Here is a 71,233-nt window from a genome sequence, read left to right on the forward strand (position 1 = left end):
AATCATTTGCCGATGAATTTTCTTTGAGTGAATACCAAAATGGATTTTTGATAACATTTAAACAGCATATTGACTTTCGAATTGTAATGCTGTCTTTACAAGATCACAAACTATTTCACATTGTTTACGGAATGACGGAAATGCAGATTTTTGTACCAGCAGCGATGAAATATATCTTGCCTTGACCTATGGGCGAGGGTTAGTAAACAGTTAATCAGGTACAGTAGATTCTACTAATATAAATGCAATGTCCTGAGATCCTGAAAGCTAGCGCTGTATAAAAGTGTAATAATCAGGTCGGGAAAACCACAAATTTGCGTATAATACGCCAACTGGCCTATTATACGCTAATTGGGGTATGGATTTGTTACGAGTGTTAGTACGGCGGCGATTATTACATCAAGTTTCTAAGTAGCCAATGCTTCAATTAAACATCTTTCAGCAAAATATTATTTATTTTGTCATAAATTAATGCGACTTTGATAAAAAAAAATGAAAAAGGTGAGTTTAAATTGATTTGAGCTATTTTTAGTAACAAATCCATACATGAATCACAGGTGCCTGACTCGTTTTATAAAATAATAACATATAGAGTACATATAAGTCTCATTTATATGTACTGTATATGTTATTATTTTATAAAACGAGTCAGGCACCTGTGCCTGAATTTGGTGTATAATAAGCCAATTGGCGTATTACACGCAAATTTGTGGTTTCCCCCGACCTGATAATGTACTACTGTAGGCATTGTTACATAATTAACGAGTGGCTCAATGATTAGTATTAAAAAACAAAAGGTTTAAATTTATCTGATAACAGTGTAGCGGCTCTAGACCGGGTTGATAGTCGGCGACCAGATAGCTCAATTGGTTGAGCGTCCGTCTAGAGTTCTGAAGGTCCCGGGTTTGAACCCGGTCTAGCCGTGCATTTTTCCTCTCCTGTTACAACAGGGCTAACTAATTAAATTTTACATTTAAAGAGAAATCTTGTGATATCAATATGGTATTAAATATATGTTAGATAACATAATACCATGGTGTGTATTTATGCAAAATTTATAAGATGATGGTATATATTTTTATTATACATTTTTTTTAAAATAAACTTGACTTGGGATGAGGATTTGCCACTTGATTACTGACAAGAACAAGAAATTTTATTCCATTTGCCTAGATTTTTACATGTTACTCATTGTTAGAGGATGATCTAAATAGGCAAATTGAAACACAATACCATGCCATTAGAGACTTGGACAAGTATTTTTTCCTGGCATTTGAAGTTGTAAAAGAACGTCGGATCGTGCATGATTGCTTAATATTCATGATTTCCAAGAGGCCGTTATTATAGTCTAAAAATTTTCAAGATATCACAATGCCGTTGGTGGGCACCAATATGCAATACCACATGAATATTAGTTTTAAAATTCCATAGGCTCGTTTTCAATAATAAATTACATGTAACTGTGAGGCAGTGATATATATCAACCAACATAGTGATTCATACATAAGTATTTTTCAGTCCATCACGTGTACCTATCAAATGGCAAGCTTCAGCATAGATTTTCATTGTTCATTATATATATAACTTTGGAATTACATTTTCGGGAAAAATGTTTACGATAGAGAATTGTATATCGAGGCTCAAGTTCATGTATCGTCTGATGAAAACCCAGCTGTTCTACAACAGAATAGGGCAATAAATCAGTTTTAATAAACACAGATATAGACCTGGTCACTGTGAAGATGCTTCTTATTTGTTTTTCAATCTAAACGCAACTGCAGAACTGACTAACCTGACTGGATATAAAGGAATATTTTGTTTCGTTCCAAAGATCGACTTAAGAGTGACTTAAAGTGCACCACGTTTCCATTTTAGATAGGATTACATATGACAGTAGATGTAGTGCAGTGGCTTGACGTTGTATAAAACTTATATATAAGTTTCTGCACATGTATGTATGTTAAATACGCTGTTGATTTCCCATTTTTGTTGTCAGGTCCAGGTTTAATTGGAAATAATGCCACGCTTCTGACATACGCTTCATATTCACCACCATTGTATAAGTCGCAGTCAGCTAGACGCTTGATAATTACGTAACTATGCAGACATTACAAGCGTCTGATTGACCAAGACTAGCATAAATGACATTGAGTAATTTTTAGAATCAAACCAAAATATAAGTATACAAACTGAAAACCGAACCGACAACGTTGAACTGTGGTTTATTGGTTTTTAACCAAATTAACTGTCGCACCCCTAGAAATAACCACAGTATATGTACCTATGGTATTATGACTAGAGATTACGACGTGTATTAATAATTTTTCAACACTGCCAAAATTTCTTGTCCCCTTTCACCTCTTGTATAGATCTATGATAATACAATGTAGACAAGTATGCATACATTTAATACTTGTATTTTCTTTACTCACATAACATGGGACGAAGCAAAAAAAAACCCAAGCCTTACAGAAAACAATCTGAATCAAATCAGCCTAAAGGTACCAGTCATACATTTACTAATCTTGATTTTTCATTTATGTGGAATAGAGTGAAGACATAATTTTTATATAACTATATAGTTTACTTATTTATTTTTGTTATTGTCCGCCGTACACCGCCTGTAAACTTTTCACATTTTTAACTTCTTCTCAAGTTCTACCAGTGCGCTACAGTCGCCATCTTGAAAAACACATTTCAAACTTCTTCTGAGTATCATTCTTTTCATTTCAGATGGATCCTGTATATTTGTGAAGCTTGACAAGGGAGTGTGGTGGCCAGGATATGCCTCTGAGGGAAAAGGCTACTTCTATGATGAAGATGAATATAAGTACGTTATCGCATTCCTTTTTATAGTTATTAGTTTTGAAGTCTGAAGTGACCCTTTTTTACATTGCCTTAGAACGAATGCAGAAAACATTTTTAATATTCATTGTTGTAGCCCTCCTGTTGAATTGAGACTTGATGAGGTTATATATATATAGCTGATACAATCATGCTTAACACCTATCACATATAGCTATCTGTGATTTATTGACAAAGCAGGAAAGGTGAGACATATAATTACGCGTAACTCTTGTTTACTCTTGCAGGTTTTCGTTTGTTTCATCATTTTGTTTAAGAGTACAGTTAACGTCTTGAATTTGTGAGAAAAAATGCTATAGTTTATATTAGGAAATCATAGGCCCAATATGGGCTGATGGATTTGACCAAAAGGTTCAAATTAACAGAATAATTTCAAAATCAGTAGACTGCTAAAGCTCATGGACTTATTGTTTTATTTTACAGCATAACCCTCAACAAATCTAATTGGAAATATACAGTCAGTGATGAACAGCTGAGGAAATCACTAGGTATTAATTTGTTATAAATTAATCTGTTTTCATAAATCAAAGAGTAAGGCGGGTGCAGATCTTGGAAAATTCTTGAACATTAATGAAAGTCTTGAAAAACCCCTTAAAGATAATTGAAAATCTTGTTATGCTTTGTTATGTAGTATTTATCCATATTGCTTTTTCTTTGAAAAAAAATAAAAATAAAACTAAGAAATAACATTACAAAAACATGAGGTAAACATGTAATTTATACAGATTGCATGACAGTTAATTACTATCACAATAATTCCTTAAAAATATCTCTCGATATAGAAACATTTCAAGCTTTACTATTCAAGTGATGATGTAATTGTATAGCATTTATAAGTACAAAATGGTGCTTGAATTTGGTTGACAATATTTTGAAAACTCCTTAAATTCTGTTTGAAGCCTTAATGTAAGAGCTTAACTTAATTGACCTTTCCAGAATGAGATGTTTTACTTGTTTTGTTTTTTATATTCCCATGTGATGTTATGAGAATCAATTATATTTTAACAGACAAACTGAAAGGTAGAAATAAAAGGAAATTTTTTGATGATTTGGAAGCAACAAAGTCAAAGGTTAGTTTTTATAAAAATTGTCCATGCATTTATAAGGTAATACTTGGCAACACCATGAATTTGAATGTTTAGTATATTTATTTAGTAAGAGTATCACATTTTGATTTTCTGAATGAGTTTAAAAGTGACATTGTATGCACCAAAAATCACTGTATATAGCTCTGCTCCCACGCATTGGTATTTATACATGTGATTTCCATTCATGTATGCACTTTCACAGATAGAAGAATGAGTCAATAAAAATTAGGGCTGTAAAGATACACTGCGGTGCACCGAAAACTATGATAAATTTCTTAGGTTTGGTACACTTTTCATTTTTCGGTATTTTTGTTTGAGTCAGTTTGGTCTGATCTGGTCCATTTTTTAGTATGGATCCAATTTTTGCCGGAAATAATATTTCATGTAATGTAAAATTTGATAGGCTCTCGTGATAAATGCCGTCAAGTAACAAACATGCGTCCTTGTACAATAAGTACATGTATAGTGATATGAAACTTGGCGGGGGTGAAACTAAATTCCCTCAAACACCTTTTTTCCAGACTGCAAATCCCTGTCAATATACCAAAATAATATGCGTCGCCGATGCCATCAAATATGGTGACTCATTTAAAATTTTTATCGCGAGTAGATATCGTGGTATATACATTGTAGTATCATGGCATAAGTATATCATAACAGCCTTAATAAATATGTGTTACAAAACTGCAACTAATATTAGTGAATATTTTATGAAGAGTCTGAACACACTAATAAGGCAAAAAAATATTATTCTTTTGACAATAATGTCCAGGTTCTAAAATGTACATAGAGCACCCTACGTCCTGTTATGGTTTTAAAAAAAGGTTGTTTGAATGTAATTGAAAAGGTGATTGTTAGTTTAATATAGTGGTTACTGGCCTGATATATACATGCATTTTCCTTTTATGTATTTTCCGCACATCCATGTCTTTAAAAAATGCTACCAATTCATATCTACAGAAAGGCAGTGGAATGACAGGACATGCTGATGGACAAGAAGAGATAGTAGATGATAACATTGATGAACAAGAAAGGCTTGAAGAGAATAGCAAGGTAGATGATGACCAAGAGAAGATATTGGAGGATGGACAGATGAAGGACGATGACCAAGAGAAGATAGTGAAGGATGGACAGATGAAGGACGATGACCAAGAGAAGATTGTGAAGGATGGACAGATGATGGATGATGACCAAGAGAAGATTGTGAAGGATGGACAGATGAAGGACGATGACCAAGAGAAGATTGTGAAGGATGGACAGATGATGGATGATGACCAAGAGAAGATTGTGAAGGATAGAAAGATGATGGATGATGACCAAGAGAAGATTGTGAAGGATGGACAGATGATGGATGATGACCAAGAGATTGTGATGGATGGACAGATGAAGGACGATGACCAAGAGATGTTGGTGGAGGATAGAGAGTTAGCAGATGATGAACTAGAAAGAATATCAAATGATGAACTAGAATGGAGATCAGATGATGAACTAGAGAGCATAACACTAACAGATGGTCATGATGGAAACATGAGTTTCAGATATGATGGAAACATGGTCATGCTGAAGGAAAACAGAGAAGCCTTTAGTGGTTGGTATCTTTTTCATTACTTATACTACTGGTAAAGGGTGTGGATAGGGTAGGGTTGGTAGTTTGGTAAAATTATACATGTTTTATCTATCAGATATGTATTAAAGTTAAGATACCCTACAGGAATTGTTTTATTATTGTACTTAGGGAAAGCTAACTTGCAGTTTTGGTCAGCAATGTTTTAGGAAGTTATTCAAGAAAGAATTTCTTTTAAAAGACTTTCATTTGGTGCTCACAATCTCATCTGCTTGTTGGAAAAAATGACATCATTTTATGCTTAAAGAAAATATTTAATTATTCGCCGTTACATTTAAATTATTCAATTATTCCAATTATGTACATATCATTTTTAGTAGTTTGATGCTATGATGAATGTTACATTATTCTTCTTTCACACAGCTGTTAAAGAAAAGCCGGATCTGGAGCAAGTAATGGATTCTTGCAGCGAGGACAGCAACTGCTCGCTGATTTGGCCCATATTGGTATGTATTAAGTTGTCTCCATGACTTGAAAAGAAATGAATTTAATCCAGTACAGCTTTTCCCGTAAAAAGTTTAATTACTCCCTGCCTAGGTCACAGCTGTTCACATTTACATATGATTAACACTTGAGTCTTTTATCATCCATTGTGTAGCACTGCAGATGCTTACCATAGATACTGGATAAAACACATACATTTAGAAGTAAAGATATGATTTTCTACTAGTTCCTTTATAAAATCACAATATCCCAGTGATATTGCCATATAAATTGTATGTATAGTGTAAGTGTACCCCATTTAAAATACCACATTTAAAGTGCCTTTAACATATAACCTAGTTAACCCGAATAACCGATTAATGGATATTTTATGATTTGTTATTATGTGCATTACAGAGTGTTGGTCTGAGAAAGACCAGAATCTTAAAGAGATGGCAAACCAATTAGTGAGTATATTGTTTATGGGTGTGCATCACATGTTATGAATGTATTAACAGAAGAAGGTTCCCGTTGATTTACATGGTCAAAGTTCAAGGTCACATCACGGGTACATGTGATTTGCGCTGGGATTTTAATGATTATATAATTGTGCATGCAGCTTTAACAAAAAATATCAATGATTGAATGATTTCGCACATGATATCAAACCATGCACCAAACTTATTTTTAAAACAAAAATTCTTTTGATGTTATATACAAATACATTTATTTTGTAGCTCACATAAAGACAGTGATAGTAGTGTTCATGACTATGATTCTGACAGCAGAGACCCTTCTTATAAGCCACAGAAGCCTGATAGACTTGATGATGGGTATGTATACATGCAATGAACAAAAATATGTAAAACTTGCATGAAATGGTCACATAAAATTACAAATGGATGTTTATACCATTTACACAATCAGCATAATTATTTGTCAGAGATTTCATAAACTCCTGCAAATAACTTGCATTCATGTTGTTAATAATTGTCAAGTGCAGTTTTAGACTTCAAATTTTTGTGTAAAATTTTGGCTTCATGCATTTCAATAGATATTTTACACAATTCAAATTTAAGATGCTGTATTCGTTTCCTTGACCAATTTATATCTCAAACTGTGAAACACATTTTTCCTGTCAGGATCAAGAATCAAAATGTCAACTTTATGATGAATATCAAGATTTCTCTCTGGCAAGTTTGTGAGGAATATTACCTTAAACTTTCTCTCTGGCAAGTTTGTGAGGAATATTAATATTACCTTAGAACTTTCTCTCTGACAAGTTTGTGAGGACTACATTTTTTTTTGTATTACCTTAAACTTTCTCTCTGGCAAGTTTGTGAGGAATATTACCTTAAACTTTCTCTCTGTCAAGTTTGTGAGGAATATTACCTTAAACTTTCTCTCTGTCAAGTTTGTGAGAAATATCAGATTATCAAGCATTCTCTCATCTACAACCTATCTTTTCTGTCAAATTTGTGAAGAAAATCAAGCTTTATACTCTTACCAAGATTGGTTGAAAAATCAGGTCAGGCCTGATGTGGATTCTTTAATCTGATATGAAATATTTTAATTTCTCTCTGAGTTTATGGGGAACAAAATTATTGAAATCATTGTCATTGAAATGTTTGCAAATTGTCATTAAAATGTTTGAAATTAATATGATTAAGTGGAATCTAGAACAAGTTTTAGATTGAGATATGGAGTTTCCTTCTGGTGGATTTGCTTGTTTTGGAAATGATTTTCAATTTAGTGAAATCCTTGCCTTCTGTGGTGATAAGAACATGGATGTATTGGATCTACAGATATGTGGATCAAATTTCATTTTGTTTTATAATTTTTCTGAAATGTTGTGCTGCAAGCAATTTTGCTCTTCTGAAAGGTTCAGTGGGATATTCTACACAATTACTTCTTTGCTGTTATTTTAACTTTGTTTGATCTATCTGAACATAACATGGACTGGAGAATGGATAATGTTATGATAGTATTTGTGGACTATAAAGCCAATTCATGTATTTGTAATTTCAACACCAAAACAGGATCATCAAACATTTAAAAATCTTTGTGATACAAGGTACATATATACAAGTAGCATATACTAAAACTGAGATATTAACTACACATTGAATGAAAACAATTTGGTCCTGGTGTGGAAGTAATTAAGATATTATTATGTATTTGAATTGTTAAGCAGATGACAGTTAGCTAGAATAAGTAAAGATATACATTTTGAATCTTAATCAAATCATTAGAGAGCAGCTGTTATCCAGATGATCTGTGATTTAATTAGCATGTTATGATTATGCTGCACATCTAAGTAATACTGACGGTATTATTTGTTTTTGAAAATACCATTTCTTTCAAATGTTTTAGGTTAGGAATGTAGTCTGAACCCATCATATTTTCATGTTCCTGTATAGTCACAACATTAACATGGCAGTTTCTTGTATAAGGCATAGCTTTAGCAATGTAGACATTTGTTCAGAAAATGTAAATATTTTCTCATTCAGTATTTTATTGATATCCTAATATAAATGATATAAAAACATGCACATCCTATTATGATTTTGGTCTCACCTTCGACAATAGTCGCGGAAAGTGAAACATAAGGTCACCGTGTTACTTTTACGACGGCGACAGCAACAACGGCCACATCAGTATTTGCGTAAATTAAAGTCTACTTTAAACAGTGTTATTGCCATCCATTTGAATCGAAACTTGGTGAGGTTACTGATACTATAATATTGGATGAACACAACAATTTGTCATTGTTATAAGAATCAAAGTTGCTATATGGCATACTGCACACTGCACATGTTCTTCCCTGTCTAACCCTTCATTATTGAAAAAATAAGATCAATTCCATGCTATAGAAACATTACAACTTGTTTCTTCTTAAACAAAAACAGTTTTAATACATTTCAGTGAGACATGCAAGTGACCACAATGATTCCAGTGCATTGACCATCACCAAGAAAAGAAAGGTATCAATTGAGTCAAACCTGTCTTACGAACCCCTGTTTATATCGACTTACTGTCTAATGCAACCAAATGCCTTCAAAGTTTTTATCCCCCTACACTACAGAAACCCTGTATTCAGCCACTAAATCCAGATCACAACAACTTAATGCCCTTAACCTCTAGGTTTCATGTTTAAGATTATTTGGGGCAGTTAGTTGCCAGATACTGAATGTAGGTCACGATCGGTGTTTTCACTCCGGGTATTCCGGCTTTCATTCAACTACAAAACCTGGCGTACGTTACATTAACTTGTGTTTAAGGTGACCAGCAGTCCTATTTGACCTTTATGATGGTTCCCTTGACTAATGACTCCATTAAACATGGCACCTGGGTCAATAATATTTGAGTCTTTGTATTTTTCATAAAACAAACAGATAGTATGATCACTTTCACCAAAATTTTGAAACCATTCAGTAGCAATAAGTTATTTAATAATTGACTGTGACCGATGGACTCTCATTTTACCATTAAAATTTATTTGTGCAATATGGATATATACAAAATGTACTTATATACTTATTCAACAGTTGCATTAAGTAATTATTTGATACACTGAGAATTGAATAACACCCGCATATTGTGGTATAAAATGTATTTTTATGACCCCGCAATAGATCAGCAAATGCATATTTTCATATACTGATGTATATTTTGTTTTAATTTCAGAGCCTTCACTGGAAAAAGAAAGAAAGAAAAAAAACAGGGTGCCCTGGACCAAAGCTGACACTGAAATCCTTAAGCGCATATTTCATCCATGTATTACGTACATCAAATAAGCCTCCAACAAAAAATGATGTTTTATTAGGGACAAGGAAAAACACTTATGTGAAAACAATGTTCGAAAAAAGAGGCTGGAAGTGTATTAAGTATTAAGTTTGGAGCCTGACACAGCAGCATCAGAAAAAAAAGATGAAGCTTTTGCAAGCATCTTCTTTGCGGAACTAAATCTATGTTATGTTCGTCAAGAAATGTTTTGATTCCAATAATGAAGAGTGTGCCGTTTTTGGTGTTTTACTTTACTTTTATTTACTTGTGACGACGAAATGACTCGGTTGAATTAATTCCATTTCTTGGAAGAACCTAGGATAGAATTATCTACGTACATTTGTTTTGCATCCAATGATGCACTGTATATGTACTTATATCAGCAAATGTTAATTGGTGCTCTGAATGAGTTAGACATTTAGTACATACAATTTTCTCCTCACAAAATTTAAATAATTTTCTTGCGAATTCCCTTTGAACATTTAGCTTGAATCCTTATGTCTCCATCACCGTCAGTCTTTGCCTTTGTGGCAAAATCCTCAATGTTTATTCTAAGGCTTCTTCTGTTTCTTAATAATAATTCCATTCACTCTCCAAAATAACTCATCTTAATTTGATCCAGGGAAATACCTGTGTTTGACATTTAAGTGGCAATGCAAGATATACAAGCGAATGTTTGTTACCACTATTTTTCATTAAAAAAGATAAAATTAGGACCTGTTTCATTTGTATGGATGATTTTAAATATATATAATCAATGTCATCAAGGTCATATTGGAATAAGAAATCCTGACCTTTTACATAGTACTATGGAAGTATTAGAGAACTCTCAATGATGACAAATCTCGGATATAGTGCAGAGGAAAATGTGAAATGTTACATTGTATGTGTTTATTTAATGCAATATTGCATTCAATATTAGTATGATGCCATGTTATTTTCAACTTACTACATTTCATGTTTAAGCCTAAGGCTATTTGGATATTTATACCCTTCGATGCAAAACAATGCAATGATTGATATCTTTTGAAGACTGAGAGATTTGTTTTTTTGAATTTCAGTTATTGTTTAATTTGGTATTGAAGATAAAAAATGTTCACTGTTGATTTGATTGCGATCTTTACAGCTAGTGCTAGCTATCTAGTTGTTATTATTTGTTTTTGTGTGAATAAATCCATTGTATCAATCACATCTGTTGAGTTGATGGATTCAGCAGGTGCTTGTGGGGAACAACTTAGTATCTCTGTGAAGAGGGTTTATGAGGAATACATTCTCACTGTTAAGTATTTGTGGGGAACAACTTAGTATCTCTCTGTGAAGAGGGTTTATGAGGAATACATTCTCACTGATAAGTGTTTGTGTGGAACATCTTGGTATCTCTCTGTGAAGAGGGTTTATGAGGAATACATTCTCACTGATAAGTGTTTGTGAGGAACTTAGTATCTTTCTGTGAATAGGGTTTTAGTATCTTTCTGTGAATAGGGTTTATGAGGAATATATTCTCACTGATCAGTGTTTGTGGGGAACATCTTGTATCTCTCTGTGAAGAGGGTTTATGAGGAATACATTCTCACTGACAATTGTTTGTGAGGAACTTAGTATCTCTCTGTGAAGAGGGTTTATGAGGAATACATTCTCACTGTTAAGTGTTTGTGGGGAACATCTTGGTATCTCTGTGTGAAGAGGGTTTATGAGGAATACATTCTCACTGATAATTGTTTGTGGGGAACAACTTGGTATCTCTGTGAATGGGGTTTATGAGGAATACATTCTCACTGTTAAGTGTTTGTGGGGAATAACTTGGTATCTCTCTGTGAATAGGGTTTATGAGGAATACATTCTCACTGATAAGTGTTTGTGGGGAACATCTTGGTATCTCTCTGTGAAGAGGGTTTATGAGGAATACATTCTCACTGATAATTGTTTGTGGGGAACATCTTGGTATCTCTCTGTGAAGAGGGTTTATGAGGAATACATTCTCACTGATAAGTGTTTGTGGGGAACATCTTGGTATCTCTCTGTGAAAAGGCTTTATGAGGAATACATTCTCACTGATAAGTGTTTGTGGGGAACATCTTGGTATCTCTCTGTGAAGAGGGTTTATGAGGAATACATTCTCACTGATAATTGTTTGTGGGGAACATCTTGGTATCTCTGTGAAGAGGGTTTATGGGGAATACATTCTCACTGATAAGTGTTTGTGGGGAACATCTTGGTATCTCTCTGTGAAGAGGGTTTATGAGGAATACATTTTCACTGATAATTGTTTGTGGGGAACATCTTCGTATCTCTGTGAAGAGGGTTTATGGGGAATACATTCTCACTGATAAGTGTTTGTGGGGAACATCTTGGTATCTCTCTGTGAAGAGGGTTTATGAGGAATACATTCTCACTGATAAGTGTTTGTGGGGAACATCTTCGTATCTCTCTGTGAAAAGGCTTTGATTGATGAATACATTCTCAATGATAAGTATTTTTAGAGAATTTATAGTACTATATTTCTGTCGGGTAGACTTAATATCCATCTGATGAAGGTTTAAAGGGATTATTTATTGCAGGTATTTTATGGTGAATATTTAGGGTTTATGAGGCATAAATCTCTTACGGAGGTGTTCCGAATGATCCCCATAAAATTGTCTTTGCCCCATATACTAAAACGGAGAGAGAACTTGGATATGGTTTAATATTTGGAAATAGCTGAAAGTGTATTTATTTCGGTGGATGCATACGCTGTTGTCCAGATGAAAGTATAGAGAGATTGATGCTGGAAGTTGGAAGTTGTGTTCCCCATAACGTCGTGTAGTTACCAATTCCTCATAAGCACCGATTGGCGAGCGAGCGAGTGAGTGAGTGAGAGAGAGAGAGAGAGAGAGAGAGAGAGTACCCACAAAACGTCGATAGAGACAGTATGGGGAGGTCGTATCATGTAATGTTTTCTAAGATATGTTCGTTATTCCTAAGTTTTCGAAGCCCTGCAGGTAGGGCGTAAGAATCGTACCGACTGCCCCCATTGCATGATCATAAGTGACGACTAAATAGGGATCTCATCTTTTTCTTCTTTCTTAACAACCTTTCGTTTCTTCCTAATGTCTACTTTGACACTGCCTCATTTTTGGCCGTTATTGGAGCGTTCGCCCTGTGAGGAGGGCTTAGAGCACTGTCCTCTGGTCGAGACCTGCCAGAATAGTTGCTACTCCTGCTTAGCGTTCAGCTTTTTTGGAAGTCGCCCGTTGTCAGTATAATATGACCGAGTGGGTTATCCTACGGGGTGTCTTCGGCAGTGTGCTTCAGTAAGAGAGCACTATAAAAGTCGTCTTCAGCTCCGCGCTATCACCGAGGAGTTCCCGAGGAGTTCCGGATGTCTCTCACACAGGGGATGGCGTCCTTCTATGACCACATGATTGTTGACAGGACGTTACAGTAACAATATAAACCAAACCAAATTTTCTTTGTTTTGGTCGTTGCTATATGTAACCATTGAATTATACACAACATAGCTACATGTCAGTTCTCTTTTAAAACATCTCACCTGGCAATACCTGGTCTCTGTCAAACGAGAAAAAATTGTAACTTAGACAAAATAAAGTCCTTAAATGGCTTCCTACTGTCCTCTAAAGTCCACTAACTGTCATTCGGCACACCTCGGCAGATTTCGCTGCCCTACATCTAGCCGAATGCACTAACATTACAACAGTACACTGTTGGACAGTCAAGCTATACACTGTATTTTATTGTATACTGTGCCGGGGCTGTTGAAATCATCAAAGAGATAGAACATTTCCTGGCATTAATAGACAACATTCGACCGTTTTCATATGCTCCTATTATTGTTCGAGTGAAAAAAATCCAATCAAACGGACATGCATACGTGTATAAACGGATTTCTAACAGTATTTGGATTAACATTGTTTACAACGTTAGCCTTCTGTACAGGCGTGAATGCAGTCGTAACAAGATTTATCCAATATATTTGAGGAAAATGTTTCGATAAAAGTGATTTACACTAAAAGCAATCATTGATGTGTTTTGTGTAAATGAACAGCGCATTTAACAGGCATTCTTCGGTGTAAAACAAGTATGGAAAACTACATGTAAACATGTCGCTACAGCTTTAAAAATCAAAAAAAAAAAAAAAAAAAGACAATTCTTATGCACTCGGTGCCAGGATTCCTAACGACTCTTTTACTCTCAAACGTTTTAAATCGAATTTATCCTACTCTCCTCGATTAGTCAACAACATCACGCGGAATGAATTATTTCAAATGTCTCGTGTACGTACTGTAACTGACGGTCACGTGACCGTACAAAGATGAAAGTACATTTGACAATGCTATTTTTAATTCTGCTGTCCATTTTTAAGGAGGGAAAGATGTTTTCCATTTAGAGGGTGTTCCCCACTTTGCCTTTCTATATAACATAACATAAAAATATATTAATTAAGTTAATCCTTAAATGTTTGAATTTGAAGATAAACCGTATTACGCATGATATGGATAATTAAAAATTTCGTTTGGAAAAATTTATTTCAATTCAAGCTAGACTGCTGATAGATATCCTTGTTTTAACAGCAAAAGTTGAATTGGTACATCTTGTATACCGAGCTCACCGATAGCTGTAGTCGCGCATCGCTGTTCTGCACGCACAAAATGTACGCCATGTAGCGCAGTGTGTGCTAATGGTTTACCAGAATAATGTTGTTTTCTTTATAAAATAAAAAAATAGGAAAGCTACATTGTCTTTGAAACATGAATTGAACCTGTGAGCGTGTCGAGTTACCTAAGTGTGCAGATTTAATTAAATTCTATAGAAAATGTCATATGCTGTGTTATTAAGATACTTATTTTTATGCAACTAATGGTCAATATCTAATTATTTCAAAGTAAAAGGTGTGTGCTGGTGTCGCGATACACAGGCTGAATAGTTATAAAGATCACCGAAGACTATCGAGCTCACTTATCGATGACGTATCTACATTTGTGAAACACAATAGCCGATAAGTCGGCATTGTAGACTAAATCGGCGATTGTGTTTCTTCAGCCTTTGAGTATATTTGGGACAAATCTGTAACCAGAATCCATCACTTTTTGGAATCAAGAAGTACCTTTTCGGCTGAACTTGCTTCAGATCTTGCAAGACCAATCCGTAACCAGAATCCATCACTTTTTGGAATCAAGAAGACCAATCCGTAACGTAAACAAAATAAATCGTTTTCCTTTGTTTTTGTAAATATTATAGGGTTATGAACATGAACAAGTTGATGTTATCAAGAAGTCTTTCTGATAATAAAGATAGGCATTTGGCTGTTTTGATCCTTCAATGTGAGCAAAACATCACGGCTAATCATGTCTGATGACAATTCCCACAGTTCGCCAAACCTTGCGATGGATTTACGGCTATTTATGAAGTAAACAGCAGCAGATACAATATTGTAATGTAAATTTAACTATTCATGAGTTTGACTTCGAACTTGTCTTGATCAAAGCTTCTCAAGACTATGTCAAATATTCTATATGTTTATGCCTATCTCAATGTTTTCATGTATTGTATTTGTATGATGGGAAGGGGCGTCTATACTTGAAAAAAACTTGTGCCTAATCCTTTCTCTCTATATGGCAATAAAACAAGTTTAAAATCGAGTGTACTTATAAATAAGTGAATTATGTAGTCTGACCATTCCATAACAGGTAGACAATTGTGACACATTGCATTTTTTTCAACCGTTTGAAAAAGTGCCAGATTGGTGTAATATGTATTTTGAAGGAAAAAATTCTTCTGAAACCCGTTTCACATCAGGTATAAATTGTTGCTTCAATAATATTTTGACGCATGGTTGCCAAATCATTTGATGGATTAATAAGGCAAATGGACGTCCTTCATAAACATGTACAGTATCCTATGACATTCAACATTTGTAAGGAAAATAAATTTGCCATTATTGTGAATCCTTATCAAAAATCTAATTTTAATATTGCTCAAATCCATTTTTTTACCTATAACAAGTTTCATACAATATTTCTCAGTGTGGATAAAAACAAACACCGTAATCTAACAGAGAAGTGTTTATTATAACATCTGTCATCCTATCAACATCCACACTCCACATAATCACCATACAAGCAATATAAATAAAGTATTTTAATATATTCCTATCATTTATTTTGTATATTTTCTCTTGTATACCTGCAAATTGATAATGATAAATTAAACATAATTCAAAGTCGCACACAAACATACGAATGCCTTTTGAAATTGATCATGATTTTTGGCAGAACCAAAACGAAGGTCTTCAGAGTTATCTCCCTTGACCTGATCATGTACACCGTGTACAATCATAACGGTGTATTCAAAAGGGCGGTAACAGAACACTTACGCCGATATAATTAATTGTTTATAATATCAAAATCATTCAAATAATAAATAAAAACATTTTCAAAAATTGTACCGGTGAAAATATGAAAAAAATTCTGTACCATTCAAAAATGTACTGTCTATAGTATATAAACATATTCAGCGAGAGAAATAAATGCAGAGACATATATAGATATATATGTCTCTGATAAATGCCATCAATTTTTTATCAGCGAGAGAAATTAATGCCATCAAATTTGTATATGTATATATAGCCAAGGTAAAATTTAACTTAATGGAACCATTAGTTGGTATTTTGGATATATATAAATGTTAATATTACTTTTCAGGAATTTTTCACCGTTCTTTTTTTTTTTGCATTAACCAGAGACATATATCTCTGCATTAACTATGGACCAGAACTGTTCGGAACTTATTTCTGATCCAACCGGCCAGGCATTATTCTTCAATGTGTTCCTGTCTGACAAAATCTTCAAAAGTGAAAATGCTTTTTTTTTCATTTGCTCCATGAATTAAGATTATTCCTGTAAATTTTATGATAACTTTAGAAACCTAAACCTAGTCCAAATCAGTCAGTGTTTTGATAAACAGAAGGTACAATTCGTAAAACATGATATTCTTAATATTTCAAAACTAAACTAAACCAAAGTTCTCTTGCAGCAGTGGAAGAAATCTCCAAAATGGATCAGAGAAGGCATGAATTCTCCGAACCAATTACAGATAATCACAGACATTAATGAATGCAATAAGGTATTCCAGGTGAGTACATAAACAAATGTGGGTTTTTGATTTGACTGATTGTGAGTTTTTCCACTAATACTAAACCCATACACTTTCTCACAGACTCACAGAGACTCATTCAGAATTCTCATGCAGAAGACTACAGATGAGAAAAATACTTTTAACAATCAAATATACAAGTATGCTAAAATGTGACAATAGTATAGCTGGTATGATGTTAAATTGGAAAATGAATGATTCAGGCCTGGGTTCAGAATTGTATTAGGGTACATATACACTGTGCTATATATATGTACAAAGCGATACTGTGAAAACAGTCATTACTAGGCGGGAGAATTTGCACCACTTGTGTTGAAGTTCAATATGGGATATTTTAGCATGAAGCTAAAAGCCAAAACAGATTACAAACCAATCAAATATCACAATTCTCTTTTGTATTTGGACTTACGAGAATCAATGTCCGACTCATAGAGAGCCTCTATGTCAAATATCACCATCCAAGAAGTTTGTAATATATAGCTTATTTTAACACTTGCACGAATATACATATACATGTACTGTAAAAGTGGAAATGTTCGGGGCATGGAAATTTTCGCTTATTTCACGACCATTAAATCTGCGCAAAATTATCCACACGCGAACATAATAACACCTGATATATTGACACACGAATATTGCCACCAAATAAACTAAATACCATAAAATCCAAGACACAAGTTCCTAGTGGTATACCATATGTCGGCATTCAAGCATCATATCGCCCGTGATGTGTAACGTTGTCATGGTCGTTCAAAAGACATGCATGGGTATACTAATTTAAGTAATGTGTAAAATGACAGTATTTTTTCTTCATTTAATTCAATGTTTAATTCAACATGGAAAAATTCTGTAAACACATTGGCTTCAGAAATAAATTAACTGCAACATTATCACTTAAAGATGCTAAGCCACACTTGATGAGAGATGAAACGAAATTCCTCCAGTCGTTCTATCACATTTGCACAGTAACACATTTCAAAGCTTAGAATTAAAATATCCACAAAGTCAGAAATCACAACGGTGGTTTGGAAATGGCACAGCCTCGTTACATTGCAAGTGTGTAGTCGGTGTCGAAGCATCTGAATGTCAGATCTGGTATCAATATTGTTCTAGACCTTACAAGCTGTATCATAGACCCTTCATCTCTCTCATCAATTCCTCTATACTTTTATCTGTCTTTTCTATGGAAGCTGCTTCATCCTGTCAAAAACAAAAATTATTGTTAAATCTCAGTTGCAATATGGTCGACATAGACCGAAACATATTTATTTTTATTTATATTATATATCTATATATGAATAAACATATTTCCAAAGCATTGTAAACATCAAACGCTGCAGAACATTCAAAATCAACTTATTTACGATGCCATCTTGTTTGGCGGTGTGCCTGTGCTTCCAAATCAGCAGGAATTTACGCTGATCTGCACATTCCAAAATTGCGCGCACATATTCGGGACACAATCAAGTAATTTTTCCACCTTGCCGCCGGCACACCAGCACGTCCAAATCAAGTTCGCCCTAGCATTGCCAGAAAACTTCATCTTTGTAACAGACAAATCCCTAATTACGTCACTAATAAATCCTAAAAGATCCCTTATCTAGTCGTTCTTTCATTATTTCACTAATGATAATAAATTATTTATATTTCGTATACTATTGTATGTTATGAGGTCGATACACTTTGCCTTTGTTATGACATTACTTATGACTACAGCTGTTCAAAGGTGATTGGCTAATCACAGTGAAACAACAATTTTAAAATCCCGACAAATTCTGGTAAAATTAACAATTCCCAAATTTTCATGAAACTATGACACCCTTCAATCTCTTTCTACGTGATCATTCTTAAGAAACAAACACACTCAGGTTTGAAGTAAAGGATCGAATCGAGAACTGATATTTTCACTGTCTGCCTAATTTTAAGGAATAGACACACTCAGGTTTTAAAGTAAAGGAGAAATGAGATTTTCATTGATCATGTAATTAAGCTAATCACCTTTTGAACAACTGCGCCCTGATTGTTCAATACAAAGTTTGAGCAAGTTTACTTGTGCTAGTTAATACAACATTAATTACATGTTAGATGTAATTTCAATTTACCTGTATGTAATGACAAAGTTTACCTGTGTATAATTAACCTTTTATCGTTTAGTTACCTGTGTAGTTTGATCTGGTGTAGTATAGGCAAGTCTTAAACCCTCAGTTAACTCCGGTGTCTCCCCTTCTGCTGCTCTCGATTCTTCCTCTGTCATTTCTGACACAACTTCAATTTCTGAAAAACAATTTTTTTTTAAGTATGAGTACCTGTTTTGTATAATTTTCTGACAGTTCAGATATGCACTCAGTAGAAGTTATTCCAAAAGAACATCCCATGAGTGAACTCCAAAAGGAAGGTTATTTATTTGAACAAACTTGGTAGCCCTTTTTCTCAGCATGCCTATAGCTACAGACCCAATATCTGGTCTCCATGCCAATTTAATTTTTTTTTTTTGAGAAGAAATTGTTTAAAGAGAAAAGTAAAGACTGGATGGCCGGACTGAGGGAAAATGGCTACCACATCACAGTATAAATATCTATGATGGCAGTAGAGAGATTGTGCAGTGATATTTCCATGATGGCAATGTTTGAATGAATATTAAATCATTTCTTTTGTTGTTTCTCTTTAAACAAACAAGGAATAATTTGGAAGAGGTTTTACTGCGGCAGCCCCTACTGTGTACAGAAAAAGATATTTCCTGAAATACATGGATATCCTAGGAAACCTTCAAGGATAATAATTAAGACTCATTGTTCAGAGATACTTAGTGTCTTTTACTTTCATTGATTACAAGAAGAAATCCAGGCCATTTTTCGGCATAGCCGTATAATTTTATTTTGGCCCCGGATATGACGCGAAAGGTGGCGTTACTGGTCAAGATGAAGTGTGTGATTGGTCAATGAAGCGGTAAATGCAAAATGCAGATATGCAGTTAAAGACGAAACAAAATTAAGATTGAATGCAAGCTGAATAAGTGGATGTATCTATTAAAATGACTCACCAATAAAATTATATTCCTGATTCAAATGCAGTCTTATTATCACCAAAAATGATTCAAACTTATATAATTTTGTTATCCATGCTGAAACGCATTTATTAATAAATTCGTTAATTTATTTCACCTGCAGTTTTTTTTACATTATAACCACCAGTATTAAAACTATGCCGTTTATCTTTTTTAAAGATGTTCCTTGTTAAAGAATACCATGCTTTCAAAATAACAAGAGGCCCATGGACCTTAACGGTCACCTAAGATTTGAAATATTTCAGTTAATTTAATCTAACCTTTTTGGCCCCGCCCATCAGCCCCCAGGGATCAGTCAGGGCCAACATATGCATATTATCAAACTTTCATCCCATGCTGAAAATGTTAACCAAGTTAGAATGAATTCCAATATAGAAATCAAACAAATCAGTCAAAAATGTAATTTCCCTATATTAACTATAGTAAAATTTAACCCCTCCCCAGGGGCAAACTTATGACCCCAGGGTCATTAAATTAATAAATTTTAGTAAAGCACCTTAAGACCCCTTTCAACTATGAAGAGTATTTGATTCTACCTTTTTTCGGTCTTGAGAAGATTTTTGAAATTTCAGCCAATTTGACCATTTTTAGACCCGCCCATCAGCCCCTCGGGGTCAGTCAGGGCCAACATGTGCATACCCTCATACTGCCATCCCAAGCTGATAATGCTAACCAAATTAGAATAAATTCCAATAGAAATCAAACAAATTATAGTCAAAAATGTGATTTCCCAATATAAACTATAGTAAAGTTTACCCCTTCCCCAGGGCCAAACTTGAGGCCCCAGGGTCATGAAATTCACAATTTTAGTAAAGCATCTTAAGACCCTTCCAACTATAAAGAGTATTTGATTCCAATTTATTTCGGTCTTGAAAAGAAGATTTTTGAAATTTCAGTCAATTTGACCCTTTTTAGCCCGCTCATCAGCCCCTGGGGGTCAGTCAGGGCCAACATGTGCATGCCATCAAACTGTCATCTCATGCCGACAATGTTTACCAAATTAGAATGAATTCCAATAGAAATAAAACAAACAAGAGGCCCATGGGCCTTAACGGTCACCTGAGATTTGAAATAGTTCAGTTAATTAAATTGACCATTTTTGGCCCTGCCCATAAGCCCCTAGGGGTCAGTCAGGGCCAACATGTGCATATTATCAAACTTTCATCCCATGCTGAAAATGTTTACCAAGTTAGAATGAATTCCAATAGAAATCAAACAAATCATTCAAAAAATGTGTTTTCCCTATATAAACTATAGTACAATTTACCCCCTCCCCAGGAGTAAATGTGTGACCCCAGGGTCATGAAATTCACAATTTTAGTAAAGCTCCTTAAGACCCTTCCATCTATAAACAGTATTTGATTCTATCTTATTTCGGTCTGAAAAGAAGATTTTTGAAATTTCAGTCAATTTGACCCTTTTTAGCCCCACCCATTAGCCCCTAGGGGTCAGTCAGGGCCAACATGTGCATACCCTCAAACTGCCATCCCAAGCTGATAATGTTAACCAAATCAGAATGAATTCCAAAGGAAATCAAACATATTATAGTCAAAAATGTGATTTCCCTATATAAACTATAGTAAAGTTTACCCCCTCCCCAGGGGCAAACTTGAGACCCCAGGGTCATGAAATTCAAAATTTTAGTAAAGCACTTTAAGATGCTTCCAACTACAAAGAGTATTTGATTCCAACTTATTTCCGTCTTGAGAAGAAGATTTTTTTAAATTTCATTCAATTTGGTCCTTTTTAGCCACGCCCATTAGCCCCTGGGGGTCAGTCAGGGCAAACATGTGTATACCATCAAACTGCCTTCACAAGGGGATAATGTTAATTAAGTTAGAATGAATTCCAATAGAATTCAAACAAATTATAATAAAAAATGTGATTTCCCTATATAAACTTTAGTAAAGTTTACCCCCTCCCCAGGGGCAAACTTGAGACCCCAGGGTCATGAAATTCACAATTTTAGTAAAGCACCTTAAGACCCTTCCAACTATAAAGAGTATTTGATTCCACCTTATTTTGGTCTTGAGAAGAAGATTTTTGAAATTTCAGTCAATTTGGCCCTTTTTAGCCCCGCCCATTAGCCCCTGGGGGTCAGTCAGCGCCAACATGTGTATGCCATCAAACTCTCATCCCATGCTGACAATGTTTACCAAATTAGAATGAATTCCAATACAAATCCAACAAATAAAAGTCAAAAATATGATTTCCCTATATAAACTATAGTAAAGTTTACCCCCTCCCCAGGGGCAAACGTCAAACCCCTGGTTCATGAAATTTACAATTTTGGTAAAGCACCTTAAAACCCTTCCATCTATAAAGAGTGTTTGATTCTACCATATCTGAGAGTAGAAAAAGAAGATTTTTGAAGTTTTAGTCAATTTGACCCTTTTTAGACCCGCCCCTCAGGTCCCTGGGGGGTGGGGACCATATAATTTACAATTTTGGTTGACATTTAGCCATAGAAGCTTCCTGCCAAATTTCATGGAATTTGGTTTAGGGGTTTTGGAGAAGAAGTCGAAAATGTAAAATTGTTTACGGACGCACGACGGACGACGACGGACAAAAGGGGATTATTAGAATAGGTCACTGGAAACTGAGGCACTACCGATGATATCAACAAAACTAATATGATATTAATACATTATTGCCTTCTTATGAAGGCAGCCAAGGTCTGATAGTGTTGTCGAGGGATGGCATGAATTATTCGAGTCGGAGGTGAAGGTATTATTCCATCTCAAGACAACACTATTACACTGAAAAGGATGTAATGTTTTTTAGTACATGACACTTTGATAATCTCTGTATTCAACTAAATATTTCACCACAGAAGGGACTGCATTTTCGTCTATGTCAATATCGCAACAGAATAACAGTGACGTCACAATAGATTCACGTTCAATTACATGCTAACTTTAATGGAGCTCAGAGGAGCGGGAACTATCCCCTCAGTGTACCCATGTCTTTAACCAATAGGAAGTTATTATTTTGTCATGTGATGTACTTATAACTATGAGGTACAAGTTATTTCTGAAAATTTATGTAACATATATATATACTATACATATGTTTCATTATATTATATACTCACCAAAAGGATTTTCATCGTGTACAATCTCTTCCTCTTTCTCTTCTACAACTTCTGTCTTTGGCTTTAATGCTTCTCTCTCCTATTGAAATAAACAGGTAGTGTTATATTCTGTTCATCATTACAAGACAAAGAATTGCAGAGCAATATAATGGTATTGTTTTCTCGTTCAAGTATACCAACAATGAACTTACAGATACAAAAATGTCATATCCTACAATAACATAATGTAGATCATACCAGTTTTTATTACAGGTTAAATATTATGATATCTCTGACTATTTTCTCAGTATATACCTTACCAGTATTTTATTTCCCTAAAAAAATCCAGTTAAAACAGAAGTTTAATTTGGATTAGTTTATAATACTTCTTTAAACTTATTAATAAGTTCAAAATTAAAATTTTTGAAAACAGATTTTCAAACAGATTCCCAATAGCTTGGTCAAAGCAGGGTTTAAATGATCAGATACAAGGTTTACATTATAAGATATACAGGGTAGAATTATATACATATATCGTCATGTACAGGTTTTATATATATAATTTTATCCGTTTACGGTATTAGGATGAAATTATTTTCTCCTTGGTATGTTTACGCCAATAGGTGGCGTTGTGTGTATATTTGCACGTGCGAGTGGTGCAAATATCGGCCTACACGTGGTCGTACCTGGGTTGGTCATTCAGGCGACACAGGTAGCGGTGTGTACACGTGTAAATTTTTTTTTTTTTTTGTGGGTTAGGGTGATGTTAAAAAGTATGTAATTGATCTTGAGTATGTACATCTCGTTGAGCAGGCATTAAATATTGCCTTCTGTATACATATGTATTATATATGTGTTTGATTTCATTAAAATCATGCGGTACCTCTGTCGCTGTGAAATACATTCACGTGTTTTCGTTATCTTTATCCTATTGGATAATTTAAAGGAGAACATCAGATATAAGAAAAATAATTTTCAATAATTTCATTTTCCCTTGAATAACCATTCTCTATTAGAGTGGAAATGGTGGAGATTCAGACTATATATTATCAAACCTTGAAACTTGTTTGTTGTTTACAACAGAATCTGTCATCACACTGTGGGTTAGGCTTCATGGCGTACTTCGGGAAGAAATCCTGGAGAGCGTTGTATCCAAGATAGTAGGAAACCTCCCCAAACTTCAGTAAGTATCTGTAAATAAAATCAAGTACTGAAGAAATCCTAAAGGAATTGTATTGAGTCAGTTATTAAGCTCGGTTTGCCAGTCATTTTAAACATCCAATGACATTTTATGATTGAGTGACAATTCTACAGCTTGTCCAAGTGTTTGGTCATAGAGTCATAAATACATAGTCCTCATCATTATAATGGTTTTACAAAATGCTGAATTTAATTTGTTTGGCGATTCGCCTAAAATAAGAGTAATGCAAGGGTTATTTAGAGATGGGTGTCTCCTTGTAGTAGCTGGTGACTACCACACAGAAAATCACAAGGAAGGATTGTTCCATGGTGTCCTGAAATAGTTGGGTAAAGTTTCTTAACGAAGCACACAGCTATTACAGCATTGGATGGTCAATATTCTCAGCTTTGTAAGAAACTGGGATCAAAACACTTTAATTAGTACAGTTTACTACATACTTCCAAGATAGTGGAATCTTGAGTGCAAGACGATTATCCATCGACAGGCGTGGCTTTAGGAGACTCACTCTCATATCAGGAGATTCAAATTACATGCTACCCTACACAAGGAACTATAATGAGTGCAAATCATGTAAGGTTGATATAAAGTAAAGTTTACTCCATCTCCATGGGGAAATATGAGACCCAAGAGTCATCAAAAGCACAATTTGAGTAAAGCACCTTAACACTTTTTCATTTGTTAAGTTTGTTTGTTTGTTTTTGTTTAACGTCCTATTAACAGCCAGGATCATTTAAGGACCTGCCAGGTTTTGGAGGTGGTAGAAAGCCGGAGTACCCGAAGAAAAACCACCGGCCTACAGTCAATACCTGGCAACTGCCCCACGTAGGTTTCGAACTCGCAACCCAGAGGTGGAGGGCTAGTGTTAATGTGTCGACCACTCGGCCACCACGGCCCTTCATTTGTTAAGAGAAAGTGATCATACTATATATATATATATCTTGGTCTTGAGTAAAAGACTTTTGAAATATCAATCAAATTTGTCCATTTGTTATATAACCACAAAGGGACGAATTTGACTGATGTTTCAAAAGTCTTTTTCTTAAAGAACGAATACATGGAACGTTCCTGTGAAATTTCATTAACATTGGTACAGAGATTTCTAAGAATAAGTCAAAAATTGAAATAGTTTACAGTTGGACGACATACAGTATGACAGATTACAACAGAAAAAAGGTGATTGAAAAAGGCCACCTGAGACGAAGACAATTAACAACAGGAAAACCCTGTTCCTTACTTGAGAGTATTTTGGACTAGAAATCCTGCCACTACAGCCATTGTTGTGGGGAGACTGGCAGCACACACTCCATCCCTCTTCAGTGTTCTCTCGTCTGTCTTTGTTGCCACAACAAGGGGAGGAGCACACTGGAGTACAAGAAGTGATTGAATTAAAGAGTTCCAAAGGGAGATAACTATGCTTGCAATGCAATCATTTTGGCGGAATTTTCAAAATTTTACTTTACGTCGTCAGAATATGGGGGATTTCAGGAGAATTTACGTATGTGGGAGATTGCGATAACCGTTATGAGATTCCGAGAGAATCCTGCACAATCCGGGAGGGTTGACAGGTAGGATTATCAGAATAGATTTATACAAGATTTTCGTGAATGATTTAAAATATTTCCCAAATCGTTGGAAGTGAACAAAAAATCAATGACCAATTTTTTAACCACAGACATTTTTCTTTTTTTTCTGTTATTGTTGGTTGTTGCTGTTCTCCTCTTTTTTTTGTTTAAGACTGAGGTTACAAAGTTAGTATACATTATATTTTGGCTTGTTGCTGTTTTCCTCTTTGTTTTTTGTTTAAGACTGACGTTACAATGTTAGTATACATTATATTTCGGCTTGTTGCTGTTTCCTTCTTTTTATTTATGACTGACATTACAGTGTTTGTATACAATATATTTCAGCTAGTTAACAAGGAGGAACATTCATCTTCTAATCAAACCCATTTTTATTTGTTTACTCTACTTAAATAAGGGAAAGAATAGCATTAATGATGATAGCAATGATATTATAAGAAATGATACTATTTCCCAGCAGTGTACGCTACATCAAAAACACCTACAGCAAAACATGATGTTTCCCCAGGTATGATGAATTGTATGTGTCCTGACACAGCATTCTCACTGACCCCAGACTCGATCCATGATTGTCCAATCTCGTTGCAAGCCTTAAAAAGACAGTATACATAGGTGTATATATCATAATACATACATTATATACAGTTGAATGTAAGCTAACCTTTACACCCTAGTGCACTATGTTTAAACTAGTAGTGCACTAGCTACGTCCACAAATCCCCCTATACAGGTAATGGACAGTGCCACTGGACACCTGTGTTAGATACCTGTAGTTGTTACATATACAGACCTGTATAAATTGACTGCCTTATATCTGTCATCCTGACTTTACCAGGTATATTTAAAGTTTTATCTAATATTAACTCAAAATAAAATTGGCTGCGGTTCTTATATGATATATTGCACAAGAGGAATTAAAACTCTTATCAATTGGATTTGTAGTGGGTTTTTTATCATTAATTTTTTTTGAAAAGATTTCATTATTGTGTAAAATTAAGGTTTATCTTTCTGATTTCAAAATGTTGATGCTTTTCATTTATTTTTTTAGATGTGATTAATATACATTTTATATTTAAGAAATAATTAACGATGATTCGTGTATTGTTGCAGGATATACAACGAGGACGAGGATATTTTGCAATTAAATTAATAACGAAGGCCACAGGCCTGAGTTATTAATTAAAATTGCAAAATATCCGAGTCCGAGTTGCATATCCTGCAACAATACACGAGTCAAAGTTGATTATTTCTATTCTGCCATGTACTGTTTAGTTCTGAGATCGACCTCTTTTCTTATAGAAAAACAGCAAAGAAACCCTGGGAAAACCTTGTAATTTATTTCTTGAGTATTGCATTATTTGTTGATGAAATATACGTGTAGTATTGGAAAATAATACATGGTTTTAAACCAATCAAAACTGGCGTTGCATAGCAAACATGGTAGAATAATGATTAATTCTACCTCAGGCCTTGATGACTGTTTGTAGATTATTTTCCTCATGTACACTGTATATGTACATATATTTTAATATCTATTATTTTATCAGACAAAAATATTTTTAAATTCAATGTATTGTTACTTCACTAAAATCTGTTAATTCAACCATGAAATCATTTCATAGTACATAATCAAGAATCAAGAATCAGTAGCTTCATATATTCTCATTTATATTCTGTAAGAGACATATAATGTATCTACACAACAAGTTATGTACATGTACCTGTATGTATAATTGGTACTCTCAGGACATGCCTATTGTCATGGCTACCTGGGCCTCAGGGCCCAAATCCCACCTCACCACCACCTTATGGACCTCCATAACACCTTATATAACATATATATGTATCAGATGAGGATCAGTCTTAAGGTGTGCCTGTTTTAACACCTGGCTATAGTTTTGTCAAGTCCCCAATTACCCCCCAGGGGTCCATTTATAGCATGCTGTGCCAGACTACTCTGCCTTACCTACATGTAATTAGCATCTAACACTACCCATATACATCTACCTGTGGATGTTTTTCAAAAATTTAGGTTTTTTTTGGCGAATCATCAAAAAATAATTAATTTTTATTAAAAAATGTCTTCACAATAAAGATATATATTCAATAAATATAGTGTATATGGTGATTTTCTTTAATTACAAGAAGAGGTAAAATCTCCATCAGTTATACATTTTAAGGTAAAGAACAATTAATCATTTTCTTAATGCAATAGGGAAACACTTAAATGCTGATCAAAATATATCCTAAAATTTTGTTTTTAAACAATATTGCAAAAAACATGTAAGCATGAACTGTAAAAAAAAACAACCTTTGGCTTAAGGTCTGCATGATCCACATGTGTATATAATATATTTGTTAGCAGGTCACTTTATAGAAGAAAATTATAAAATTACAAATATAAGTGTCGCATAATTCAAGTACAGCTCCAGATACATGAACATGTATGTGTGTATATAAGCTTAAAACTGTTGTCCTCCCCCTCCCCAAGTATTCCATAACAAAAATGACATTAATTGTTCCCTCGGGCCATTATCTCATTCAGTGTTACCTGTAACTGATACATGTACCTGGAATCAGATCCAATATGTTAGATCTTCAAGATACCTGCACACAGGTACATGCGCAGAAATTTCAACTATTTCAGTAAAAGAAGATGGAAGTTGTATTACAAGTAACATATACCTTTTATAAACTTAAAATTTTGAAATGTAGAACTGTTTCGATCCCTTAATTACCAGTACATTCAAAGAATATCTTTCTTTACAAATTAAATCAATGTTTAATTAATTTCTTTATGTGTTCAGGTTTCTGACCTTAAGAACTGGATGTATACACATCGAATGTACAACATCTATTATGGGCTGAATTAGGTTTTAATAAGCATAATGTCACATCAAAAAGTGAAATTATGAATATGCTGCTTAATTTAATCTGAAATTAAACTACAGTTTAAATTAAATGTATCAAATTGAAAATGTTCAAGTAACGATAATTGTTGTCAAATGTTCTATTATGTGATTAAAACAAAATTACTGGAATTAAACATGTGAAATTTATAACTGATCAATCAATACAAAATATAAAGTACCAAAAGATAAATGAAACTTGGCTTGAACAATTTAATTTAGTTAAAGGTTTATAAAGTAAATTTGTCTTAATTTAGTTACAGTGTATAATTAACAAGAATAGAAAGGTTGAAATAATAAATAACATCAAACTAAACTTTCAAAACCTTATTAATAACTCTTTGAATATAATTTATTTATGGATTTTATGTCTGCTATTAAGGCCTTATGGCCTTTCAGTTGATGAGCTTTGAATATAACTGCTAGATAGCCTTATACAGTACAGGTAAAAACTCTGGTAGCCTTGAGTACTGCCCATTACCTGTATGGGGCTTTTGCTGTTCACCACCTCTTAGGGTGTAGTGCACTACTAGTTTAAACATAGTGCACCACTAGGTGTAAAGGTTAGCTTACACTCAACTGTATATCATAGACTACTCTGTACAAAAATAAATCTGAGTCTTTATTCAGCGATGGATAATTCTTGAAAGCTGTACCACATATTAAATGTTATAAGTACTTAAATATTGACCTTTTGTAATACCTGTCTACCACTCAGATGTAATATTTCCATTCTTAAATTACTCACATATAAATCAAACGGATAATATTATAGGCTTACTGTATATACATATTGTAACGAGCAAAACATCATTTTCTGTGTAACAAAGCTAGTAACATTCCTTCCATTATATTAGATACATAATGGAAGGAATGTTAATAGCCTCAATCATGCAGGGGTTATGTTCATTTTCATTGATAGTAAAAGTGAACGCAACCCCCGTAGTATCAACGAAGATCTAATATACTTGTAGTTAACATCAAAACAATGTGAGAATCGATGAAACTTTTTTATTTTAACTATAGACAAAATAACTAGCTATGCTAACACGTGATGGACTTGTCTCCCTTAGACCATTAAACAAAATGTATATTAAAGACAGTAGATATATAGTATGGACTGTGTTAACTTTTTGGTTTGTTTTTTTTGTTTAACGTCCTATTAACAGCCAGGGTCATTTAATGACCTGCCAGGTTCTGGGGGTGGAGGAAAGCCGGAGTACCCGGAGAAAAACCACCGGCCTACGGTCAGTACCTGGCAACTTCCCCATGTAGGTTTCGAACTCGCAACCCAGAGGTGGAGGGCTAGTGTTAAAATGTCGGGACACCTTAACCACTCGGCCACCACGGCCCCTAACTTTTTGGTACTATTGATTAACTATATATACATATTAGTTTCTACATGTATAACTCAAATGTTTACATTGTATGCTTACATGTTAAGTATATGTTTGACTGTAATTTATTGAAATTTGGAAAATCGCCTAACCATGTTCTTCCCAACATTAAGCATTTACAATTGTATTCTGATTGACAGTGTTAGACTCACGGTGTTAATAGCCATACGAGCCTCAAAGTTATCCACACAGCTGAGAACAAGATCTACAGGAGCATTTTCCTTTATTCCACCATTCCTATAAACAAATAAAAATAATCCTATTTCAAACATATTTCAGATACTCCATGTCACAAAAGTCTGTAGCTAGCTATTATGTTATTTTGCAGTTCTGGTTCAAAAGATTGATGTTTAATGCCAAGGTTTACAGCAACACTTGGGATAAAATCCATATTATTTTTGACAATATGTTTTGGGGGTTATAGGAAGATTATCATAAAACATATAATGCATATACATGTATATTCAAATACTGCACTGCTTTAAAATTTGCAGTATACATGAACAATCTACTGACCTGATTTTGTCCATGAAGTGGTCAAAGTTTTCCATGGTAGTGATGTTGTAATTATACACCTCAAACTCAACATCAGGGTTAATCTCTCTACAATCAATCAACAGATACCCTATATAGGAGTAAACTAGAATTGTACCTTCATTATATCAAAACAAAGAAATATTATATCATAATAGAAGAAATGTTTACTAACAGGAAAACGTTATTTTGAGAGATGTACGTAGTACTTTACATTAACAATGTGATATAAAGAGAAATGTGATAAAAAGAGAAATGAGATATAAAGGGAAATATGATATAAAGGGAAATGAGATATCAATGGGAATGTGATATAAAGGGAAATGTGATATAAAGAGAAATGTGATAAAGGGAAACGTGATATAAGAGAAACGTGATATAAAGTGAAATGTGATATAAGAGAAATGTGATATTTAGGGAAATGTGATATCAATGGGAATGTGATATAAAGGGAAATGTGATATCAATGGGAATGTGATATAAAGGGAAATGAGATATAAAGAGAAATTTGATATCAATGAGAATGCGATATAAAGGGAAATGTGATATAAAAAGAAATGTGATATAAAGAGAAATGTGATATAAAATGAAATGTGATATAAGAGAAATGTGATATAAAGAGTAATGTGATATCAATGTGAATGTGATATAAAGGGAAATGTGATATAAAGAGAAATGTGATATAAAGGGAAATGTGATATAAAGAGAAATGTGATAAAGGGAAACGTGATATAAGAGAAACGTGATATAAAGTGAAATGTGATATAAGAGAAATGTGATATAAAGGGAAATGTGATATCAATGGGAATGTGATATAAAGGGAAATGTGATATCAATGGGAATGTGATATAAAGGGAAATGAGATATAAAGAGAAATGTGATATAAAGGGAAATGTGATATCAATGAGAATGCGATATAAAGGGAAATGTGATATAAAGAGAAATGTGATATAAAGAGAAATATGATATCAAGAGAAATGTGATATCAATGTGAATGTGATATAAAGGGAAATGTGATATAAAGAGAAATGTGATATAAAGGGAAATGTGATATAAGAGAAATGTGATATAAAGGGAAATGTGATATCAATGGGAATGTGATATCATTTAATATTCATTAACATGATTTCTTTGCATTTTCAGTGAAAGACTGACTTTACAGTTTACAATGATGTCTGTCACGCGACAAAGACAATCATTACAAATGTATCCTCCTATACTAGTCAGCCTGAACATGTCCCAATAATGACCATATGACTGTGTTGCTGATAAGTTTTGAGACACAGAACTTTTTTTCACTGTTTTGGGAATGGGCCCTTTTGTCTCATTTTGGGAAGAAATTTGGTAAAGATTTTTTCAGGAGTAAACTGAAAATTTTAGAATTTGGCTTAAATATGAAATAACTTCAATTGGGAATGGGGCCCATTAACGGCCCCAAAAAGCCCCCAGACAGGTGGTAGATTTTATAAAATACCAAGCTTAAGTTGAATGAAGTGTACACACAGTTTAATATGCATTTAAGCCTAATGTACACTGTACTCGTCTAGATCTGGATCAAAATCAAACATAAGCAGGCTTTATTTCCTCAAACCTGCTTTTAACAAGGCATCCAGTTGACCATGGAGAGTATGCTGTTGACTCCCAAAATTGAGATTTGACGAGTTTGAAGAGACTTGTCTATTTGGCATGTTTTGACGCTTCAGATTTCTAAGAAATAGAGATTTGACTTCTGAAATTGCTAAAAATCAAGGGTCAACTGAACGTCTCATTCTAAAGACACTGTATAATTGTAGTGTGACCTATCCTGGGAATGGAGTCTAAGCATTGTCATAACAAATGTATGTATTTTACAATGGTCATACCTGAAGCCTACAGATATGCTACATTAAACAACTCTATGCTGTATGCAGACAATGAGACATAGACATACTCACTTGAGAGTCTTCTCTGCTGCTTCCACTTTACTCATTCCAGACTGATGTGGCTGGTAAAATAGTCGGTTCATGTTGGCCAGCTCCACTTTATCATAATCAAACAGCAACAACTGAAAAACAAAGCATCTGTTGAAATATTTTGATTCTGTGTCATAATAGATAAGTGAGCATTGTTATAACTTTTTAAGTCAATTCCAATCATCAGAAAAAACACACTTAACTATGCAATACAGAAAAGCAAGACAAATTTATCATACTGATGTACAATTTATTTTATAAATTAATGACAGTCTTTCCAGTTGATAAGAAGAATGATAATACAATGTTTATATTTTAATAAATTCTGAGCTTTTTAAGATTAAGAGGCAATACTGTATCATTTGTAAACTCCCTTGATTAAAACATTGGAATCATTTTTGTTTATTCTTGATCAATTTTCCTTTATTTCAACTACTATACCTTAGCTATAATTACTACTGTGGTACTTACCTTTCCAATGCCACATCTTGTCAACATCTCTGCAGTCACACTTCCAACTCCACCAACCCCAACAACTGCAACAGTGTATTCTCGGATTTTCTGTTATAGGAAAAATAGGAAAGAAAATAAGGGAAAAGAATGTACAGTTTCCCTGCTTAAGTCATCACACCCCGATACAGATAAGGCGTATAAGGAAAATTTAGAATCTGTTAAATGGATGTTGGCAATTTGAACTAATAGACTTAATAAACTAACAATGTGTTGCAAGTTTACGGCAATCATATATGATTTAAATTGATGACTGGCTTTCTTCTTTTGAAAAAAAAATTGAAATGGACTTAATAGTAATTTGCTAGGATTTAAATAATATGATAAATTTGTATTGTGATACAATAATATTTCTATTTTCAAAAGTTCATATTGTGAATCTTATATCTTTTTATTGGATATTCAACTTTTTTTTTGTTATTTGTCAAACTGCCTTCATTTAACATTTCTTAACATACAAAAATATAAATATTAAAAATCATTATATGAACAAACGAAGACATAAATATTATATTATTAAGATTATACACAAAATGTGACATTCTACTTTTCTGGTTTTAACTTAAATATTTTGATGATATTTACCTCATAATTATCTACAATTCCCATCCTCTTCAGTGCCATCAGTCGACTGAAACAAAAACAATAAATCATTCCTGAGTATGACCAGAGAACTATATACTAGGGATTCGCAACAAGCTCTTTGGCTTACCAAACGTCACCGCCGAGCGGAAGTTTGGGTAATTTATCCCATAGTGCATTGCTGCTCCTACTGTTTAGACGCCATATTGAAGGTATGCCTGAAACACGGTCAGCTTTATGACAGCTCATAGAAGACTATTGTCCGATAACAAATCACGGGAATCAAACGTAAGTGCAATTATTTGTATGTAAACTGGTGTTTCGAACGTATTCCGTCGTACTTTATGTTCGGAAGACTGCACATATGACCGTTCTTTTCACGGCGATTACCATGCTGGTTAGCTTATGGCTGGTGTTAAGGACAGTGCTAGGCCTACATGGTTTCAGTTTATATAATGAACTCCTTTTTTATTTATTGACCAATTTCAAAATGGTTTTCAAATAATTGTTGCTCGATAGTTACTGTATCGCGTTTAGTCAAATTTATTGTGTTATTCATTGTGAATATTTAGTTATTGCCGAGTGAAAATAAGTAAACAAAACAAATTATGGTTATACTGTGAATGGCTGGTGTTAAGGACAGTGCTACATGGTTTCAGTTTATATAATGAACTCCTTTTTTATTTATTGACCAATTTCAAAATGGTTTTCAAATAATTGTTGCTCGATAGTTACTGTATCGCGTTTAGTCAAATTTATTGTGTTATTCATTGTGAATATTTAGTTATTGCCGAGTGAAAATAAGTAAACAAAACAAATTATGGTTATACTGTGAATGGCTGGTGTTAAGGACAGTGCTACATGGTTTCAGTTTATATAATGAACTCCTTTTTTATTTATTGACCAATTTCAAAATGGTTTACAAATAATTGTTGTTCGATAGTTACTGTATCGCGTTTAGTCAGATTTGTTGTGTTATTCATTGTGAATATTTAGTTATTGCCCAGTGAAAATAAGTAAACAAAACAAATTATGGTTATACTGTGAATGGCTGGTGTTAAGGACAGTGCTACATAGTTTCAGTTTATATAATGAACTCCTTTTTTATTTATTGACCAATTTCAAAATGGTTTCCAAATAATTGTTGCTCGATAGTTACTGTATCGCGTTTAGTCAAATTTGTTGTGTAATTCATTGTCTTTAATATCATATTTATAATTAGATTAGTGATTTGATAGCTATAATCTGTAGAATTTTATATAGTATAATCATGACTTCTGTTAACATTGATCTCATGAATAATAAAGCCATTATTGAAAGAAATGCATTAATTGAAACTAATTGAAAAAAGCATAAATCAGTCTAATGTAAATTAAATTAAATATTATACTTTTTGTAAATTATTTAGTGTTTCAAAACAGATATTTGATACAGAATTGCAGGGATTGATCGAGGAATGAGTGTGTTGGAATATAATAGCTATATCTTTTGCACATAGCAAAACATTAAATACTGCGGTATATATTTTATTGTATTGTGTGGGAAATTAATAAAATCAAAAGGTTATATATATATTTTTTTTCCCCATTATGACCGATATATATACACCCCCCCCCCCCCAACCTTTGGGGCATTGATCACACCTCACCTTTGATAAAAACATTAACACCTGGTCATGGGGCATCTCCTAATAAACTCAAAGGGGGGTCCATTCAGAATATATGTAGAGTATATACCTGTATGTACCTGTACTTCTGGGTCTACAGAAAAAAATATTGTCATGGTGATCACCTGGGCTCCCCCACTCCATCCAAACCATAGGGACATTGACCACACCTTTATTACCTTTGAGATATGCATGAATCAACAGGCGTGTCTCATTGTCAACACCTGTCCTGAGGCTGGCCATGTCCATCTCCCCAAATTACTAGAGTTCACTAAAGGCATGCTGTGCAGTATACAATCTAAATATTTACCTGTACTCTGGAAGACAAAAATCCCTCAGGTGTGTCCTCATTCCCTAATTAAACTTAAATGGGTCCATTCATATTTAGATATATATGTTTTTAGGTTAATTTTGAATTTACAAATCCGTTTAATCAACATTTGGGGTAAATTAATTTACTTCAGGGTATTTGAAATTTGAATGTTTCAAATTTAAATCTTATAGAAGCTTCGCTGCCTATTCTATACCATAATGTATCAATACTTATTAAACTTGATTTTTTTTTCAGAAAGCCAAAGAAGAGAAGATTTACCATTTGTACATGACCTAAGCACTATCAAAGTTTTCAATACTAAATAATAAAATATTATCAATCATCAAACATGACAGTGGTTTTTTTTTTTCATTTTACTTAAGACTTTTGCTATAGCATTTGTCTAATAAACAAGAAATATCTCCAAAAAACAAGAGATCCCAGAGGGATCTTGGCGCCCACCATTGAATGTTCTTCATAGGTTCCATGTCAGATTGATCTTTTCTCTACTTTTCTCTTCTTCTAAGTCTTACTAATCTGTGTAAACTCAGAAGAAACCTCTAGTACTTTTCAAACAAGGGAAACCTATATATAAAATTTAAGATTAAGACACCAAGGGGAACCTATATATGGAATTTGAGAAAGATTCCTTCAGTGCTTTCTGAGAAATAGTGATAACAAACTTCAATTGTCAAAATCCAAGATGGCTGCTTGTCGGCCATGTTGTTTTCCGATTGGTCTCAAAATGCAATGTGCATAACTAGGCACCTGGGGGAACCTACATATGAAATTTCAGGAAGATCCCTTCATTAGTTTCTTAGTAATAGTGATAACCAGTTTCAATTTTCGAAATACAAGATGGCTGCCTGTCGGCCATGTTGTTTTCTGATTGGTCTCAAAATGCAATATGCATAACTAGGCACCAAGGGGAACCTACATATGAAATTGGAGAAAGATCCAATCAGTACTTTCTCAGAAATAGCGATAACAATCTTCTATGGTCAAAATCCAAGATGGCTGCCTGTCGGCCATGTTGTTTTCCGATCAGTCCCAAAATGCGATATGCATTACTAGGCACCAAGGGGAACCTACATATGAAATTTGAGAAAGATCCCTTCAGTACTTTCTCAGAAATAGTGATAACAAACTTCAATGGTCAAAATCCAAGATGACTGCATGACGGCCATGTTGTTTTCCAATCGGTCCCAAAATGCAATATGCATATCTAGGCACCAAGGGAAACCCACATATGAACTTTGAGAAAGATCCCTTCAGTACTTTCTCAGAAATAGCAAAAACAAACTTCAATGGTCAAAATCCAAGATGGCTGCCCGTCGGCCATGTTGTTTTCCGATCGGTCCCAAAATGCAATATGCATAACTAGGCACCAAGGGAAACCTACATATAAAATTTGAGAAAGATCCCTTTAGTACTTTCTCAGAAATAGCGATAACAAACTTCAATTGTCAAAATCCAAGATGGCTGCCCGTCGGCCATGTTGTTTTCCGATCGGTCCCAAAATGCAATATGCATAACTAGGCACCAAGGGAAACCCACATATGAAATTTGAGAAAGATCCCTTCAGCACTTTCTTAGAAATAGCGATAACAAACTTCAATGGTCAAAATCCAAGATGGCTGCCTGTCGGCCATGTTGTTTTCCGATCGGTCCCAAAATGCAATATGCATAACTAGGCACCAAGGGGAACCTACATATGAAATTTGAGAAAGATCCCTTCAGCTCTTTCTCAGAAATAGCGATAACAAACTTCAATGGTCAAAATCCAAGATGGCTGCCCGTCGGCCATGTTGTTTTCCGATCGGTCCCAAAATGCAATATGCATAACTAGGCACCAAGGGAAACCCACATATGAAATTTGAGAAAGATCCCTTCAGTACTTTCTGAGGATTAGCGATAACAAGAATTGTTTACGGACGACGGACCACGGACGCAGGGTGATTTGAATAGCCCACCATCTGATGATGGTGGGCTAAAGATAAAAGGCATAGTTTTAATGGTGGTTTTTATACTGTAAAACTGCTGGTGAAATAAATCAACGAATCACTGGTCTAGTGGTGGGTGCAGATGAGCTCTAAGGCCTATAGGTATATAAGATATATAACATTAAACAACTACAGATGTGTACAGGAGAGTGTTACATGAAAACTGTTCAATATAAAATTATCTACACTAATAAATTTTGTCTTTTGCAAGCCAAGTATAGATATTAACCTAAATTTGACAACTCTCTAACATTATTAACAGATAATAGTTGGATTAATTTAAAAACAGAATGTCTTTTGTGGTAATATTGTTAGCTCACCTGGACCGAAGGTCCGGTGAGCTTATATCATGGCGCAGCGTCCGTCGTCCGTCCGTCCGATGTCCGTCAACATTTGCTTCAAATCGCTACTGGTCACAAAGTTCTTACTGGATTTTGACCAAATTTGGCCAGAAACATCCTTGGCAGAAAGGGAACAGATTTTGCATAAATGGTGACTCTGACCCACGAGGGGCCAAAGGGGCGGGGCCCAATAGGGGAAATAGAGGTAATTCCTTTAAATCGCTACTTGTCATAAAGTCATGAATGGATTTGAACCCAATTTGGTCTGAAACATCCTTGGAGGAAGGGGAACAGATTTTGCATAAATGGTGACTCTGAGCCCCGAGGGGCCAAAGGGACGGGGCCCAATAGGGGAAATAGAGGTAATTCCTTTAAATCGCTACTAGTCATAAAGTTATGAATGGATTTGAACCCAATTTGGTCTGAAACATCCTTGGAGGAAGGGGAACAGATTTTGCATAAATGGTGACTCTGAGCCCCGAGGGGCCAAAGGGACAGGGCCCAATAGGGGAAATAGAGGTAATTCCTTTAAATCGCTACTAGTTATTAAGTTATGAATGGATTTGAACCCAATTTGGTCAGAAACTTCCTTGGGGGAAGGGGAACAGGTTTTGCATAAATGGTGACTCTGACCCCCGAGGGGCCAAAGGGGCAGGGCCCAATATGGGAAATAGAGGTAATTCCTTTAAATCGCTACTAGTCATAAAGTTATGAATGGATTTGAACCCAATTTGGTCAGAAACATCCTTGGGGGAAGGGGAACAGATTTTGCATAAATGGTGACTCTGTCTCCAAAGGGGCCAAAAGGGCGGGCCCAATAGGGGAAATAGAGGTAATTCCTTTAAATCGCTACTAGTCATAAAGTTATGAATGGATTTGAACTCAATTTGGTCAGAAACATCCTTGGGGGAAGGGGAACAGATTTTGCATAAATGGTGACTCTGACCCCCGAGGGGCCAAAAGGGCAGGGCCCAATAGGTGAAATAGAGGTAATTCCTTTGAATCGCTACTTGTCATAAACTGATGAATGCATGTTCTAAAAGCAATTCTTGAGGTCTTTCAGACCTTAGAGAGTCTGGACTTCATTAATCTGAAAGCAGTTCGGATTACCACACTATAACCATATATAGCATTGTTAGAGATTAACAAATAAAACAAAGTGAATATGAACATTATTTTGACATTTGGCCTAATCCGACCAGGTGAGCGATGCAGGCCCCATGGGCCTCTTGTTTTATACATTTTACCCTCAGACCTGTATATAATGGACATATCAAAATAAAATGAAACTCATCCTCGATGTCACACAAATCACAATTGTTACAGGTTCTATTTCTTTGGGTAATATTATTATGTCTACCTATTTCTATATTTAATTTTTGTGAGGATGCTCCACATACATTTATATTTAGTTTCTATAGGTTTAAAACTGTACACAGTGGCTATCTATCTCGATATATAATCTACCTTTCAACGAACTAGATATCTCTTAACATGTTTTGTTTTGTAACATCGGTCAATCTCTGCTCAATGCTTTTAAAAGCATAGTCTACTGGTGAATTAGAATAAAACATGTACTCAATACCTAAAGCGGCTAATTCATTCTTAATGTCACATATCCACACGTCATTCTCATTTACCATTTCATCAAGACATGTTTTCAATACCAGATTATCCGACTGTTTCACCAATATTTGAACACTCTTAATTTTCTCATAATAGTTAATGGTAATCTACCCAATTCACAGTAAACGAAGTCATTGCAAGTTGATTTAGGCACCTTATTAAGTTAAGTATTTTTTTTTACAGAATTTCTAATGTACGCTTTCGACATCCGGTGCTTTATGAAATCCCCATATTTCCGATGCATAACGTAAAATACTATTAACATACGAATCAAAAATAGAACAATAAGTTTCTACATTCAAGCAATGATTTCTAAGAGAAGTTGTCAGAGAAAATAAAGCTTTTCTGCCTTGTTCTGCAAAATGTTTTTGTGTTTTGTAAAACTTCCCATTGTAGTTGAACAGCATACCCAAGTATTTAAAACTGTCAACAATTTCTATATTGTCATTATTATTCATTATTATATTTCCATGGCTCATTATTTCTTATTTGTCCACAATTTCTAAACACCATAATTTAGGTAAAACAACATTGACTTCTAGATTCCATTTTGTGGTATATGCATATAAAGAATCCAACATAATTTGTAAATCTTCTGGGCAGTTAACAAATAAAGCCATGTCGTCGGTATACATTAGCAAGAAAAGATCAAGCATCTGTAATTCAATACTTGGACAGTTGTCATTAATAAAGTTTATTTAGATACAAAGAAAATAACACAGGTGATTATATTTCCCCTTGTAAGAGTCCGGTATAATTAGGGAAGCACTGACTGAAGTCAGTATCACTATCGAAAATATAAGAATCGTCGTCAGTATATTTCTCTATACATCTAAATTTAGATCATCGTCTAATGGCAGAAAATCGGACGACATTTTCCATATGTTTCTATATGAATCTTTAACGCAAAAATGGTGCTTTTTTCGGTTAGACACTACTTAAATATCGTTGTTCACATCTGCCGATATACATTACAGTGCATAGGTATACCTATCGCCAGTGTGAAGTTAACGCGGTGACACATGTGCACAGACAGTCATCGCCATCTCTTGGCACGGCACATGTCACTAATATAAACAACTCCGATATCCACCTATTGCGCAGCCACAGCGCTTGATCTCGCTAGATCTCGTGCTAAATATACCTCCGGTTATGAGAACAATAGGTGAGGTCGTGACTCTGCGAGAAAAGCGGTTGTTGCGATTCCCTACTATATAGGTCTCTGGTATGACCTATCATAAGTTATATACATCCACAGGTGCCTGACTCGTTTTATGAAATAATAACATATTAGAGTACATATAAATGAGAATATGTACTCTTATATGTTATTATTTTATAAAACGAGTCAGGCACCTGTGATACATCCATCCGATTATGCCCCAAAAAATATACAATTTTATTTTCAAATTAAATACAATGCAAAGTTAAGATATTAGATCATATTTTGAAGTTCATGATAATGACTTGATGTCGAGGAATAGATTTAACACAATATTTTATTGTTTTGGTGATTTTGGCTAGTTTTTGTTAAGTCACATCACAGGGGCATGTCAAGTCTTATATCAACCTTTATACAAAGACGTTATATATAGGTATTTCTGGCTATATATAGCCCATGCACCTGTGGTCACAGGGACTCGGTTTCGGTATTCTGAGTAACATCAGTTTACAACCACAACACTATAAAATAAGTATTCATATACATTCTAAAACCTTATACAAATCTGGGTTATCGATGTATAAAAAAAATCGATAACCCCGATTTTTTATAAGTTGTAAGAATGTATATGAATACTTAATTTGTAGTGTTGTGGTTATTGTTAACGGATGTCATATATTATGTTACTCAGAATCCCAAAATCGAGACTCTGTGCCTTTGGTCACGTTTCGTGTTACCATATGGTTCACAATATAGCCCGATATGTGCTGTAGATACCCGAAACGAAACCTAGTAATTCATATGTAGGCGTTAACGGTCTTAAACTTTTCCAATTCACGTCATATCTGTTCACCCCTGTATATTACCTGTACGGATTCGAGTCCACCACTTCCGAGCTCATTTGGTCGATTTTGGACCGGACAGCCGACTTCTGACGATTTCTTTCTTGCATTAGTTCATCTTCGAGCTGCCGTACCCTATTTTGTAGTTCTTCCATGGTAGACATATCAGACCTTAACCGGTACAAAATTCAGAGTAAATTTGTTACAAACACAATTAAAAACAACGAACACGTAACTGCTGTCAAAATATTGCAATCAACGTGGAGCAACCGGAAATGGACACCGAATTCGCCTTCAAGCAAAATACTTCCTCAAGGGGAGGTAAACAGTATGTATTATCGCATAAATTTATTTAAAATCTCATAGCAGATTTTTTTTATATGTATCGTGTGAATTAAGAGATATATGGAAAGCCTATACAAAAAGACATTTTTCCTGGCCTATTTTATCGATTAGATATTGTACATGATCGTAAAAAAAATGAATAAATAATTATACATATGTCTGTAACGCGTTAAACGTATAAATTTTCACAGGTGAAATGCAATGATGTTAACCAGTAACATGTATTAGATTATTTAAGGATTAACATCAATTATTTTTTCTGTTATACAGTCATAACAGAAAAAACTGGAGTGTACTCTAAATAAACCGCGAAGCGGTTTATGAAGAGAGTACACTCCAGTTTTTTATGTTATGACTGTATAACAGAAAAAATAATTAATGTTAATTCTTATAATTTAATTTCGTCTTATACACACCAAGATATTTCACTTTCTTTGACGAACTCTTTTCTGTGATAAATTATTACGCAACGTCATCAGCCAATCAAAAATGACGTTACATTGCGCAACGTCAAAAATTTTGTTATGGAGGTATAACAAAATTATTTCAGCCAATGAAAATGCGTGTTTCATACAAAATTAAATTATATATGCTTCTGGTTAAGTGTATTGCACTAATGATAAAAAAAACTAATTGCATACCTAACAAACATAACACATTAAAAATACAGTGATTGAACATTGATACTTCCGTTTTTAGATAAAAACAGATACTTCCATGGATAAAATGCATATTAACCCATGCATAAACTGTCCATGACAAAATTGACGAGTATGTAGCAAAATACAGTCATATACATTTAGACTCCTGAAACATGTAACAATAAGATATGTGTTACTGGCTTATCTTTGTATATAAATCATCTTCTTATTATTTTGTTGGTTCATTTTTAGTTGGTTAACTAACAATGCATCTAATAGACTTCTTTAAATGATTTTTTTATTAGCGTTAATGATTTTTTGAAATTAGAAAACCCTAAATAAAATAGCTGAATAGATCTGGCACTTCATTGAAAAATGTTTGATAACATTCCTTTGATTTGAAGAGTTTTAACAAGCCACGCAAATAAATAGAAATTGGGAATAAACATAAATGTATTTGGCAAGTTGTTTGTGGTCTCTCAAAATGTAGAGTCTGAATGTGTACTGGAATGTGCTTGTACTCGAAGTACTATTGTTTTTATATTTCAAATACTTTTCTTCCAACAGTTAATATTTGTCTTAACATACAATACAAAAGAAAGTTGTTTTTTTATCACCTTGTTAGCATATTCCGGATCTTATGTCTAGTTTTGATTTACAGTTTAACATCAGTCTTACATTTCCATTTGGTAAACCATCTTTTTTCGGCATAGCCGTCTAATTTTGTTTTGGCCCCGGATATGACGCGACAGGTGGCGTTCTGGTCAAGATGAAGTATGTGATTGGTCAATGTAGCAGTTAATGCAAAATGCAGATATACAGTTAAAAACGAAACAAAGTTAAAGGGATCTCACGGTAAACCAATATTTATTTTGTATATTTTATCATATTATTGGGTATATCTTTAAAAAAAAATAACCTTCTGAACAATAACCATTCGAATTCGATGATGTAGGCCTATGTACATAAAAACATCAATTATCAATGATTAAAAGGTTATCAAACAATCTGAATATGCAAACATTTTGTGACATATACGATAAACGCATGCGCACAACAAACTAAAACACATGGAAACAAAAATGGCTTCCAATGTGAATCGACTGCGGTTGAAAACGATAACAGCTTCCGCAATGAAGAGAATAATAGGAAAATGGGCCAAACACAATCCTAGAATTAAACTTGGGAAGCAGTACAATAGACTGTAACAGTTCAAACATGAAAACAGCAGTAATACGGACGCCGCTCGTATTCTGCTTGATTGTTTGATAGTAGGTCATGACAATCTCGGTAATATTTACACAAACTCGGTATGATTTCCACAAACTCGATAAGATTTCCACAAACTCTGTAATAGTTCCACAAACTCGGTAATATTTGTACAGTCTGTACCAGTACATCGCTACTGTCACTATACTATATGAACAATGTTTACACTTATTTACACGTAAATATGTGTGCCGTAATATATACAGAACGTGTTATTTAACATTTAAACCACTGTATAATATCGTTATCCAACTAACCCAGATGGAATATATATATCGATTGTAAAGTATCGTGTGTTTGTGCTGCCACGATTTCAAAACAGTCACGTAATGATTTAAAGATAATTTCCGCGCTAAATTTAGAGGGGGATTCCCAACTAAATCGAGTGGTCATGCTGGACATAGGGATTGACTGTGAACATTGGAACAGCACAGAAACATAACTGGAAAGGAACAAAACGCGTACATTCAGTGAAAATTGCAACGTTTTTACCGTGATGTCCCTTTTAAATTGAATGCAAGCTGAATAAGTGGATACATCTATTCAAATGACACATTTGCAGTCTTATTATCACAGTGTATAATCGATTTGTACTACTAGCTGTGAAATTTGAGTTTTGTACGTGTAGCTGCGAGTTGCGAAGCGGTACATTTTGAACACGGCGGGAGCAGGGCTGGTAGTTTAGAAGGTAAATTCTACAATTTCAATACGTATTTCCAGCAATGCATGCTGACATGTGGTGCACTAGAGAACTTACCATCTTCGTTTATGTTCAATCTTAATGTATGTTTAGAACAAACGACATATCAACACTTTTTTTGAAAGCGAAAGTAGCTATGCTCACTGGTAAAATCAATGTCATCAATCGAAAATCTTCATTCTATGTTAAAACTAACGAATCAATTGGAAGTTTGGATATATATGTAACATTTGCAGTTATTAGTAGACATATTCTAGGTTCTATATAAAGCTGACCTATTATATATTGGAAATTGTATAACTTTCTTTCCCCGTGGGTTCATTTGCAAACTGTACGGTCAGCTGTCCGGTTTATGTGTACATGGGAATATGTTTTGTAATCCTAGCTGTGAGTTGTGTGTACAACCAGTTGTGAGCAGCAGTAAGCTTAAACATTTTCATTTCTTGTAGAATGGATGACTCTTTTGAGGTAGAAGTTTTCATGAGGAGACGATAGAAACAGAGCTAAGTTGCAAGTATTGTAACTATACAAGTAAGCGAAGGTACAACATAAAGCGCCATGAACGTACTCACACCAGTACATCTGCTCAGCCTGAGCCTCCTAAATCATCTACTGCGTCAAAGGACCATCTTTGCTCTGAATGTGGAAAGCAATTTAAAACGAGTGAAGGTCTCCGACAACATGTCAATCGAGACCACAAACAGCAGTTTCGCTTTACTTGCGGGGTTTGCGAAAAAAAGGCTACAATAGTCTTTAGAACTATAGAGGGCACCTTGCGTCGCACGATAAGGCACTAGAAGAAAGTTGTCCCAAATGCAAGGCAACTTTCAGGTTCAAAAGCAGCTTAATTAATCATGTAAAGGTGTGTGGTAGTACTGAAGAAAGAGAGAAATATCACTGCCCAGTCTGTTCCACTGAATTTTCTAGTTCAAAAAACTTAAAAGAACACCAACAGGTTGTGCACGAGCAGAGAACAGGCATCTGCAAAAGTTGTGGGAAAATTTACAGATGGCGCTCGAGTTTGGCTTATCACTCAAAAAAATTTTCAGGTGTCCTTCATTAATCATTTTACTGATGTGTTGATAATTTTTTTTGTGTTTTTTTTATTATTTGCTGATGAAGAACTCTCCGATGGTGACAAACCAAGTACATAATCATTTGATTTATATTTTCATTTGATTTTTCTTATGTTGCTTTTCAGTGCGATATCCCAGTAAAGGCGTTTAACTTTCAATTGCAGAACCATGAACTTGTAAATGTACTCATTGTGAAATCACTAGATTTGTTCGCGGTTCGAGTTTATAATGCTTAGTCATTGTTTTGGTGATTAATGTTTCGATGCATGCCGATTTTGTTCTCTTCGGAAAGGGTCCTTTCAGAACAGATTTTTTAATTTGATTCCAATGTATGCAAATGAACAATTAAAAAACTTTGTTTTCAGACTTACTTGTCTTAATACATGTTAAACCCTGTTTATGAAACACCTTGCTCATTATTCAAAACGCCGTAAGAGGAAATGTACGTGTAGATCGACCATTGATCTGAAACGGTTTCACACTGTAGTTTTATTTGGTATTGTATGAATCATGTTTCATGAAATTTAACATGATGAATTAACAAACACCATCAGTAACTATGATATTTGCTCGACAACCAAGGTAACAAAAGGTTGAATTTTGACTCGTGGTAATTCGTAATATAGAAACTTTCTTCGTGCGAAACCAATACTACATGTAGTACTGGTATATCAGTTATTTTTTGTTGATACTGAACATATATGAATTAATCAAGAGTTTGGACCTTAAATATATATTTTTAAATATCAGCAGTAATTAACATTATTTTCCGCAATGTGTATCAATCATTGTACTCAGTGTTCTTTAGCCTTGTACTTCAAGAGGACTGGTAATTTTCAAACCAATTGTCAGTCATTAGTCACTGTACATGATATTATATCTTACCTCCTGCAGATTTCTTGTAACGTCATTAATTACGTCACGTGTTGACCATGTATACACGGCTTTTCTAAGTGTGAATGCCCTGGACGTTCTATGTGTCAAACATGGCCTAATCGTTTTGTTGCACTTGTCCTTGGTAAGTGAAATATTTCGAGACCACGAAAAAATGTTTTAAAAGAATTAAGCATCATAAATTCATGCTTAGAAGGGTCAAATGTTGTATGTAAGCCTACTACTTGTATATTTAAAAGAAAAAGTACAAATACAGGCAGTTGGTAAGATATATTCGTTACATTCGATACATTCGTGTATTTGACTATAAAATTGACTGACTGTGTATATACCATATTAGGTCACCTACACACGGTGTAACTAATACTGCCGTATATGTGGTACACATTTTATTGATTGATGTTTTATTCAGATTTTTGACGTTAATCAATGTCCATCGGCAGCAAACCCATACGAATGTGTGGTAATATTTTTGATACCTCACACCTATGATGTTGACGCACTGGTCTTTCTCCTTTACTGGACATAGCTGGTTTACTTATGTTTCAGACTTGCGTTTTGGTCTCTTCCTTTGTCGTCGCTCTTCAATGTCAAAAACTTGGTTTCTGTAAAAAAAAAAAGGATAAGTTATGACATATGTCAAGGTATAATACTGAGTTTACCTCTAACATTCAAACAAACAAATCTTCTCTGTTAAAAAAAAACTCGCTGTTCGACGCTACATAGTCGATTTCACGGTTACCCACAATGCAATGCACGAGGACTGGTTCCGGTCCCATTACATACGTTGTTTACATTGTTCTCGAAGCGACTGGTGTGAGCAAAGTAATGTTCTACACCGGAACCAGTCCATGATGCGTTGCATTGTGGGAGACCTCGAACCACTGTATGGATTAATTTTTGGTATACGACTCAGATTTAAACATGCATTCTAGCATCTTTGTAATTCGCCTTTGAAAACTCAATGTACATGTTTACAAATTGTAAATCAATATAATGTGCAATTGATTTACCTTGGTTGAATACTGGAGATAGGATCAGGTATGATGTGCAAAGGGGTTTCTGTGGAGTCGATTTTCAGTTCAAGAGCATGCGTTTGGTATACTTTGGCGCGGCTCGTGTTCATAAAAAAGGGTCTGAAATAAGAACGAAATACAGATTGATGTGAGTAAATTTACACTGACAGAAATGTGTTGAAATTATATACACGGGGTCGAGTGTGTCTTAATAAACTTAGCATACATTATGTATATTTGCATTTACCTGTCTGGATCAAATCTTGCTTGCGTAAGTTCACATGCAGTACCAACGGCAGCAGGGATATCCCGTGGTCGGAGAATTCCACTTCCGCTGGGGTCCAGATCTTGAAACTCTCCAAAGAAATTTTCATTTTCAAGACTACCACATGCTCTTACATTAAATTTTCCCTTTTTCACGTGTGGGAAAAGTTGTATTCTTCGTTCCAAATTTGTCATTAGTCCTTCAAACATCACTAGGGATATACCGCTAATGTGTGTTCCTGGCGGTGGGAATTTCCCAATAGTTATATGGCTAAGAAGCCAGGTGCGAAATGACAATCTTCTCCGACAACGTTCGACACAGTCTATCCCGGGCTCGTCCTCGGCTTCATACCAATTTCTTATAAGATTACAAAATTCTGCCTCGTTCCTGTGGCCGTTTTTCCGCATTTCCTCCTCGACAGGAACCGAGAACGTTTTCTGAGCATACGCATTACTTTGACGGTCTACTACAATGTAAGTCTTCAACCAATGCTCTGTTGAGACCTGTTCCGTTTGTCGAACTTCCCAAAGCCACTTTAAGCCACGCCTCTTTCTTAATACCGGTCGGTATCATACCTGTACTGCAACACTTACTCCTAGCATTTGTCAATAAATGGTGGCAATCCAGTAAGCTGAACAAGTGAATATTCCTGCTTTGAACAAATTCAGGTTTAGAATACCACTCAACATTCATGTTTACTTCTTCGATATACGTTGGGTTTGAAAAATTCATAGTTTGCCTCCATCTGGATTCCTCTGTTGGATACGTAAATTCCGCGTGTACCACATTCATAATGTCTTTTCAGAAACGAGCTACTGTAATTGAGCATAGTTGTTTTAGCGAGTGAAGTCGTCGCCTTGATTTAACACTACTCCTTGGAACTCTTGAGGTGTCCAATATAATATTGAACAGGAAATCTGATAATTTTTCTTTTTTCCAAGAAACTCCAAATTTCAAACGTTGCTCATTCAATAAATCTGAAACAGACCGCAGGCAAATTAATATCTCCGTTTTGAGAAATGATCTATCGATAGATGCTTTAGAGGACAGAACTATTTTGAAATCTGAAAGATTGAGTTCTTTCCACTTCACTCTTCCTGTGGACTGAAGGTTAGATAGCATTTGACCTATTTCAAGATCATTCAAACCAGCCTTTTCGGTGCTTTCATAATGAGGAATTTCATCAACATGGGCATCTACGTGTATGTCTGCACTCACGAGGTCACTACTATCAGTACTTGGTTCGTCGAAGAGTCTGGCCAGGCCTGTGAGATCTACATAATTCGACTTCGTAACTTCCGTTGGTGCCGAGATAATGCAGTCTAAATTGTTTCTAGTATAATCATCAATGGCATGGGGCGGTATCTCATCAAGAATGTTGAAACCTCCACGACTGTCGAGATTTTGATCTTCCGATACTGTATTATCATCCCTTTGTTGTTCATCCTTCGAATTACTAGTTTGTAACATCTTTAAAACCACATTAGATGTTACAAATACATTTTGAAAGCAATGCACCTTTCCCACAAGAATAGGTCCGACGAATTGGTTCTTTTCTGAAAGGTTTACACTGTGTTCCAAGGCATCGAAGACTTCTGCTTGTGATCCCGCTTTTACAACATTTGTGTCTTTTATTAGTTTCATAATATCAGATTTCTTTGTGTTCTTTGACTTTTTGAAGACATCCTTCATTAATTGCAATAGTGTCAGGGGATCATCTGAGCTTGACCTTACAGCAAGTTTATACCATTGACCATCGAATGATACAACTGGTACATATAGTCCACCCTCGTAGCATTTCTGAAGGACATCATGTAACATTAGTCTCGCAGTTTCTGAAGTCATACTATAGCCTTTCATAGCATATGCTATAGGAACTGCGTGTTGCCGTTCTGGTACATGTATTCTGTCAAGGTCAGCTATCAGGTAGGCCACCACCTCACTTGCCAAATTTCTAGATATGTTGAAAGCGTCATTCAACACTTCTTTGACGTCGAATAAGATCCTTTGAAGTTCAGAAGGTGCCACACTATCTCTGAAATTGTTTTTGTTGGAGTGAATATTGAGTGTAGCTGTATCGCTCGTGACATGATCATGGTTGCATTCGTTTGCCACCACAGAAGGAACTTCCGCTATAAAGCGAACTTTATTTTTGGCGTACGCCTTCAACTGATTCTCCAACTCCTTGATATCTGGTTGTTGTTTGTTTGGGCTTTGGCAATCACTTCCAATGTATAATTCAGCAATCTTGGACGTAATTACCCTCCAAAGATCATCATCAAATTCAGCTTCCATTACCACGGTTGTGTCAGAACTATAACATATGAAAATGATAGGTGCGTTGTCCTGTACTGCCATCTCGCAAAGTATTTGGGGTACATAATAGTATGGTATTTCATAATATACGCGGGGTTTGTACAAGTTTCCAGGACAAGGACATTTGATTTCTACGGCAAACTGACTTTCCAATGCAGGTTCCAATGTTTCATCGTTTGTATTTCTGATGCTACACTGTACCATCAGGACTGACAAGTAGAAGCAACTCCTCATCTTCAAATACACAACGGCACCCTTCCTCTACATATGAACATTTTGGCAAATACACAGGCATGACTTTTGACACTAGTGTTGCGATGGCATTTATTTCGTTGTCAGATCCATGTTTCATGAAGCTGGCGACTTCTGGAGAAGGAGACGGCTTTGGCACATATTTGAACACATATTCAAAATGCTGCTTCTGTTTCTTTAGACCACCTAATCCAAGAGCATCAAAACATGTACTCCCAGTCACACGTGCGAATGAACCAAGTATCTGTTCGTTGGTGAATTTTGGATGTGTCGGCCGATTTCAACTCCATTTTTGTGATATTTGGTTTGTTTATTCCCGATAAACACTGATAGTTGCTTTGACTTCCTAGGTCACACACCCTGCCGGAGCAATATAGTGAAGAAACATTATGTAGAATGGCAACTATGCGTCCCAAATTGTCAATAAGGTTCAGTGTTCGTGCAAAACAGGATTCCAGCCGGTATATGTATGTTTTGACAGCACTTATTGCAAATGAATACTTATTCTTTGTTGTGTCATTGATACACATTTTTTTCAGCTTTTCCAAGGATATAACTTTTTTAGTTTTGATAGGTCTTAGTTCTTTCAACCGATGGCTAAGAGTTGTAATAACCTTTTGAGCATTTGTGACGATATTTTCTTTTATATCCTCCGGTGAATCTGTTAAACTAGACAATTCCCTACATTCACATGATAAAACGATGGTCTCAAATACTTGAACAAGTTTCAGGTCATCATTTAGAGCCGTTTGTCTTTGTGATAATGTCGGAGGATCTTCGTATCCCCACTAATTGATATCTCCCATATCACCACTGTCAATGCCGGTGTTCACCTTCTTACCATCAAAACACACTTTGTATGTTTGCATCAGCGATCCATCATATGCACTACTTTTATCATTTCATGAATAATTCAATGCTTGACATTTGACAGTTCCTTTGATACATCCGTACCTTCAAGATAATTTCGGTTTGGAACGGCGAAATTAATCTCTGAAAGACCTGGGTCAATGGTAGTTAATGTATCTATTTCTTGTCCCTAATTTTTCAAACCCGACATAAAACTCAAACATTTCCCTTTAAAAAGTTTTAGGCCAATTCTCCAAAACTGCTTAACGGCTGGCGAGTATCTCATCAAACGGGTGTCTTCCAAAGAGTACCACTGAACAACGTCCTGGAATAACAAGTATGCAATATTTCTCATTGGTAGTTTTTGTTCTACTATTAGTTTATTGAACTTAATGTATGTTTCTAAATGTCCAGAGATTTTCAGAGTATCAATAACATACGGTAGCATTTCAGTAAGAACTGTTAAAGGTTCATTTTCAAACACTTGAGATTTTTCGGAGAAAACCGATTCGAACGATGTCGCGGTTTCTTCCACAAAGTGTACGTCATTAGGCGTTTCTTCCTTCGACGCCTCATCGATAGATATGTTGGCAAAGGAATTGTGTAACGTTTGGTCTAAATCATCACTTTCTTGAACATCGGTTTGATCCTCTACCAATTCTTTTGCAGTTTCGAAGTCTAATTTCTTAGGGGTCGACTGCCATCTAAATTTTTTCAGCGTTTGCCAAGGAGATAAAGTTGAAGGGCGCCTAGAAATTTTTACTGTTAATGTATCATTGTTTGGGACAATAATTTTGTCTTCCAAATCTGCAGGGATGATGTTGTAGTTTTTTGTGTTCTCAATAAGCTTGTGTCCGTGGTTATGAAAGATTTTCACTTTTAGTATAGAGTTACTGTGGTTAATAATGGCGTCGTCAATTGTTTCTGCAAAAATATTGAATTTGTCCGCACAATAATAACATGCACATGTGGCTGCCATCAGTTCTTGAATGTCAAGTGTGATGTCTGCAAAGAGGGCAAATACACTAAATTAATTCTAAATAATATCAACTGATCGTACAAAAATAACTCGTCATTTCAGCAGCTGATCGTACAAAAACTCTCAATATTTCAACAGCTGATCGTACACAAACCTGATCGTACAATTTTCTGTCGCATGAGCATGTAATTGATCTCGTATTATTCATATTTCAGTCACAATCATGCATGCACATTTTTGCTATATATATCTGAACATAATTACGGAACGGATTCCGATGTTTATGGATGTCTAAAACCATTCGTTCTTTTATTAATATGATCTCTTCCCTGGTGTTGGTGGTTTTTGGCTATGAGTTTTTTCGGATCAGAAGAGATATTTTACGTGAAATATATAACTTGATGCATACATTATCTATCTTTACACTATGGTTAGCTTTTTAAAAATTGGTACACAAAAAGACATATGAATAAGTGTTGAACTTGCCTGTGTCCAACGCAGAATGAGCGCCATTTGATCGTTTCACCGCTTCATAACTCACAGCTACGTATATACGCGTACAAACTCAAATTTCGCAGCCAGTAGTACAAATCGATTATACACTGTGATGTGACTTGACTTGTTTTTTGTGAGAGTGTTATTTTTTCTATACAAAGATGCAGACAGATTTATAACCGTATCTATGTAATTCTCACCTCCTTATAAAATTATTTGCTGTCGCTTCATTTCTTTTTTGACGTTCGGTAAGTATATTAAACTAAATTTCGTTTCGATAAAAAATACATTCCGTAAAATTTTCTACCGAACGGTTATGAGACGGTCTGTGAGTGAAAATAGGTAAACGCAAATGCTACGGTAATGCTACGGTAAGTGGACGCAAACGGTACGGAAATGGTACGGAAATAGTACGGTAATGCTACGGAAGTGCTACGGAAATGGTACGGTTATGCTACGGTAATGCTACGGAAATGGTAGGGTAATGCTACGGAAACGCTACGCTTAAATCGGAACTGCGAACGTACACGGGTCTGCTATAATGAAGTAAGTTATTTGTTACTTAGATTGATTATAATCAAGTTAGAATTACTTAAGTTGACCTATATTTATAGTAAACTTAAAGTTCATTATTACTTCAGTTGAGCTACCATTATAATAAAGTTAAAGTTCATTGTTACTAAAAATTGACCTACCATTATAATAAAGTTAGAGTTCATTGTTACTTAAGTTGACCTATATTTATAGTAAAGTTAGAGTTCACTATTACTTAAATGTGACCTATTATTAAAGTTAGAGTTCACTGTTACTTAAATGTGACCTATTATTAAAGTTAGAGTTCACTGTTACTTAAATGTGACCTATTATTAAAGTTAGAGTTCACTGTTACTCAAATTTGGCCTACCATTATAATAAAGTTAGAGTTCATAGTTACTTAATTTTAACCTATATTTATAGTAAAGTTAGAGCACTTTGTTACTTAAATTTGACCCGTAATTGTAATTACAATTAAATTAGAGTTTTCAAAATTAAAATGTTCTGGATTTCAATCACTAATTTCCGGCACAGCTCTGTTGGTAGATATTATTATAACATTAAATAAGCTGTTCGCTGCTCTCCGGACGCTCCTGTGATCCACTCCAGTAAAGCAAGAGACATTTGTACCAATTCATCTTATACGTTGTCATTTGATAAAAAGTGCAGTAATTAGCAAATTATTAATAATTATACATGTACAATGTACCTTTGGTCCAACTACAGCGCTCTCATCTAAAACTCTCGTCTAAAACTATATAGGATTTTGTAAGATGTGTTCATTATGGTCTTACATATATACATATAATAAGTTTAAGCACTTAGCCTTAGGCGTTCCAAAACGTGGAAACCGGATGTCGACTAGTCTTTATTAGACTGGCCAATGACGTCATAGTTACAGTGACGTCATTGTTTCTGTCACGTGGTTTCTCCATAACAACTTCGGTTACACCGAAAATCGCGAGCGATATTTCCTGAAAGCAATATTTGCGATCCTCTGTAGAATTGTATACATATTATCAAACACAGCTCTTCCAACTTACAAAATCATTTACAAAAGGTAAGTTAAGAGTCTTTTATCCATAAAAAATCAAATGATTAACATCGCATTGATATATTTGTTTCTAATTAAACAAATGTGACCAAAATTACAATAATGTTTAATAGCTGGGAGCTGTGAACATTGAGTTTCCAAATACAGTGATATAGTTTTAATTTAAAAAATCGGTGATCCAATTAATTATTGAATTTGTGATATACACGTAGTACTTGTATTTAAAACCATTTTTATAGAAACATCAGAAAAAGACATAGATTTGGATAACATGGATGATGCGATGCGCTCAGGGAGAATTGACCGCAGGATCCCGAGATATACGAGGAGACGGTCGGAGTCTCAACCACACCTACCCGTACCAGTCCGGGAGTCAGGGAGAAAGAGAGTAAGTATACATCCCATACCAGTCCGGGAATCAGAGAGAAAGAGAGTAAGTATACATCCCATACCAGTCCGGGAGTCAGGGAGAAAGAGAGTAAGTATACATCCCATACCAGTCCGGGAGTCAGAGAGAAAGAGAGTAAGTATACATCCCATACCAGTCCGGGGGGGTCTGGGAGAAAGAGGGTAAGTATACATCCCATACCAGTCCGGGAGTCAGGGAGAAAGATAGTAAGTATACATCCCATACCAGTCCGGGAGTCAGGGAGAAAGAGAGTAAGTATACAGCCCATACCAGTCCGGGAGTCAGAGAGAAAGAGAGTAAGTATACATCCCATACCAGTCCGGGAGTCAGGGAGAAATAGAGTAAGTATACAGCCCATACCAGTCCGGGAGTCAGAGAGAAAGAGAGTAAGTATACATCCCATACCAGTCCGGGAGTCAGAGAGAAAGAGAGTAAGTATACATCTCATACCAGTCCGGGAGTCAGGGAGAAATAGAGTAAGTATACAGCCCATACCAGTCCGGGAGTCAGAGAGAAAGAGAGTAAGTATACATCCCATACCAGTCCGGGAGTCAGGGAGAAAGAGGGTAAGTATACATCCCATACCAGTCCGGGAGTCAGGGAGAAAGAGGGTAAGTATACATCCCATACCAGTCCAGGAGTCAGAGAGAGAGAGAGGGTAAGTATACATCCCATACCAGTCCGGGAGTCAGGGAGAAAGAGAGTAAGTATACATCCCATACCAGTCCGGGAGTCAGGGAGAAATAGAGTAAGTATACATCCCATACCAGTCCGGGGGTCAGGGAGAAAGAGAGTAAGTATACATCCCATACCAGTCCGGGAGTCAGGGAGAAAGAGAGTAAGTATACATCCCATACCAGTCCGGGAGTCAGGGAGAAAGAGGGTAAGTATACATCCCATACCAGTCCGGGAGTCAGGGAGAAAGAGGGTAAGTATACATCCCATACCAGTCCGGGAGTCAGGGAGAAAGAGGGTAAGTATACATCCCATACCAGTCCGGGAGTCAGACAGAAAGAGGGTAAGTATACATCCCATACCAGTCCAGGAGACAGAGAGAAAGAGAGTAAGTATACATCCCATACCAGTCCCGGAGTCAGAGAGAAAGAGAGTAAGTATACATCCCATACCAGTCCGGGAGTCAGGGAGAAAGAGTGTAAGTATACAGCCCATACCAGTCCGGGGGTCAGGGAGAAAGAGAGTAAGTATACATCCCATACCAGTCCGAGGGTCAGAGAGAAAGAGAGTGAGTATACATCTCATACCAGCCCGGGAGTCAGAGAGAAAGAGAGTAAGTATACAGCCCATACCAGTCCGGGGGTCAGGGAGAAAGAGAGTAAGTATACATCTCATACCAGTCCGGGAGTCAGGGAGAAAGAGAGTAAGTATACATCCCATACCAGTCCAGGAGTCAGAGAAAAAGAGAGTAAGTATACATCCCATACCAGTCCGGGAGTCAGGGAGAAAGAGAGTAAGTATACATCTCATACCAGTCCGGGAGTCAGAGAGAAAGAGAGTAAGTATACATCCCATACCAGTCCGGGAGTCAGAGAGAAAGAGAGTAAGTATACATCTCATACCAGTCCGGGAGTCAGAGAGAAAGAGAGTAAGTATACATCTCATACCAGTCCGGGAGTCAGAGAGAAAGAGAGTAAGTATAAATCCCATACCAGTCCGGGAGTCAGAGAGAAAGAGAGTAAGTATACATCCCATACCAGTCCCGGAGTCAGAGAGAAAGAGAGTAAGTATACATCCCATACCAGTCCGGGAGTCAGGGAGAAAGAGGGTAAGTATACATCCCATACCAGTCCAGGAGTCACAGAGAGAGAGGGTAAGTATACATCCCATACCAGTCCGGGAGTCAGGGAGAAAGAGAGTAAGTATACATCCCATACCAGTCCGGGAGTCAGGGAGAAAGAGGGTAAGTATACATCCCATACCAGTACGGGAGTCAGGGAGAAAGAGAGTAAGTATACATCCCATACCAGTCCGGGAGTCAGGGAGAAAGAGGGTAAGTATACATCCCATACCAGTACGGGAGTCAGGGAGAAAGAGGGTAAGTATACATCCCATACCAGTCCAGGAGTCACAGAGAGAGAGGGTAAGTATACATCCCATACCAGTCCGGGAGTCAGGGAGAAAGAGAGTAAGTATACATCCCATACCAGTCCGGGAGTCAGGGAGAAAGAGGGTAAGTATACATCCCATACCAGTCCGGGAGTCAGGGAGAAAGAGGGTAAGTATACATCCCATACCAGTCCGGGAGTCAGGGAGAAAGAGAGTAAGTATACATCCCATACCAGTCCGGGAGTCAGAGAGAAAGAGAGTAAGTATACATCCCATACCAGTCCGGGAGTCAGGGAGAAAGAGGGTAAGTATACATCCCATACCAGTCCAGGAGTCAGAGAGAGAGAGGGTAAGTATACATCCCATACCAGTCCGGGAGTCAGGGAGAAAGAGAGTAAGTATACATCCCATACCAGTCCGGGAGTCAGGGAGAAATAGAGTAAGTATACATCCCATACCAGTCCGGGGGTCAGGGAGAAAGAGAGTAAGTATACATCCCATACCAGTCCGGGAGTCAGGGAGAAAGAGGGTAAGTATACATCCCATACCAGTCCGGGAGTCAGGGAGAAAGAGGGTAAGTATACATCCCATACCAGTCCGGGAGTCAGGGAGAAAGAGGGTAAGTATACATCCCATACCAGTCCGGGAGTCAGAGAGAAAGAGGGTAAGTATACATCCCATACCAGTCCAGGAGACAGAGAGAAAGAGAGTAAGTATACATCCCATACCAGTCCCGGAGTCAGAGAGAAAGAGAGTAAGTATACATCCCATACTAGTCCGGGAGTCAGGGAAGTATACCAGCCGGGAGTCAGTTGGCAGTTGGTATGTTGGTCGTGGAAATAAGGTAGTGTTTTACATATAAGCCAGGCCAAGTGTGCCCGTGTAATTGAACTGTGCATTCGTTGTTTTAACTGAAGTTCTATATTTTAAGCCCTCAACTTAATTTTACTTTTAAGAAATCCCAGAAGCCATCATGTCCCGTCAATGGAAAGGACCCAAAATTAGGAGAGAAAATTAACGACTGGCTGACGTCAATGAGGAAGAAAGTCGACGAGCAATGTACGGACAGCAACTATCAAAACGTTGACAAAAGGTCAAGTTATGAGGAAACCGACATAAGTCAAACTTTTGATACCGACCGAAATGACATTTCGAGGACTCCAGAACCAATTGATCTTGTAGCTTCGGTAAGTCAATTCGTCGTCTTGTTGTTGTTGTTGTTGTTGTTGTTGTTGTTGTTGTTGTTTTATCGTTTTGAACACATGCATGATTTGATTGTATCATATAGTATACATGTTATGAATGTTTTCAATATGTATTTAGTTCCCCTCTCTCTTTCCTTCCTCTTATTTGTCTATTTTCCTTTCTTTCCTCCTCACTCTATCCTCTTCTCCTTCACTCAATCTTTCCGCCTATTGCCCACCCGCCTTACAGAAGACGTTTATGTACGTTGTATCAGATAATGAGGAACCAAAGCGCAGAAAAAGAAGGAGAAAACGGTAAGACAATGCCATTGCCTCATGCTTGTTTGATTCGTGTCCTCATCAAGTTTGAATCGTGCTCATGTAAATTATTGTAGAGTGTCACAGTATAAAGTTAATATATGGTTTGAAAATTCAGATCGAAAAAGAAGAGGTCTGAGCGGAAACACAGGCGTTTTCAAGAGGAGAATACAGCGTGCTTATTTCACAGGGAGCAAACTGGACAACCGGAAGCTACGTCAATAGTCTCAGAATCCCTCAGTCCTGCTGACACGGTAAATATATATTGACATTCCTACTTCCGGTCATATAACTTGTTCTTTTTATTAACATTACGTATATGTATAAACTTTCTCCAGAGCCACGTTCTGGTTGCTTTACACGAATATATATAGTTATAATTTGTTTAGTTGTTTGACGTGAATAAATATACTTTGTGTTTATTTGTCTAATGCTTTTGTTTGCTTTCTCCACTATAATTATTTTTTATTTATTTATTTTTCTTACCATCGTTCCTTCAACACCTTCCTGTCCCGCTTCACAGAAGACTTGTACGTCTGTTGTGAATTGCCATGATAAACCTCGCAAGGCTAAAAGGCGGTAAGGATTTAACACATTTTAAAGACGTTTTAATATCCATCAAATCCATAATAAATAAAGAGTATTTAAGTTTGATGACTCCTGGGTTTTATTTTCCGTTTTGTGGTGTGTTAAGAAAGTTAAGATAACAAAGGTCTAAGACATAATGCAAAGGAGCATTCCATCGTTCGGACATCAGAAACAAGCACAATTTCTATTAATGAAATCTATGTCCGAACGATGAGTATACGAGTGTGTGTGCCTACATGTAATGAAATAACGCCGAAATGTACAAGAAAAAGGAGTGTCGTATACAAATACCGTATATCTTTGCGGTAATTAGTGATACTTCGAGTCGAATTAAGAATTTTTAGGACTGAATACTCAAAGAACTTTGGTTTATCTTGAGAGTAAAACTGTCTTATTAATGTAAAGATTATAACTTTTACTACTTTGAAAAAAAAACATGTTCTCCAATAAGTTTAATTTTGACGACCTAAACTTTATTCCAACGAAGGAATGCCCCTTTAAAATAAAGGTATTTAACTAAAGGTAAATTTGACATCAGTTTGATATCAGTTTATTTGTTACTATATATCCAATTGATTGTAATTTTTCACCTGAACCACACAGGAGGAAGAAGACGAAGAGGGCAGCACGAAATGAAACGGAAGTGATGTCACAGATCAGCGATCTTGCTATTACTGCCAGGGTGAGTGTTCAAATCTTCGATATCACGTATAACACTTTGCCATGCATCTGGTACGTAGGGACTTGACACAAATTTCTTACCCAAAGTCCATATATTTACTTGTTATATATTTGCTGAAGGTTGGTAATTCGTGCCAAGCCCCTGTGATTTATATATGTTGTTACTTTAAGAAATACGAAACAAAACAGATATTATATTTCTACAAAAGTAGTTATAGATATTACGACAGCTCGTACTATGGTCGATATTACCACAGGGACTTTACACGTTCAAATGACCTAAAATTAATTATCTAATCACAAGTTTCGACCTCTCGATCGTTTCTATAGCTTATTTAGATATGCACGTGTCCTAGTATTAGAGAACACATTGGAGTATATTCATAGTAATTAACTCAACTCTCAAATTGAATAAGTCAGAACTACACGGTTGGTCTAATTGGACATTTCCGAATTCTATTTTCATTTAATATCATATTTTTTTCATTTTTTTACAGAAGCGATTCCGCGAGGCCGAAATCAATGTTCTGACGTTCAGACTGAACAAACTATCACTTGACGGTCACGCAACGAGCATGTCCACTGGGCGGAAACGGAAGTATGAAGATGATCCACGTGAGGAAACGACCGGAAGTGACGTGAAGACCCTGGATGCTAAAATAAGAAAACTAACCATCAATTGAGCTTTAAGTAGAGCCAGCGAAGTAGGAATTTTACAGCGAATTGATAGACTTATTGAAATACGAGAAACAGTGTTGGAGGAAAACCCCGTAAAAAATGATTCACATTATTTTATATGATGTCTATGATACTTATATCTGTTTATTCCATGGATTTTTTACCGGTTTTCATTACATATATTACTGTATTAATTGAATGTCATATATACCAAATTATATTGAATTATATAAAAAAAAAAATGAAATAAAAACTTAAAAAATCAACCATGAGAAATGAATCTTATTTAACTACGTGGTATTTAAAATGCATCAATGTAATTTGAAAAAAAGAAAAAAAGGAACTTATTTTTATCCATCTAATAAATGTAATTTTGCTGAAGGATTAAATAGTGGTTACCATTTTGACTAATTAATGTAGAACAGAGCAAATACTTAATGATATGTATAATTGTTTGTTGTGCGCTTACAAAAAACGGTTTGGTAACTTCAGATGCTCAGAATTGTAAGGGTTAAATTGTACCGTTTGTCACCAGGATTACCTCCCCTACAATACAGTAGGGCAACTATAGATTACATCGTTTTTCGGTTAATTTGCCGACAAAATAGTAAAAAGGACGATATCATAATTGTATACGAGGTTGAGGAAACAAGTTTTTTTTGTCATGAAGAAATGGAACGCAATCAAGAAGGAATATTAAACTAAAAGCCATTGGAAAAAAACGTCGATAGCAATATAGGGCGGTCGATGCTGCTACGTGTATATGCACACACAAGCTATTGAAAACATATGAAGTTAGTATGAATATAGTCTTTAAACAACATTTATTGTAGAAATATACTGCAAGAACATAACAAACTTTTAGTACGGCTTATATACAGTTCTCATAGCGGAAGTACTGTAAACAGCTATTAAGGCAGTTATTCGATAAAACGGCCACCAAAGGATATTAAGTGTTTAGTTCTATGCGAGATTTCAGTTTTCCACATTTACACTGGGGTCCATATGTGACACCAAAGAAGACAAGAGAGAAACACAAGAATGGCAACTCTCAGTATAGAAACATAGGACTATAAATCTGTACAAAACTATACATTAAATCTGTACAAAACTTACAGGACAACTCTCAGTATAGAAACATAGGAATATAAATCTGTACAAAACTATACATTAAATCTGTACAAAACTTACAGGACAACTCTCAGTATAGAAACATAGGAATATAAATCTGTACAAAACTATACATTAAATCTGTACAAAACTTACAGGACAACTCTCAGTATAGAAACATAGGACTATAAATCTGTACAAAACTATACATTAAATCTGTACAAAACTTACAGGACAACTCTCAGTATAGAAACATAGGAATATAAATCTGTACAAAACTTACAGGACAACTCTCAGTATAGAAACATAGGAATATAAATCTGTACAAAACTTACAGGACAACTCTCAGTATAGAAACATAGGAATATAAATCTGTACAAAACTTACAGGACAACTCTCAGTATAGAAACATAATTATATAAATCTGTACAAAACTTACAGGACAACTCTCAGTATAGAAACATAGGAATATAAATCTGTACAAAACTTACAGGACAACTCTCAGTATAGAAACATAGGACTATAAATCTGTACAAAACTATACATTAAATCTGTACAAAACTTACAGGACAACTCTCAGTATAGAAACATAGGAATATAAATCTGTACAAAACTATACATTAAATCTGTACAAAACTTACAGGACAACTCTCAGTATAGAAACATAGGAATATAAATCTGTACAAAACTATACATTAAATCTGTACAAAACTTACAGGACAACTCTCAGTATAGAAACATAGGAATATAAATCTGTACAAAACTATACATTAAATCTGTACAAAACTTACAGGACAACTCTCAGTATAGAAACATAGGAATATAAATCTGTACAAAACTATACATTAAATCTGTACAAAACTTACAGGACAACTCTCAGTATAGAAACATAGGAATATAAATCTGTACAAAACTTACAGGACAACTCTCAGTATAGGGACCACAGAACCAAATCAAAAATAGATTGTTGGTTTTCCCCGTTTGGGCTAAGGAAGGTGAATACATCGAGGCCTACTGATTGGATATTTTGGTGCGAGAAGTTTCCAAAGTTTTAATATGTGGGTTGGGCAATACATGTAGATGTAAAATATATACAATGTTTAGAAAAAAAAGTATTTTTTTGCTAGCCTGTTTTTGTCAGTGGGAGTCATTTAGATGAATTTTTGGTAGTGAATTCAATACAAGATGGTGGCCCCCATATAAAAAAGTTCAAATTGGCAGATTTGTTTTATTATTCTAATAAGGGGTTTCCGAGATGGCATACTTCAACATTATGGCTACTGAACCAGTGTTGAAAACTACATTTAAGCAGTACAGTGGTAAACCTTAACATTACCGTCTATGGGAAATAATTTGGTTCCGTGGTCCCTATAGAAACAAAAGTATATCAATCTGTACAACTCTGTACAACTCTGTACAACAGGACATCTCTCTAACAGGGTCATCTCTCTAACAGGGTCATCTCTCTAACAGGACAACTCTCTAACAGGATAACTCTCTAACAGGACATCTCTCTAACAGGGTCATCTCTCTAACAGGACATCTCTCTAACAGGACAACTCTCTAACAGGGCATATCTCTAACAGGACAACTCTCTAACAGGACAACTCTCTAACAGGAGATCTCTCTAACAGGACAACTCTCTAACAGGGTCATCTCTCTAACAGGACAACTCTCTAACAGGACATCTCTCTAACAGGACAACTCTCTAACAGGACAACTCTCTAACAGGACATCTCTCTAACAGGATATCTCTCTAACAGGACATCTCTCTAACATGACATCTCTCTAACAGGATATCTCTCTAACAGAACAACTCTCTAACAGGAAAACTCTCTAACAGGACAAATCTCTAACATGACATCTCTCTAACAGGATATCTCTCTAACAGGACATCTCTCTAACAGGACAACTCTCTAACAGGACATCTCTCTAACATGTCATCTCTCTAACATGACAACTCTCTAACAGGACATCTCTCTAACAGGAAAACTCTCTAACAGGACAACTCTCTAACAGGACAAGTCTCTAACATGTAATCTCTCTAACAGGATAACTCTCTAACAGGACATCTCTCTAACAGGGTCATCTCTCTAACAGGACATCTCTCTAACAGGACATCTCTCTAACAGGACAACTCTCTAACAGGACATCTCTCTAACAGGGTCATCTCTCTAACAGGACATCTCTCTAACAGGACATCTCTCTAACAGGACAACTCTCTAACAGGACAACTCTCTAACAGGAGATCTCTCTAACAGGACATCTCTCTAACATGACAACTCTCTAATATGACATCTCTCTAACAGGACATCTCTCTAACAGGACATCTCTCTAACAGGACATCTCTTTAACATGACAACTCTCTAACAGGACATCTCTCTAACAGGACAAGTCTCTAACATGTCATCTCTCTAACAGGATAACTCTCTAACAGGACATCTCTCTAACAGGATAACTCTCTAACATGACATCTCTCTAACAGGACAACTCTCTAACAGGACATCTCTCTAACAGGACATCTCCCAAACATAACATCTCTCTAACAGGACATCTCTCTAACATAACATCTCTCTAACAGGACATCTCTCTAACAGGACATCTCTCTAACAGGACATCTCTCTAACAGGACATCTCTCTAACAGGACAACTCTAACAGGACAACTCTCTAACAGGACATCTCTCTAACAGGACATCTCTCTAACAGGACAACTCTCTAACAGGACGTATCTCTAACAGGACATCTCTCTAACAAGACATCTCTCTAACAGGAAATATCTCTAACAGGACAACTCTCTAACAGGATAACTCTATAACAGGACAATTCTCTAATAGGACATCTCTCTAACAGGACATATCTCTAACAGGACATATCTCTAACAGGACGACTCTCTAACAGGACAACTCTCTAACAGGACAACTCTCTAACAGTACATCTCTCTAACAGGACATCTCTCTACCAGGACATCTCTCAAACAGGACATCTCTCTAACAGGACAACTCTCTAACAGGACAACTCTCTAACATGACAACTCTCTAACAGGACATCTCTCTAACAGGACATCTCTCTAACAGGACATCTCTCTAACAGAACAACTCTCTAACAGGAAAACTCTCTAACAGGACATCTCTCTAACAGGACAACTCTCTAACAGGACATCTCTCTAACATGTCATCTCTCTAACAGGACAACTCTCTAACAGGATAACTCTCTAACAGGACATCTCTCTAACATGTCATCTCTCTAACAGGACAACTCTCTAAGAGGACATCTCTCTAACAGGACAACTCTCTAACGGGACATCTCTCTAACAGGACATCTCTCTAACAGGATAACTCTCAAACAGGACATCTCTCTAACAGGACAACTCTCTAACAGGACAACTCTCTAACATGACAACTCTCTAACAGGACATCTCTCTAACAGGACATCTCTCTACCAGGACATCTCTCTAACATGACATCTCTCTAACATGACATCTCTCTAACAGGACATCTCTCTAACAGGACATCTCTCTAACATGACATCTCTCTAACAGGACATCTCTCTAACAGGACATCTCTCTAACAGGACATCTCTCTAACAGGACATCTCTCTAACAGGATAACTCTCTAACAGGACAACTCTCTAACAGGACATCTCTCTAACAGGATATCTCTCTAACATGACAACTCTCTAACAGAACATCTCTCTAACAGGACAACTCTCTAACAGGATATCTCTCTAACATGACAACTCTCTAACAGGACAACTCTCTAACAGGACATCTCTCTAACAGGACATCTCTCTAACAGGACATCTCTCTCTAAAGGACAACTCTCTAACAGGACATCCCTCTAACATGACATCTCTCTAACAGGACAACTCTCTAACAGGACATCTCTCTAACAGGACAACTCTCTAACAGGACACCTCTCTAACATGACATCTCTCTAACATAACATCTCATTAACAGGACAACTCTCTAACAGGACATCTCTCTAACATGACATCTCTCTCTAACAGGACAACTCTCTAACAGGACATCTCTCTAACAGGACAACTCTCTAACAGGACATCTCTCTAACAGGACAACTCTCTAACAGGACACCTCTCTAACATGACATCTCTCTAACAGGACATCTCTCTAACAGGATATCTCTCTAACATGACAACTCTCTAACAGGACATCTCTCTAACAGGACAACTCTCTAACAGGACAACTCTCTAACAGGACACCTCTCTAACATGACATCTCTCTAACAGGACATCTCTCTAACATGACATCTCTCTAACAGGACACCTCTCTAACAGGACACCTCTCTAACATGACAACTCTCTAACAGGACATCTCTCTAACAGGACAACTCTCTAACAGGACATCTCATTAACAGGACAACTCTCTAACAGGACATCTCTCTAACATGACATCTCTCTCTAACAGGACAACTCTCTAACAGGACATCTCTCTAACATGACATCTCTCTAACAGGACATCTCTCTAACATGACATATCTTAAACAGGACAACTCTCTAACAGGATATCTCTCTAACAGGACAACTCTCTAACAGGACATCTCTCTAACAGGACATCTCTCTAACAGGACAACTCTCTAACAGGACAACTCTCTAACAGGACATCTCTCTAACAGGACATCTCTCTAACAGGACATCTCTCTAACAGGACAACTCTCTAACAGGACAACTCTCTAACAGGACAACTCTCTAACAGGAGATCTCTCTAACATGACATATCTCTAACAGGACATCTCTCTAACATGTAATCTCTCTAACAGGACATCTCTCTAACATGTAATCTCTCTAACAGGACAACTCTCTAACAGGACATATCTCTAACAGGACATCTCTCTAACAGGACATCTCTCTAACATGTCATCTCTCTAACATAACATCTCTCTAACAGGACATCTCTCTAACAGGACATCTCTCTAATAGGACATCTCTCTAACAGGACATCTCTCTAACAGGACATCTCTCTAACATGTCATCTTTATAACATAACATCTCTCTAACAGGACATCTCTCTAACAGGATATCTCTCTAACATGACATCTCTCTAACAGGACAACTCTCTAACAGGACATCTCTCTAACATGACATATCTTAAACAGGACAACTCTCTAACAGGACAACTCTCTAACAGGACATCTCTTTAACAGGACAACTCTCTAACAAGTCATCTCTCTAACAGGACAACTCTCTAACAGGACATCTCTCTAACAGGACAACTCTCTAACAGGACAACTCTCTAACAGGACATCTCTCTAACATGATAACTTTCTAACAGGACATCTCTCTAACAGGACAACTCTCTAACATGTCATCTCTCTAACAGGACAACTCTCTAACAGGACATCTCTCTAACAGGACAACTCTCTAACAGGACATCTCTCTAACATGACATCTCTTTAACAGGACAACTCTCTAACATGTCATCTCTCTAACAGGACAACTCTCTAACAGGACATCTCTCTAACAGGACAACTCACTAACAGGACATCTCTCTAACAGGATATCTCTCTAACAGGACAACTGTCTAACAGGGCATCTCTCTAACAGGACATCTCTCTAACAGGATAACTCTCTAAAAGGACAACTCTCCAACAGGACAACTCTCTAACAGGACATCCCTCTAACATGACAACTCTCTAACAGGACATCTCTCTAACAGGACAACTCTCTAACAGGACATCTCTCTAACATGACATCTCTCTAACAGGACAACTCTCTAACAGGACATCTCTCTAACATGACATATCTTAAACAGGACAACTCTCTAACAGGACAACTCTCTAACAGGACAACTCTCTAACAGGACATCTCTTTAACAGGACAACTCTCTAACAAGTCATCTCTCTAACAGGACAACTCTCTAACAGGACATCTCTCTAACAGGACAACTCTCTAACAGGACAACTCTCTAACAGGACATCTCTCTAACATGATAACTTTCTAACAGGACATCTCTCTAACAGGACAACTCTCTAACATGTCATCTCTCTAACAGGACAACTCTCTAACAGGACATCTCTCTAACAGGACAACTCTCTAACAGGACATCTCTCTAACATGACATCTCTTTAACAGGACAACTCTCTAACATGTCATCTCTCTAACAGGACAACTCTCTAACAGGACATCTCTCTAACAGTACAACTCTCTAACAGGACATCTCTCTAATATGACTTCTCTCTAACAGGATATCTCTCTAACAGGACATCTCTCTAACAGGACATCTCTCTAACATGACAACTCTCTAACAGGACAACTCTCTAACAGGACAACTCTCTAACAGGACATCTCTCTAACATGTCATCTCTCTAACATGACATATCTCTAACAGGACATCTCTCTAACAGGACATCTCTTTAACAGGATATCTCTCTAACATAACATCTCTCTAACAGGATAACTCTCTAACAGGACATCTCTCTAACAGGACATCTCTCTAACAGGATAACTTTCTAACAGGACAACTCTCTAACAGGACATCTCTCTAACAGGACAACTCTCTAACAGGACATCTCTCTAACAGGACATCTCTCTAACAGGACATCTCTCTAACATGACAACTCTCTAACAGGACAACTCTCTAACATAACATCTCTCTAACAGGACATCTCTCTAACAGGATATCTCTCTAACATGACATCTCTCTAACAGGACGACTCTCTTACAGGACATCTCTCTAACATGACATCTCTCTAACAGGACATCTCTCTAATAGGACAACTCTCTAATAGGACAACTCTCTAATAGGACAACTCTCTAACAGGACATCTCTCTAATAGGACAACTCTCTAACAGGACAACTCTCTAATAGGACAACTCTCTAACAGGACATCTATCTAACAGGACATCTCTCTAACAGGACATCTCTCTAACATGACATCTCTCTAACAGGACATCTCTCTAACATGACATCTCTCTAACAGGACAACTCTATAACAGGACATCTCTCTAATAGGACAACTCTCTAACAGGACAACTCTCTAATAGGACAACTCTCTAACAGGACATCTATCTAACAGGACATCTCTCTAACAGGACATCTCTCTAACAGACATCTCTCTAACAGGACATCTCTCTAACAGGACATCTCTCTAACAGGACATCTCTCTAACAGGACATCTCTCTAACAGGACATCTCTCTAACATGACATCTCTCTAACAGGACAACTCTCTAACATGACAACTCTCTAACATGACAACTCTCTAACAGGATATCTCTCTAACATGACATCTCTCTAACAGGACGACTCTCTTACAGGACAACTCTCTAACATGTCATCTCTCTAACAGGACATCTCTCTAACTGGACAACTCGCTAACAGGATAACTCTCTAACAGGACATCTCTCTAACATGTCATCTGTCTAACAGGACAACTCTCTAACAGGACATCTCTCTAACATGTCATCTCTCTAACAGGACAACTCTCTAAGAGGACATCTCTCTAACAGGACAACTCTCTAACAGGACATCTCTCTAACAGGACATCTCTCTAACAGGACATCTCTCTAACAGGACAACTCTCTAACAGGACATCTCTCTAACAGGACAACTCTCTAACAGGACAACTCTCTAACAGGACATCTCTCTAACAGGACATCTCTCTAACAGGACAACTCTCTAACAAGATAACTCTCTAACAGGACAAGTCTCTAACATGTAATCTCTCTAACAGGATAACTCTCTAACAGGACATCTCTCTAACATGACATCTCTCTAACAGGACATCTCTCTAACAGGACATCTCTCTAACATGTCATCTCTCTAACAGGACATCTCTCTAACAGGACATCTCTTTAACAGGACATCTCTCTAACAGGACAACTCTCTAACAGGACATCTCTTTAACAGGACATCTCTCTAACAGGACATCTCTCTAACAGGACATCTCTCTAACAGGACATCTCTCTAACAGGACAACTCTCTAACAGGACATCTCTCTAACATGACATCTCTCTAACAGGATATCTCTCTAACATGACAACTCTCTAACAGGACAACTCTCTAACAGGACATCTCTCTAACAGGACATCTCTCTAACAGGACATCTCTCTAACAGGACAACTCTCTAACAGGACATCTCTCTAACATGACATCTCTCTAACAGGATATCTCTCTAACATGACAACTCTCTAACAGGACAACTCTCTAACAGGACATCTCTCTAACAGGACATCTCTCTAACATGACATCTCTCTAACATAACATCTCTCTAACAGGACATCTCTCTAACAGGACATCTCTCTAACAGGACATCTCTTTAACAGGATATCTCTCTAACATAACATCTCTCTAACAGGATAACTCTCTAACAGGAGATCTCTCTAACAGGACATCTCTCTAACAGGATAACTCTCTAACAGGACAACTCTCTAACAGGACAACTCTCTAACAGGACAACTCTCTAACAGTACATCTCTCTAACAGGACATCTCTCTAACAGGATATCTCTCTAACATGACATCTCTCTAACAGGACGACTCTCTTACAGGACAACTCTCTAACATGTCATCTCTCTAACAGGACATCTCTCTAACTGGACAACTCGCTAACAGGATAACTCTCTAACAGGACATCTCTCTAACATGTCATCTCTCTAACAGGACAACTCTCTAACAGGACATCTCTCTAACAGGACAACTCTCTAACAGGACATCTCTCTAACAGGACATCTCTCTAACAGGACATCTCTCTAACATGACAACTCTCTAACAGGACATCTCTCTAACAGGACATCTATCTAACAGGATATCTCTCTAACAGGACAACTCTCTAACAGGACATCTCTCTAACAGGACAACTCTCTAACAGGACATCTCTCTAACAGGACATCTCTCTAACAGGACGACTCTCTGACAGGACAACTCTCTAACAGGACATCTCTCTAACAGGACAACTCTCTAACAGGACATCTCTCTAACAGGACATCTCTCTAACAGGACGACTCTCTGACAGGACAACTCTCTAACAGGACATCTCTCTAACAGGACAACTCTCTAACAGGACATCTCTCTAACAGGACATCTCTCTAACAGGACGACTCTCTGACAGGACAACTCTCTAACAGGAGATCTCTCTAACAGGACAACTCTCTAACAGGACATCTCTCTAACAGGACAACTCTCTAACAGGACATCTCTCTAACATGACATCTCTCTAACAGGGTCATCTCTCTAACAGGACATCTCTCTAACAGGACAACTCTCTAACAGGACGACTCTCTAACAGGACATCTCTCTAACAGGACAACTCTCTAACAGGACATCTCTCTAACAGGACAACTCTCTAACAGGACATCTCTCTAACAGGACATCTCTCTAACAGGACGACTCTCTGACAGGACAACTCTCTAACAGGACAACCCCCTAACAGGAGATCTCTCTAACAGGACAACTCTCTAACAGGACAACCCCCTAACAGGAGATCTCTCTAACAGGACAACTCTCTAACAGGACATCTCTCTAACAGGACAACTCTCTAACAGGACATCTCTCTAACAGGGCATCTCTCTAACAGGGTCATCTCTCTAACAGGACATCTCTCTAACATGTCATCTCTCTAACATGACATCTCTCTAACAGGACATCTCTTTAACAGGACATCTCTCTAACATGTCATCTCTCTAACATGACATCTCTCTAACAGGACATCTCTCTAACATTACATCTCTTTAACAGGACAACTCTCTAACAGGACATCTCTCTAACAGGACATCTCTCTAACAGGGCATCTCTCTAACATGACAACTCTCTAACAGGACATCTCTCTAACAGGACATCTCTCTAACATGACATCTCTCTAACAGGACATCTCT

At 36.1% G+C, this 71,233-nt stretch overlaps 2 protein-coding genes and 1 long non-coding RNA gene across 3 annotated transcripts; 2 read left to right on the top strand and 1 right to left on the bottom strand.

The window, feature by feature from the left end:
• Window positions 1–8,931: 8,931 nt before the first annotated feature.
• LOC117318084 lies at window positions 8,932–9,784 on the top strand. The gene is made up of 2 exons (XR_004530296.1): window positions 8,932–8,984; window positions 9,688–9,784. It is a non-coding gene; the product is annotated as an uncharacterized LOC117318084 (long non-coding RNA).
• Window positions 9,785–15,830: 6,046 nt separating this feature from the next.
• Window positions 15,831–41,963, bottom strand: LOC117318085 (ubiquitin-like modifier-activating enzyme 5). Its single transcript, XM_033873086.1, has 12 exons — window positions 41,715–41,963; window positions 33,741–33,786; window positions 33,117–33,206; window positions 32,628–32,737; window positions 30,676–30,762; window positions 30,312–30,396; window positions 26,339–26,443; window positions 25,508–25,635; window positions 24,128–24,263; window positions 23,094–23,172; window positions 19,094–19,209; window positions 15,831–18,135 (listed from the first exon to the last, which is right to left on the bottom strand). Exons 1-12 carry the CDS (start codon window positions 41,852–41,854, stop codon window positions 18,064–18,066), a joined length of 1,194 nt encoding a protein of 397 aa, XP_033728977.1. The 5' UTR covers window positions 41,855–41,963; the 3' UTR covers window positions 15,831–18,063.
• A 12,284-nt stretch (window positions 41,964–54,247) lies between these two features.
• LOC117318086 lies at window positions 54,248–60,548 on the top strand. Its single transcript, XM_033873087.1, has 8 exons — window positions 54,248–54,381; window positions 54,615–54,763; window positions 57,805–58,035; window positions 58,283–58,347; window positions 58,469–58,604; window positions 58,874–58,929; window positions 59,542–59,620; window positions 60,117–60,548. Exons 2-8 carry the CDS (start codon window positions 54,647–54,649, stop codon window positions 60,300–60,302), a joined length of 870 nt encoding a protein of 289 aa, XP_033728978.1. The 5' UTR covers window positions 54,248–54,381; window positions 54,615–54,646; the 3' UTR covers window positions 60,303–60,548.
• The last annotated feature ends 10,685 nt before the right edge of the window (window positions 60,549–71,233 follow it).

Source organism: Pecten maximus, chromosome 19 (assembly GCF_902652985.1).
Source record: "Pecten maximus chromosome 19, xPecMax1.1, whole genome shotgun sequence".
Classification (NCBI taxonomy): Eukaryota; Metazoa; Mollusca; class Bivalvia; order Pectinida; family Pectinidae; genus Pecten; species Pecten maximus.

Excerpts from the sequence above, each read along its gene's own strand:
- LOC117318085 (XM_033873086.1), bottom strand. The coding sequence starts at position 41,854 with ATGTCTACCATGGAAGAACTACAAAATAGGGTACGGCAGCTCGAAGAT. Across the intron at positions 33,787-41,714 it reads GTGGACTCGAATCCGTACAG|TCGACTGATGGCACTGAAGA; the intron begins GTAATATACAGG and ends TTTTTGTTTCAG. Across the intron at positions 24,264-25,507 it reads CTAGTCCAAAATACTCTCAA|ATACTTACTGAAGTTTGGGG; the intron begins GTAAGGAACAGG and ends TTTTATTTACAG.
- LOC117318086 (XM_033873087.1), top strand. The coding sequence starts at position 54,647 with ATGGATGATGCGATGCGCTCAGGGAGAATTGACCGCAGGATCCCGAGA. Across the intron at positions 58,930-59,541 it reads CCTCGCAAGGCTAAAAGGCG|GAGGAAGAAGACGAAGAGGG; the intron begins GTAAGGATTTAA and ends TGAACCACACAG. Across the intron at positions 59,621-60,116 it reads ATCTTGCTATTACTGCCAGG|AAGCGATTCCGCGAGGCCGA; the intron begins GTGAGTGTTCAA and ends ATTTTTTTACAG.